The sequence below is a fragment of the Pteronotus mesoamericanus genome, unplaced genomic scaffold (genome assembly GCF_021234165.1).
Source record: "Pteronotus mesoamericanus isolate MK-2021 breed Mesoamerican mustached bat unplaced genomic scaffold, CSHL_Meso_final scaffold_36, whole genome shotgun sequence".
Lineage (NCBI taxonomy): Eukaryota > Metazoa > Chordata > Mammalia > Chiroptera > Mormoopidae > Pteronotus > Pteronotus mesoamericanus.
Genome location: NW_026555313.1, coordinates 16,831,026 through 16,903,114, shown reverse-complemented (window position 1 = coordinate 16,903,114; position 72,089 = coordinate 16,831,026). Strand labels below are relative to the sequence as shown.

Sequence of the window (72,089 nt, the reverse complement as noted above, 5' to 3'; positions counted from 1 at the left end):
GGGCAGTGGAAAGTGGTAGCGGGAAGGTGGAGACAAATGTATTTGAACAATAAAAAAATAAAATAAAAAATAATAATAATAAAAAGAAAATTATAGACTAATGTTCCTAATTAATATTAATGCAAAAATCCTCAACAAAACACTAGCAAACAGATTTCAATAGCACATTAAAAGTATCACCATGACCAAGTAGGATTTATTCCTGGAATACAAGGATGATTCCACAATTCAAATATCAATCAATGAAGTATACCACATTAACAGAATGAAGAAAAGGACCACATGATCATGTCAGTTGATGCAGAAAAAGCATTTAACAAAATCAACACCTTTTCAAATAAAAATACAATGTAGATTAGTAGGAAACTACCTCAACATAATAAAAGCCACACATAAAAATCCCACAGCTAAGATCACTCAGTGATGAAAATCTGAAAGCTTTTTCTCTGACAGGAACAAGACAAAAATGTCTGCTTTCACCATTTTTATCCAACAGAGCACTAGATGCCCTAGCCAGACCAATAAAACCAGAAAAAAGAAATAAAAGGTCTGGAAAATGGAAAGAAGTAAAATTATCTCTGTCACAGATGACATGATCTTTTATGTAGAAACCCTAAAGATTACACACACACACAAGTGCACCTGCATGCAAGCACAGAACTCTTAAAACTAATAAACTAATCCTCAAAATTCTGAGGATAAATGATCAACGTGCAAAAATCAGTTATGCCTTTTTATGTTAACAATGAACAATCTGAAAAGAAATTAAGAAAAATAATTAAATTTATAATAGTATCAGAGAGTATAAAATACTTAGGAATAAATTTAACCAAGGAGGTGAAAAGCTTGTACACTGAAAACTATCAAACATTTCTGAAAGAAATTAAAGATGCCCAGTGTTCATGAATTGGAAGAATTACTATTGTAAAAATGTCAATACTATCCGACTATCCAAAGTGATCTACACATTCAGTGCAATCCCTATTGAAATCCCAATGGTGTATTCTGCAGAAGTTAAATATTCATCCTAAAATTCATTTAGAATATCAGGGAATCCTAAATAGCTAAAGCAATCTCAAAAATATGCATTTGGACATCTCACACTTGCTGATTTCAAACTTCTAACAAAGCTGCAATAATTAAAACAGTGTGATAGTAGCATAAAACCAGATAGATATAGCCTAATGGAATAAACAGAGAATGTAGAAATAAATCCTCACATATATGGAAAAATTATTTTTGTAATACTTATTTATTCTACTGATCAAAACCTAATAATTGTGCTGTTGTAATAGATGCAAGGAACAACAGAACTATTGAGTACGTTATCTACTTATATTTTTAATTTTAAATTTTATTTTATTGATTATACTATTAGAGTTGTCCCAAATTTTCCCCCTTTGCTCCCTTCTACCCAGCATCCCCATTCCCTCAGGAAAACCCCACACCTTTGTTCATGTCCACGGGTCATGCGTATAAGTTCTTTGACTACTCCACTTCCTATACTGTACTTTACAGACCCATGACTATTCTGTGAATACCTATTTGTACTCCTTAATAGCCTCACCTGTTCACTCATTCCTCCAAAACCCCCTCCCATGTGGAAACTATCAAAACCCTCTCTGTATTCATGATTCTGTCTCTGTTCTTCTTGCTTTGTAGATACAATTGTTGATAGATATGTATTTATTGCCATTTTGTTGTTCATAGTTTCGATCCTCTTTTTCTTAAATAAGCCCCTTTAATATTTCATATAATAATTATGAACCTTTAGGGTTTTTTTTTTGTCTGGGAAGCTCTTTATCTGCCCTTTTATTCTAAATGATAGCTTGGCTGGGTAGAGCAATCTTGGCTGTAGTTCCTTGTTTTTCATGACTTTGAATATTTCTTGCCAATCCCTTCTAGCCTGCAAAGTTTCTTTTGAGAAATCAGCTTACAGTCTTATGGGAACTCCCCTATAGGTAACTAACTGCTTTTCTCTTGCTGTTTTTAAGATTCTCTTTTTATCTTTAATATTTGTGTTTTTAATTGTGATGTGTTTTGGTGTGGACCTCATAGCATCCATCTTGTTTGGGACTCTGTGTTTCCTGCACTTGCATATCTATTTCATTCACCAAATTAGGGAAGTTTTCTTTCATTATTTTTCAAATAGATTTCCAATGTCTTGCTCTTTCTCTTCTCCTTCTGGCACCCCTATGTTGCAAATGTTGGAATACTTGAAGTTTTCCCAGAGGCTCCTTATACTATCCTCACTTTTTTTCATTCTTTTTTCTTCTTGTTGCTCTGATTGCTTGATTTTTGCTTCCTATTTGTACCTCTTAATACCCTCACCTTTTCACCCATTTCCTCAAACCCCATCCCATCTGGACACTATTCTTATATTCTAAAAAATTGATTTGATTCTCAACTTCATCTACTCCGCTATTGATTTCCTGTATATTGTTCTTTATTTCTATTAGTATACCCTTCATTTCTGACTGAATCTTTTTTCTGCTGTTGAAGTCCTCACTAAGTTCCTTGAGCATCCTTATAAACAGTGCTTTTAACTTTGCATCTGATAGATTGCTTATCTCCATTTTGTTTAGTTCTTTTTCTGGAGTTTTGATCTGTACTTTCGTTTGGGCCATGTTTCTTTGTCCCCTCATTTTGGCAGCCTCCCTGTGTTTGTTCCTATGTGTTAGATCTGCTATGACACCCTATCTTAGTAGCATGGCCTACTGTAGTAGGTGTCCTGTAGGGTCAAGTGGCACAGCCTCCCCTATCATCCAACCTGGGTATTCGAGGTGAGCCCTACATGTGGGCTGAGTACACACTCCTCTTGTAGTTGAGCCTTGATTTCTGTTTGCAGGTCAATGGGAGGGATTTACCCAGGTCAGCTGCAAAGACTGGCTGTGACCACTAACCACCAATGTCTGCCTTCTGCGGAAGATTGTCTGTGCAGGGGCAGAGCGGTGGTACTCCGACATGATCTGTAGCTATCCACTGGGTATACAGGCTCTAGGGTTTCCCAGGTGGTGGAGGCCAAGGTCAGCCACCATATTTGTTTGTGCAACATGAGTTACAAAGCAATCTGTAGATGGTTGCTACTTGTTCTGGGCTTGGAGGTTCCCAGGTGAAGCCAAGCTGTGAACCTAGGCTAGCTGCTGCTAGTACTGGGCCTGGAGCCATTTAGCAAGAGATACAGGGTTTGGGTGCTGGCTGAGGCCAGCTGTTGCTTGTTTGAGAGGATTTTGGAAGATAAGAGGGATAAGCCAAGACAAGCCACTCATAAAGAAAAACCACTATTAATAGCTTGGGTGGGCCTGTAACTTGGGTAGGGCAGAGCTTCAGAGAATCCCCAGAGCAGGGCAAATAGTGTAATCCAGGTTGGTGAAATCACAGATATGGCACCTGCCTGCTGGCTCTGTGGCTCTGTGTGGGGAGGGTTCAGAAAAGGAACAATGGCCTCTGCTTACTGTTCTGTCTGGGAGAAAGCTGTCCCCCAGCTCTTGACACTTCAGTTCCTCCCCATATGCCACTGGTACCTTTCAAGCTGCTACCCTACTGCTGGAGCTCAGAGGGAGTGAGTCTGAGTAAGTCTCTATGCAGGTCTTCTAAGAGAAACTGCTTGAGAATCCAGCAGTTTCTTCTGCCATCTCAATCCCTGCTGGTTTTTACAGCCAGAACTTATGGCAACTTATCTTCCTGGCACTATAATCCTGGGCTGGGGGCCCGGTGTGGGACCAAGACCCCTCACTCCCAAGATATCCCTCCCAAATCTTTACCCACCACACATGCATGTAGGACCAGCCCATTCCACATCTCCGCCTCTCCACCCCTCCTACCTGTCTGGATGGATGTGGTTTCTTTAATTCTGTAGTTGTCAGACTTCCATTCAACTCGATTTATGACAATTCTGAGTGATGTTGTTCTATAGTTTAGTTGTAATTTTGATGTGGTTGTGTGAGGAGATGAGCTGTGTTTACCTATGCCTCCATCTTGATGGGAAGTCTGGTAAAATTAATTTTGACAAGGGATTTAAGACCATTCAATGGGGAAAGGACATTCTTTTCAATAAATAGTGTTGGGAAACTGGATATTCACATGCAAAAGAATAAAGTTGGATCCTCTCTTTACACTATATACAAAAATACCTCAAAATGAATCAAAGATTTAAATGTAAGAGTTAAAACTATAAAACTCTCAGAAAAAAAAAACAGAGAAAAGCTTCATGACATTGGATTTGACAATGATTTCTTGAATAATATATCAAAAGCATAGGCAACAAAAGAAAAAATAAATTGGACTATATCAAAATTTAAAACTCTGTACATCAAAGAGTACAATCAACAGAATGAAAGGCAACTACAGAATGGGAGAAAATTTGCAAATTACTTAACTAATAAGAGGTTAGTATCCAGAATATATAAAGAACTCCTATAATTCAGCCATACATGCACACATTAAAAAAAAGTTCTCAGTTAAAAAATGGCAAGGGGCTTGAATAGACATTTCTCAGAAGACAATATACAAATGGCAATAAGCACATGAAAAGATGCTCAATACAAATATTTAGGGAAATGAAAAAAAAATGCAATGAGAGACCACCTTGCACCAGTTAAGATGGATACTATTAAAAAATGGAAAATAATAAGTGTTGGTGAGAATGTGTAGAAATTGGAGCCTTTGTGCACTATTGATGGGAATGTAAAATGATGCAGCTGCTATGAAAAACTCTATAGCAGTTCCTCAAAAGTTAAAAATAATGCTTCCCTATGATCCAGCAATTCCACATTTAGGTATACCCAAAGGATTGAAAGCAGGGTGTCAAACACATATTTGTATACCCATATTCAACCCATCACTATTTACAGCAGCTAAAAGGTGGAAGTATTCATCAACAGATGAATAGATAAACAAAATTCAGCATATACATACAATGAAATATTATTCAGCTTTAAACAAGAGGAAAATCTTGACACATGCTTCGACATGGATAAACCATGAGAATATTTTGCTAGGTGAAATAGCACAGTCACAGAGTGATTCATTCATAGAGACAGAATGTAGAATGGTGGTTGCCAGAGGCTGGGGAAGGGGCGATCAGGGAGTTGTTTAATGGGTATAGAGTTTCAGTTTCATAAGATGTAGACTTCTGGAGATTGGTTGCACGACAGTGTGAATATATTTAACACTGAGGGACTGTACACTTAAAAATGGTTAAGATGGTAAGTTTCACTTGTATTGACAAAAACCCCAAAACATGAATTGAGAGTAAATAAGTAATTGAAAGCAAACACTGATAAATATAAGTATAAACACAGAGTCTCTAATAAATATAGTCTCCATAAAATAATGTTACAACCTTATAGAGTTAAGATGGTTAAAACTGGTTAAGAGGGTAAGTTTCACTTGTATTGATAAAACCCCAAAACATGAACTGAGAGTAAATAAGTAATTGAAAGCAAACACTGATAAATATAAGTATAAACATAGAGTCTCTAATAAATATAAATATTGTCTCCATAAAAAAATGTTACAACCTTATAGAATTTTTAGGACCCATTGCCATAACCATTCAGCCAGCTCGTCAGATGCCTACAATATTTTCTAAAAGTTCAGAATGAAAGTTTTGATAAAATGGCACTAAAAAGTGATTTTTAAGACAAATATATTCAGATCAGAGGAAAGATCCTAGACAATAACTAAAGAAAGATGTGTAGTCGAGGGAAAGTTCACAGATTTTGGTTTGGGGATTTTGGGGTTTTATTTCTTTTCTTTTCTTTTTTTTTTTTTTTTTTTTTTACTGTTTGTTTTGGTTTTCTTTAAAGGCTGAGGTTAAATAACCAGTAGAGAGGAAGAGCTTAAAAAGAAGATAGAAATTGAGCGCAGAAGGAAAACTGAGAATCCCATTCAGGAAGAGTTTACGCAGATAGGTTATCGATAGAAACATTTAAGTGTACAGAATCCTCCTTCTCCCAGGCCAAACTCATTGTCAGCAAGGACATAGTTGTTCTGGGGAGAAAGCCAAAGCTGCGGCCATGTCTGTGAACAATATCTCTGCCTGAGCTTTCCAGGATCCAAAAAGCCCATTTCTCTCAGAGACTACCTTGCACTGATTCAATAATACTCTTTTGCCTGGGGAATTCTGTTATTAGGTATGAGCTGAGAACCACCATGGCCAGCTCATCCCTCCACAGTCCCCTGACTCTCAGCTCTGAAGTGATCATGATTCCACCACATGATTTGGGATGTTTATAATTTCTGTCAGCTGGCACCAATCAATTTGGTCACTTCATATTATTTGTCCCACTTAAGCATCACTGTAGACCTGTGGTCTTTCATAAACTTAACTTGTTAAATTATCATAGTCATTACTTATTTTTTTGTGGATCATGTTATTACAGTTTAGTTTATGTCAAGTTATCATGCCCCAAATGCAGAATCAGCTATTCTCCAAGGAAACTTGGCTCCTTTTCGTGGAAATGATAGTAGAGGCCCAAATGTGATTACCAGAGAAGTACATTGTTTCAAATGAGCCTATGAGGCAGTTTGGTGACATCAGAAAAGAAACGATCTTAAGAAATTATCTTTTTTTCAAAAAAAGGTATTGATATTTTCAATTTGCCTCTACTTTTACTAATTTATTTTTTACCTTGCTCTAAATTTATCATAGCTAGAAAGCAGACTGACAGCTGTCGGGGGGAGGGTACTGAGTGAGGGGATGGAAGGGTTGAATAAGAAAGGAAAAAAAATGAAAAACACTCATGGACACATACAACAATGTGGTGACTGCTGGGGGAGGGGGTGGTGGAGAAGAGTAAAGAGGGCATAAATAGTGAGGGAAGGTGACTTGACTTGGGGTGGAGAACACACAATACAGTGTACAGATGATCTGTTGTAGAATTGCGTACCTGAAACCTGTATAATTTTGTTAACCAGTGTCACCCCAATAAACTAAATAAAAAGGAAAAATAAATAAATTTAAAGTACTATGCTACATACTGTTATACCAAATCATTTGTCCAAATTATACTCTTGCCTTCAAATCTTAAATTTCCCCTTTTCTTTTTCTTTTTGACCTCTGGCTCTAGTACTGGAATTAGCCCCAAAATTTCTAGGTCTATGTGGTGTCCCTAATCAATACTACCCAAGCACCAACTCTCTAAAAAAAAAAAAAAAAGCAATCCCAGCCTTCCTTCAAAGAATCACCTAAAGGTATACAGGCTTAAGATACCTGGTAGCTCAAAGTGAATCCCAAACTGATTATCAGTGAGGACAGTTCCTTCTGTGGGAGAAAGATGAGGCCATGCCCAGGCATCCTTCAACAATATCTCTTCATAAGAGATAACAGAAACAAAGGGGAGAACAGACAGATTCCAGCTTCATAGGTTTTATATTAAAATCACCTCTAATTCTTCATTTTCATGATCATTAGGGCTTCCATTTAATTCATATCATAGGTAGCTTTAGTTTTAAATGATGATTTTTTTAGATCAATTGATATGCATTGTTTTTGCCTTGTGCCAGTCCAACTTTTCAAAATCCGGTTCATATCAGAAAATGGAATGAGAATAAAATCAAGAATTATAAGTGAATTTTCATACTTTTACCAAAAGTTCAAGTAGAACAATCTCTGTAAGGCCTCTAAAAGTGATGCAATATTGGCTGGGCTCCTCAAGAATAAAAACATTTGCAAACTCAAACAGAAAGAGATATATAAGGCAAATACACTTCAATCTCAGAGCTATGTTCAGATTACATTCTCATTATACCTACTGTCAACTTCAGAAACTATCAGAATAAATTTTAGCCACTGTGTCTTTTCAGGAAGAAGCCCGAATCCTTAGGTTTCTACATGGTCCAAAGATTTCCATGACTATAGTTTGAGTGTTGCAATAACTACTCAATCACAAGAAAAAGAAATGTAATCACTTTCTTGACTTTGTGGGTAGGACCCAGTTAGGTCTACAAGGTACATTGTTTTGCCAAATCCAAATCCAATTAATGGGATATTAAAACAATCTTTGACCTGGGTGGGGCTGAGTTCACAATTTTTTAAGGAAATCTTCACCTATTTAATCCCTGAAACCCTTATTATTTCTGATAAACTACTTCCTTTGAGGTGAATAATAGTAGTTTCTCATTTTGCACTCAAGTAGCTCTGGATAAAGAGATTATCCTAGTTACCTGTTTTGTGTTTTTAAGCAAGGGAACACTAGCCTATGTCACTTCCACCAGGAGCCACCAGTCTCTCAGAGGGTCGGAGGCCGGCTGACCTAGCTGACTTTCAGTCCACCTTTGGGCAGGATCAGCCTCCCCTTGAGGGGCTCAACTTCCTAAGCAGTCCCTCATCCAACCCAACAGTGTCCTTTTCCTCGCTTCTGCTCTTACAGAGGTTGAAAAACATGCTTCTCCACCAGGTCCCATACGATTCCTTCAGGATCTCTTTGCCTCTTCAGCTCAGCTAACCCAGCAGGGCCTGTGTGAGTCTGCTATAGGCTGGACAGGAACTGCCTGGGAGAGCTCAGTCATCCCTCCTAAATGCAGAAATTGCAGAAGCCATGGCCTCAGGCCAAGCTTCAAAAGTAGGAAAGAGTGTGACCTTCCCAAACTGCTAATCCTGCAGATAAACTTTTTGATGAAAATTATCCAGTCCTATGGTTCTTATTCTCTTGTTATTCTTAGCTCCCTTCCAGAAAGGGCATCTTTTTCTAAACAAAATTATGGTCAAAGTTAGTCACTTAACACTTTAGTTGAACTATTTAGATACCATTTTAATTTGGTATTTTTCATGTACTACTTAAAAGTCACCTTTCTGAAGTATAAAATATAAAATCATTTCTGAGATTCTATCCTTAGAAAGCCATTTTTAAAACTCATTTGGTTTGCACTGAACAGTGAAAGCCAAGGTCATAGCTCTCAAAAGACTTCTGTAAAAACACATGTTAAAGTAATAACATAACGCCAGCTCTTCAATTTTCTTGTTGAAGTCAGCCTCCCTATCTTAAGCTGTTCCTATGGCTCATGCAATAGCCTTGACTAAAACATTCTTAGGACCTCATTTTCTCCATCACTTTCCTGACACTCCTTCCAAAATCTAACCATGGTGGTAGGGGATCAGTGCCAATCATCCTTCTGGCCCCAACTACAACTTTTTTTGAGGATCCGAGATCAGCAAGAAGAATCACATTATATCAATATATTTAGCCAAGGATATATAATCTTATTAGAAAAGAAACCACACAGAGACTCCCTTTGAGCAGACGCAGCAAATCTCAGCATGGTTTTCTTTGCTTCCCAGAACCCTTAATGAGCAGTGACATTAAGCACAAAGTTAGGGCCTTACCAGATCTCAGCAGCTCATTTCTTGAATGCTCTTAGCCACTATGCTATCTTATTCAGACAGTTGTACTTGTTGTTAAGTCACCATATCTTAGTTTCACATTCGCTCTTTTATACCCTAATTTGTAATGGGTTTGGGACGCTGCGAACCACAACCCTGCTTTGCTAGCAGATGCCCCTTCAGGCTCTACCAATAGGGGGAGCCAGAGGGACTCTGAAAGGTTAAAGGAGGGAAAATGGTCATTTTCGTTTCCTACCAGTGCCATCCCCATGGCAGTACCTCACCCAGGCATCCGCAGCTGGTTGCAGTAGAAGTCAGTTCCGTTTTCCAGCTTCTCTCTACTCTCATAGAAGCAGCCTCATTGTACCCTTCAGGGATACCAGCACCATCAAGGCAGAGCCCCTCCTCCAAAGGTCTGAGTCCCAACAATGTAATGGGTTGGTCAAAAAGTTCATACAGTTTTTTCTATAAAATAAAAGACACATTTTTCATTTTCACCAATAACTTCATTGATTTGGATATTTTGAGTATGTCAGCTATCTCCTACTATTGGCTTCTATTGGGTAGAATCTAGCAGTGCTGCTAAACATCTTCCAATGCATACGATAGGCCCCACAGCAAAGAATTATTTGGCCAAAATGTCAATAGTACCAAGAAACTTCACAAACCACTTTTGACACGTTCAATCAATCGCAAGCACCTTCTCCATACACTGCACAGATCTTTTTTTTTTCTTTTTTTTGCATTTCAGTTGTGTTTTTACCCTTCTTGAAATAATAGAGCATAATAGCTGAAATGTTGCATATTTCCTTGCATCTTCAATATTTAAATGCACGATGATATGACAGCTGTCACAATATAATCTAACAAAATTGTTTAGAATGAAGTTAAAGACAACTAAGCACTACTAGAGCCATCATATGGAAAGCACTAAATGAACTCTTTGGTCAACCCAATAGGATCCTCCTCAGAGCTTCTGGGTTCTGATAATAACCCAGCCTCCTCCCCTTGTTTCCCAGCCGTAGGATGGTTGGCGCTCCCCACAGTTTCTGCCTCTGTGTTACCCTGCATTACCTTGCTACCTTTCCAGTCCTCCAACACCTATTTAATCAAGTCCCTGTTTCCAATTTATCTTGTAGAAATAACTAGTGTAATTTATAGTTTAGGTAAATCCAGAGCTAGACTCTGACTGACAAAAAAAGTATATCCTTTTGTTGATTCTAAGGCATACTGCTTTCAAACACTGTGCTATTCACCACTTCATAGACTTCAACTAGAATCAGTGAAAGAGAAGAGAAATTATTTCCAACCATCCCAAGCCAGGGATCCTAGACCTTGATCAGCTGATAGGAAAATAATCAATCACATATCTGAGGGAATACCACCAGGCAGAAAATGTCCAACTGCCAAAGAACTTAGGAATCTCACTCAACCATGGAAAAAACACCCAGCTTACAGGGGTACCTGTGTCATCTTGCCCCCTACACATATACTTCTATTTTTCCCAACATCCCTCACTTGCCAGTCTCAGAATGAGGTATATTTGTGAAGGCTGAAGTTACGACCACCCAGCGGGTACATGCCTTCTGAGTGAAATGAAATGAAATGCAGCATTTCTTAAAAAGCCAATTATTTCCAACCTGTTCCATTAGAGTCAAACATGGTAAATGAGCATGCAACATATTGACTTTTGTGCCCTGTGGCATCTGGGCCATAAATGTCCTGCTTATCATAACACTCATCTCCATAGCTCTTGCAAATCAGGACCCTCCCCAGTAGAGCACACATTGCTCATTCATAACTCAGTATGGCAAGGAGACAGGCTGCCTGATGTAATAGAGCCAGTCTCCCTGCCCCTGCGCTTCTGTACACACAGGCAGACCTGCTACCCCACCCACCTGACCAGGCATCACAAAGCCTGCCCACCTGCATCAGGACAGATGGCAGATAGTACCATGTAGCCAATGCCATTTCCTGTGAGAAGAGAATCAGGCTGCCAAGGGATTACCCCAGGCAGGAAGACAGTAAGGGCAGCCCTGATGGAGCCCAGCAGAAATACTTGGACTTTGAAGTCAGACCAACCATTTGAATTTTGGCTCTTTCACTTACTCACTACAAGACTAGGGACAAGTTATTTAATCTCTCTGAGTCTCAGTTTCCTTCCCTGGAAAATGAAGCTGATAATACCTATTATATGGTTTTTGTGATGATTAAATAATATATTCTATGTAGAGTGACTTATATAGTACCCAGTACTGTAAGAACTTAAGAAATTGTAGGCATTATTGTTTTTCCAAAATAAATATTAACAATCTAGTACATTTCAGATTGCTGAGGGAGTGTGCTTTCAAGACACCTCTTTACCATTTTCTGCTGTAGGTATAATGACAAACAAAGAGCAAAAAAAGTAAATTTCCTGAGGTCTTTAAAATGATCACTTGCAGCACCCCCTCTGGGAGATGCACACCCTCGCACTCCCCTCTGCCTTGCTCCACCGTCCTCCCATCCATCGCTCGCTGCATAACTCCTAAAAAGCAGGTGAAAATGAGTTGCCTGAGCTTTCCTCGTAGCACACTCTCCACTCCAGACAAGTTTTCTCCATTTCCTGCTCTCTACTGGATGAATCCTAATGGTTCTGCTCCTGATAATTTGCCAAGAAAAGAGGCCCTGCTTTTTCCAGATCCAGCAGGGAAACCCCAGGCAGCTAGCCGCAGTGCATGCAAGGCTCTCAACTCAGCCCCTGAACTTTTACACAGGTGTGGCATTTGCAATTTGGCAGGAACGCTGCATAATTACTTAGAAAAAGTGTCTTCTGATTGTTCCTTTCTCTGTAAGTGCAATCTCTCCTAATAACATCATCCAACTGAATGCTCCTAATTCTGTTGAAATGCATTTTAATTATCACTGCTTCTTATGTTGGTGAGCTGTCGCTGGAGTTTTTGATTTGTGATAGAAAACAGGGAAGCCATAAAATATTTTGGTGACAGCTCCCTGATTAGGCAGCATTGCAGCAAAACAAGTTGTCACAATAAAACTGATTAATCAAGTTGTCAGAGTAAAACAAATTAATGCCACAAAACCTTTGCTAGAAAGTACCTCCATATCTTGTGGTATATGACTGATGTATTCCCTCAATTAGCAGAAACTTCCAACTCATGAGCACTTCCAAGCCTGCACTTGAAATCTGAGTTGGGCCAGTGGCCCTGTAGTAGAGGAGTAACTGAAATCACAGAGACAAAGATGTCTCCAAATATGCCAAAGACAGTCCCTGACTTGATTTTCAGAGATGCTTTGTTCCTGCCTAACTACTTGGGAGACTATTAGTACCTGAAATATAATCTAGAGCTATGAAGGTTTAATGTAAAAATAAATACAAAGACCATTGCCTACAATGCTACCAGTGGGTCTGGAGTGAATTTATTAAGATGTTTAATCACAGTTGTCTGGCTAGAGGGACACTTTGCAGTTCTTCTTGTATATTCCTCTGTCTCAAGGGAAGATTTTGTCCACACTGGAGATGTCAGTCACAGCTCATTGTAACATAAATTGTGATGTTTGGTTATAGAGAGCCCCAGGCCCTCACAACCAGAGGTGATTGGACCATAGGAGGGTGTGGCCCCACTCCTGGTATAAAAGGATGAGGTGGGCCAATGACATTCCAGCTCTCAGGATTTTAACCAGGAAATACTGATGTATATGGATAGTAGAATGGGCCAGTTGGTCGTGGGAGCTGAAAGTAAGGAAAGTACCCTAAGGTAATGCAGAGCCACTAAGTGTGTCAGCAAGCCAAAGTTATAAGGAAGTCAAAGCTTTGAGGTAAAGAAAAGATGCAGAGTAGGACATGAAGAAGTCAGCGGGGCACCAAAAAGAGAAAGAGACAGTAGCCCGAAAAAGAGAGAGTTGAGGATCAACACCAATCACTAGAGCAGCCTCCATTCCAGAAAGATCTTCAAGTTCAATTCTAGTTTGAAGTCTTAGAATAAAATCCCCTTTACTTGAGAATGCTGGACTAAGTCTCTTTCTTGCTAACAGGGTAATAGGTACAAGGGGAATAGAGAAGGGAAGAGGATCCATATGAAAGTGAGTAGTGTGCAAACTATCCATTAGAGCAGATACCACCCGGTATGCCATACCAGAGCATATCGCCTGCATGCCATGCCTGAACACACAGCAAATGGTGCTAGGCAAAGGGAAGCCCAGGACCACCCTAGGCTTGGTGAATTACCTCAACACTGGAAGAAAGGGCTAAAATACAGAGCATTGCCCTTCAGTCGTTCCCACCAGAGGCCAAAGGCTGTAACTAGAGCGGGTAGATATTTGATGCAGCAAAACCAGAGTCCAGCAGCAGGCTCCAGGCTTTGAAGGCCATGAGCACACCACTCCTTCCACTGACAAAGTACCACCATATCCTGGCAGCTCCAGCAGAGCCTCTATCCCTAACCTGCTTCTGCCTGCCTGGAAAGTCTGCACCACTAAGGCCCACCCACCAAACTGAACCCAAACCTATTCAGCTTCTGGCCAAAATGTACCCTGGTGCCACATCCTCATTCCCACCCTGTCCTGCTTCTCCCAACCCTACCCTTCCTTCCACTGTGGCCCTCCTGCCAAATCCAGTCCTCTGACCCCCATGGTAAAAATATATACCACTACATTCTCCACTCTTTCTTAAAACATTCCCTCTACCTCCTAGCCTAAAGGGCACTTGAATTTCTCTTTCCCGGGAAGATGACCTTCTGCAGCTAAGAAGCAGGGGCCCACATTATTCTCTGCAGTTTTCTAAACATGATCTATTGTTTCTTACCTCCTTCCTTTGCTCATGCTGTTCCCTCTACCTGAAAGGAGCCCCCTGCCACTCTATGCCACCCTCACTCCCCACCCCTATCTTCCTGCCACTTCTGGTACTAACTCATCTGTCAAGAGTAGCCTTCTCTCTTCTCTGGGTAGCTTGTTCTGAGCGTCTCCTCTCTGACAGCTGCCCTGTACAAGTCTCTTTCATAGACACACTAAACATTTCATTAGAGTCATTTGTTTATATACCCTTCTCCCCTACTGTACTTCCAGAGGGCAAAGACCATTTCTTATTCATTCCCATATCCTCTGGCAGTGCCTGACACATAGTATATGCCTGATATATATTTTCTAAATAAATAAAAGCAAGAAAATGAATGAAAGTGGCTAAACCAGGATTCTAACCTAAGTCTTCTGATGCAAAACTCATGGTCTTTCTTCTAAAACGATTATTCACATCCAATGACAAAAGCCTAGCCAACAAATAGAATAAAGAAGATATGGAAGGAGAGTAACAAAAGAGGAAATCACCTGTTGCTGTTCTACCCAAACCCTCTCTTGTCTCTGCCGAGTGGTGCCAAAGGCATCGAGCCTCAGGCAGCAATAAAGAAGGCACTGAAGCCAGTGCCCACTGCACTTGATCTACGGAGGTCACTGTCACATTTCGTGTGCATTAGGGATGAGTCAGAGAATTTACATACTATTCAAAATGGGGGGGAACCAAGAAATCATTTGGTCCCTCCCCTTCCTTTTAAACATGAAGAATTAGAAGCACAGAGAAATGAAGGAAGATGTCCCAGGTGACCCAGAAACTTAGGAGCAAAGTCTGGATCCCTATCTCCTCCTCCGGGTCCTCTGCTTCTTCTGTGCACTTAGTTGCTCATGATGGTCGAGGCAGGAGGTCATTGCCTTGTACTTCATTAAATCCACAGGACTAGTTCCAGGTTCATATACCCAGATATCACAGGAAGGAAACTCTGCCTCTTTCCCCTGACCTTGGACTCAGACAGACAAAGGCTTAAACCCAGCTGGTACCACCTACTAGTCTAGTGAAGTGGCACGACAGAGGTAACCTCTCTGAGCCTCAAACTCTTTACTTCTACACTAAGGATTTCATATCCTTGCCTCAGGTTTGGTATGAAAATAGGTAGCATGGTCTATGTTGAAGCTCTTAGCAAGAATTTGGCATGCATTAGGTGCTTAATAAACAAACATCGGAAATTGGTTTCAAGTCATGAGAAGAGTCATTTGCAAAGGAAGTTTAAAGTCCTCCTTAAAAACATTCTACTGACAGACACCTCCTTACCTACACAGTCTTTTATTCTAGAGGATCTTACATATTTTGCCTAAGTCCAAAACTGCTGCTTTACTTCCATAGGCTCTTTCATAAACTCACTCTCAGGCAAAATAATTTTCTCAGTTGAGGCAATACTAGTCTATTCCATGTGGAATGGAAGGTTTTTGGTTACTTTTATAGCTTTTTAGTATTTTCATTTTCTGTCTTAGCTCAATGTTCTGCTCTTTTTAAACTGGTCTTGTTCCTTTGTTGCCACCTAGTCCATTTCTTTCTTACATTTTTTATTAATTTGGTTTATCTTTTTACCAAATATTTACATGCACATGGTTTAAAGAATCATCGCCCTATAAGATTTCCTATTAAACACCAGTGTGTCCCCTGCACCACAATCTCTTCTACATTTCTTACTCCCTGGAGACAAACACATTCAACTCTCTTACCTGATTTTCTTTTGAATGTATTTCTATGTCACTAAATAACATGCTTATTAAAACTTTCTAAAACTTTTAGACTCCGTTGACTTATCTGAAGGATAAAGATTTGACTCCCCGTCCTCCTCCAGACCCCCTGCCCATCCATACTCATTGTGCCACCGCCCTGTGCCTGTTCTCATTACAGAGCCAGAGGAAAATTTGGTTAAGCTGATCTTTCATTTCTACATTACTGTTATTATATAAATGCTCTTCAGAGCCAAGTCTTTTATATACCATTATTGTTTTTACATTCCTACACCTAATAATGATCTTGTAGGTTTTGGTTGGACTAATCACTACTCCACCCCAAAGACTTCCCCAGCTCTGTGGGTCTCTTCTCAATCAATTCAAACACATTAGATACTGGCAACTTCATGTTTTTGAGGAAGTCTCTGTTGGAGCTTTCGGGCCCGCTGCACTCTAGACTGGTTGTTTCCCAGGCCTGCTGCACAGTTGTCATCTTGGGCCCTCCTTTCATCAATATGTTGGGTATTTCCTCCACTTTTGTCTCCTATGGAAGCCTATTTCTTAGTTTTTCTTGGATTACTTCATCTTAAGAAGTGCACCCTTCAGTGGCTTCATAGGAAAGGGTACACATTTAGGAAATAAATTTTTTGAAGTCTAGAACATCAAAAAGTGTCTTTATCCTACCTTCAAACTTAATTGATTGGCTAAGGATAGAATTCTTCGTTGGAAATTATTTTCCTCTCAGATTTTGAAAGTAGCACTCTATTGCCTTTTGGCTTTCAATGTAGCTATCCTTGGTGTTCTGAAATTTTACAGTAATGTGCCTTGGTGTAGCTCTATTTTCATCCACAGTGCTGATTCTGGGAGTTTATTTTGAGGAATATGTATTAAATAATTTGGGGGGTAATTTTTTCCCCATCTGACATTCCTTCTGGATTCCCATTATTCAGCTCTTGTATCTCCTGAGGTCTTTTGCTTTGCTTTCCTGTTTTTCATCTCTGACTTTTTGCTCTACTCTAGGGAGATTCATTCAACTTTATCATCATTTACTCATTTATTCTCTCAGTAAGTTTTTGTTGGATCTCTACTATGTACAAAGCAAAGCTCAAGGTACTGGGAATGCTTCTGTAAAAAAAAAAAATCCCTGTTATTATTGATCATACACAGTCTTTTTACTCTACTATTGAGTTTTTTGTTTCTGCTACAAAATTTTAAGTTTTCAAGAATTGAAAACTCAAGGTTTCACACAGCCTGTAATGAGAGGTCAGAGAATTTTCAAATTCACCAAGTCCTGGCTCTTGCTTGTTTATCAGCACTTCCCTCAATTTATCTCTGTCCTCTTGCATTTTACTATAAGCAACAAGAAGGAACCAGGCAATACCTTCAACAGTTTGCTTAGAAATATCCTGAGCTAGATCACTCAGTTTAATAGGTACTTTTTCTACTTTCCACATCACTGGAAGGCAATAATATTGTTAAGTTCTGCCACTCCATCACAAAGATCTCCCTTCTTCCAGTTCCCATAATACATTTCTCACTTTCCTGTGAGACTTCATCAGCAGCAGCATCGAATTCAGGCTTATAGTGTCTGTTCAGTTGACTTAGAGGGTTTTTTCTAATGTACACATCAAAAATCTTCCCAGGTTTCATTCACTGGCCAGCTAGAAAGACATCCCATATTTTTAAGTATTTGCTATAGCATTGTCCCAATGATAGCACCAAAACCTAAGTCAGGTATTTATTTTTGTATAAAAAAATTATTGCAAATGTAGAACCTTAAAACTTATTATTTCATCATTCCTATAGGTCTAGAATCCAGATGTGGCTTAGCTGCGTGCCTCTGCCTCAAGGCCTCTCATAAGACTGCAAAGAGCCAACAGGAACATTTGTCTCAGCTGAAAAGTTAAGATCCATTTCTAAGCCCTTGCACTTGCTGTTGGCAGGATTCATCTCCTCATGGACTATTGTACTGAAGGCCTCAGTTTTTCAGTTGCTGTTGGTTGGAGGCTTCTCATGGTTCTCTGCCATGTGGGCAACTCCATAAGGCAGCTGGCTTCCCCCAGAGCAAATGAGTAAGAGAAGAAGAGAGGAATGCCTAAGGCAGAATCACAGTCTTTTTTCATAGCCTAATATGAGAAGTGACATGCCATCACCTTTTCCATATTCTGTTGTGTAGTTGTAAGATACTAAATCCAGTCCATACTCAAGGGGAGAGGATTATACAAGAGCATGAATACCAAGAGATAAAAATCATCGGGGGTCATCTTGGAGGTTTTCTACCACAATACCACACTGTATTATATAGTACAATACTGTAGTAAATACAATATAATAATCACAAATAAAAGTAAGATAACATGAGCTAAAACATTAAATCACACAATAACAGAAACACGGAACAGAGAGAAGAGGCCTCTTTTCAGGGTATTTATTGCCAGTTTTACATTCTGACTTTGCAGTATTTATTGACACATTAGACTGCTTTATTGATTAGTAATGCAAACTTTCCCAGATTTCTAAAATCTATTTATGATTGTTAATGCAACCATTTTCATGATACTTAAATTTGTATAAGTTGAGCATTGTGGAATTGGGGATATTATTGTAGTTTGAAAGAGAGAAATATATGCTAAGAAATGTAACCATAGCATCTATGAAACTCATGGTCTGAAAAAGAATCTCTGTTTCCTAGGGTGGCACTGACAGCATCTGCTGTGACGTGTTCACCTTTCAGGCTGTCTCCCTCTACGGCATACTGCCTTCATAAGACTCATAACCGATCAGCATCTAAGCCATTCATCCACTCACTGGTCAACCACAAAGCACCGACTGAACATCTAATGTGTGCTAAGCCCTGCACTAGGCACCTGAGAGAATTAGTCATAGTCCCTACTCTTCACAGCACATAGTCTGATGGGGGAGGTGAGCAAGTGAACATATGCAAGGCCTTTAAGCTGCATGGATGGGATTAGGGACAGCATTCCAGGTGGTGGGTGTAGCAAGAGTACAGCAGAACCAAAACTCATTTCTTATTTAAAAGGTCTGCTCAAATACAGATGCTCCTCGACTTACACCCATCATAAGCTGGAGATGACATGCCAAAAATGCATTTAACACACCTAACCTAATGAACATAATGGTTTAGCCTAGCCTACCAGAAACTTTGCTCAGAACACTTAACCTTAACCTATAGTTGAGCAATTGCCTTGCATTTCATCTCAAGAGTAATTGCCTTCTTCTTCTCATCAGAAGCAGGAAATACAGATGGGTGCTTTGTAGACATCATGGGATGTTAAAACACAAAACAAAATGTCAGAAAAATGCTGGTGCTGCAGTACACTGTAGAGCATCAGTTACATAGCTGACTGGGAGCTGCGGCTCACTGCTGCTGCCCAGCATCACGAAAGAGTAGCGCAGCTATTGCTAGCCCAGGAAAAGATCAAAATTTAAAGTATGGTTTCAACTGAATGTGTATCACTTTTGCATTATCATAAAGTTGAAAAACTTTTCAGTTGAACCATTGTAAGTTGGGGACCTTCTGTATAAGGAAATAAGAGAGGAATCTCATGGCTGTTACCTTTGTCTTAATTAAGTCCCTTGGAGATTTTAGACTATCTGGGAGTATCGGAAGGCCATAAGTAGAAAGGTTGAAGGTCGGAGAGAACTTTGTCGCTCAAGCTGTCAAAAATTAAATTGGTTTGCCATGGAAACCACTCTTTTACTTATTCTCTTTTTCTGTTTTGGCCACTTTAACCTTCTCTCGCTTTCTCCAGGAAGCCTTGCTCCTTCTCTTTCACTCCTGCCTGGGTCCTTGAATGTGCCATTTCCTTTACCTAGAATACGCCTTCCACCTAACCTTCCTCCATCTTGCTAGTTCCCACTCCTCTTTCAGCTCAGCTTGGATGTTACTTTCTCTGGGAACCCTTCCATGATCACTCCCACCCACAAACCAGAGCAGTCTCCGTCAGCCTCAGAGCTGCCCCTGCTCTAACACTCTTCATATTTGTTCAATGTCTGTCTCTCTAGATTGCTAGATGTTAAGCTCCTTGAGGACGAGGGTGTCATTTGTCTTCCCCATTAACACATTCCCAGAATCTAGCAGAGTATACGCCATATGGGAGAGTGCAAAGAACAGATAAATGAATGAATGAACAGAGCATTCTCTGTCTCTGGAAGTGACTACATGGGATTTTGATGGAAGTATTATAGAGAAGATTCTGGGTGTGGCAAGAGGGGTTGGGACTTCAGGGTGGACTACATGAACTTTTAGCTCTGATCCAACTCTACAATTTTAGGAGATAGCAATGAATAAAGAAATAGTAACTCCATCCTTCCCCTACAATGAAAACATTCTCTTTCTTTAAGTACATAATAACCCAATACTTTAGTACTTTAGTTGTGAATCAACACCCAAACAAGACCAAATACAAAGAAAGTTACTTTTTTAAGATAGATTGAAATGTTAAATGTGACTATTGGTATCTTTCTTCACTGATGTCCGGCAAAGGTAAGTAAAGTTCTTGGTTGAGAGAGAGAACCACTAAGAACCCGTGTCCAGGGCTGAATTCTGACTCTTATAAGAGACTGAACTACCCATGTGGGCCTCACTGCTGGAACAATTGTTCTTGACATTTTTTGGCTCATTGTCAATCTTGCAAATACAATGAAAGTTATAAAATCCCCCCCAAAAAATAAGTGCACATGGACACATATATTTAGAAATTTGCTTACTATAGTAGTTCTCCATTATCTGCAAGGTATATATTCCAAGACCCCCAGTGGATTCTTGAAACTGGCTAGTACCAAACACTATATATACTATGTTTTTTCCTATACAGACATACCTATAATAAAGTTTAATTCATAAGTAACAATAAAATAGAACAATTATAACAATATGCTGTAATAAAAGTTATGTGAATATGACATTAAGTAGAATAAGGGTGACCTGAACACAAGCACTGAGATATCACAACAGTCAATCTGATATCTGAGGCAGCTACTAAGCGACTTATGAGTGGGGAGCATATACAGCGTGGATACTCTAGACAAAGGGATGACTCACATCCCTGGCAGGATGCAACAGGATAATGCCACTCAGACCGTTGCCTCATTTAAAACTTATGAAATGTTTATTTCTGGAATTTTTCATTTAATATTCTCGGACCATAACTCACCTCAGGTAACTAAAAACACAGAAAGCAAAGTAGCAGATAAAGGGTGACAACTGTGTTTCAGAGGATCCCTCATCTCCCTGGAGCTCACACACAGGCCTCAAATTAAAAGCCCTAGCCTAGCATTAGTAGTTAGCAAGCTTCACAGACAGCTAAGTGAGTGATGTGTTCCTGAGGAATTAGGTCATAAAAAGCACTGTTTCCCTGCCCTGTTCAGTATCTGTCAGCTGCACCCAGGCACTGACACATACTAAACAACATGGAAAGACCAGATTGTAAACTCCTTGAGGTCTGGGTCTGTGCCTGCTCTATTTATTGTAGAACCTCAAATGAAAACTGAGCAGAGGGAAAGACCTGTGAAGATTTAAGAGGTAGAGGGAAGAAGAGAGGGGGGAGGTTGGATGAGACAATCAAAGAAAAAGAGCCAGGATTACAAAAAGAACCAGAAAAAAAAGTAACAACATACAGAGAAACAAAACAAAGAAAGAGCCATGAGTAGCTAAGACCAGAGGAGAAGTTTCCTCACCTCATGCACAACCTCCCCAGTGTTAGCTGCAGAGCATCCACGCGAAGACCTGGCTGGCCAGCTGTAAAACTATTTAACTTGTTAGGACTTTAATCAATAAGAATCAGTGTAACATTTGTGCTTCCTGTTTCTCTTATTTACACAGAAGACAAACTAGAGAAAAACTCTATTTCTGCAGCCTGAAACATTTCCTTCAGGAAGCCAAGCTCCTTCAAAATCAATAATGAAAGAGTGAGAAAAAATACAATGCTATATTTAGATCCAAATCAAAGACGGCCTCTGCGCTTTCTCTTTCCCTACAGCTGGTTCCAATCTCAGCAAAACTCCCCAATTAAATTGGCACCAATTTGCAGTCTCCTGTTGAGGCTTCTGGCCAGTCTTAGGCAGGAGCCAAGAGTGGCTGGTTAGAGGAAAGCAGCTCTGGGGGCAAAAATCAAACCCAACCTCACCCTAGGAGCAGATGTCCCTTCCTCAGACAACCCTACCCTGCCAACACTGGGGTGGTCTTCCCTGCCTTCAAGGCTCACCTCAGGGGTCCTGAAGCCTCTCACCAGGGGTACACTACCTTTTGGCTTCTCTGGGCCACACTGGAAGAAGAAGGGTTGTCTTGGGCTACACATTAAATACACAAACACTAAAGAAAACCAATAAGCAGAGAAAAGGTTTTAAGTACATTTATGATTCTGTTGGGCCACATTCATAGCCATCCTGGGCCACATGCAGCCCACAGGCTGTGGGTTGGACACCCCTGGGTCTACACCTTCATAGACCAGGGAGGTAGAAATGCAACAGGTGGTTAAGAGCACAGGGCTGGCATCAAGCAGACCTGGCTTTGAATCCTAGCTCTGCCTCTAACTACCTATGTGATATACTAGTTATTCAGCCTCTCTACCCTCCATATTTGTTATCAGTGAAATGGGAAGAATAATATCTGCCACTCTTGCCAGTGGAGATGTGGTTCTTTCACAGGATTTCAAGGAAAGCATTCCAGGGACCCATGTACAGGGATTGTGGCATGGTAAGGTTCATTTTGGGCAGAAGTAGAAAGCTGCCCCTCAGATTCCCAATGTCTCATCTCCATCCATCCCACCATGGAAAAAGTCCAGCCTTGTTCTCATCAAGCCCAGTACAAAGACCAGTGTCCAGAAGTCCTGTGCCATATTAAAGATTAGTGCTTTGGAGAACATGCAATCTACCACAGGCTCCAGGTGGCTGCTACACCTACACGGCTGCTACACCTACATGGCTGCTACAAAATGCATGAACACATGGGCTAGAGAGAGACAGAGAGAAAGGAGGGAAGAGGAAGAGAAGAGGGAAAGGGAGGGAGAGTGGAGAGGTGGGGAGAGAGAGCAAGCTTCTGTGTTAGGTTGATTATATTATCTCAGGCTTGGGGATGGACCAGGTGTGTCTGCAAACTAACCAATTGATTTCCCAAGCTTTCGTAGGCTAGCCCTGGATCTTCCCTTTAACTAATCCATTTCTTAGATCTTTCAAGATTCTGTATCCCTTATCCAATCTGATTCTTTTCCCAGGCTAGACTGACAGGCCTCTGTGGCCGCCATCTTTGCTCCTATTGCACATGTGCTTACCTCCCCCTTTACTATTCTACCCATACTACCCCCCAAGTAATCTGTGGTGGTTACCTGGGAAGTGTGTGAAGCTGTAACTTCCCAGGAAAGCAAGTAGGCTCAGTGTCCAATTCAGCTCCCCAGCCCATTAGTCTCAACAATGTCCAATTTCCTTTTGCTTCCCTCATTTTTTAATATCTAGCTACCTATGCTAACACCACATAGCATTGTTGTATTACATGTGACTGTTCAGGGAATGCATTTAGCATAGTACCTGTCACATGGTAGAAATTCAGTACAGATGCTGTGATATGATTAAATCCCCACTCCCGCCCCAACTCCCATGAAAAGCAAAGATACAGGTACATCTAAGCACTTCCAAACTGGATTGAAATGACCCAACAACGAGTCTGTTTCATCACTGAAAAAAGTCTATTCTTCATCTTCAGCACCTATCACACAATGGGTGCTCCATAAAACATTCTGCAGATGAACAAAGTTAGGAGCTATAAAGGAAAAACTCTTTGTTTCCTTCTTTACTTTCACACTCCACTCTCAACAATTGTGGTCACCAAATGTGTGGGTTTTTTCCACACACCAGGCAATTCTCAGACACCAGCTGGATGTCCTACAATTTAACTCAATTCTGACAGTGTCTGCATGGGTTTAGCCTCAGATCACAGAGATTAAGGGCTCAGTCCCACAAGACTGCCCTTCTGCCCCTCTTTACATACCAATTGATATCACCTGTGCTGATGACTGGGCTGAGGCTTCCACAGCTGGAGTGGCTTATAGAACTCAGAAAAACAGCTTACCTACTAGATTACCAGTTTATTATAAAAGGATAAAACTCAAGAGTAGCCAGGTGGAAAAGAGGGCATAGGGCAAGGTGTGAGGGAAGGGGCTCTGAGTTTCCATGCCCTTTCTTAATGTCCCCTTCCTCCAGACACCTCCCTGTGTTCACCACCCTGGAAACTCTCCAAACTCTGTCCTTTTGGATTTTTATGGAGGCCTCATTACATAAGCATGATTGATTGAGTCATTGGCCATTGGCAACTGATTCCACCTCCAGGCCCTTTCTCTTCTTTCCTCTCAGGACGTGAAAGGAGGGATGGAGCTGAATGGTCCAACACTCTAATCATGTGGTTGGTTCCTCTAATAAACAGCTCTCACCTGAGCTTATCTAGGGGCTGTCTAAAATTCACCTCATTAACATATACTCAGGTGATAGAAAGGGGCTTGTTATGAATAGCAAAAGACTCTCCTTTTACCTTTATGGCTCTTACCACTTAGAAAATTCCTAGGGTTTTAAGAACTCTGGCCCAGGAATAGGATGAAAACCAAATATATATTTATTTACAGTGCCTACTACCTAAACAGTCAGCTCACATTTTTCCTGTCAATATGGACTCAGAAGAAAACCACAGAACCTACACAGGCTTCTGGAAATTTCTCAGTAACATGATATTCTTTGTGGTTTGTTCTCTCCCTGACTTGCCCATTCAAACACTTGCTCTTTAAACTAAATCAGTCACTGAGGAGAAGGGGCTACATCCCCACTTAGGGTTAGTGAACTTAGTAAAACCTTCCCAGTCACTGGAGGTGGCATTTACATTCGCAAGGGCAAGGAGTCTCAAGCCCGCGGTCTAGAGTCCTCATCTGCATGGACGATAACACACCCCATGTTGTCAAGGCAGAAACGGCCCAAAGAACCACTCAGCCGGCTCCAGGAAATGGCTAAATGGCAGGTCAAATTGCCCATAATTTTGACGAGGAGAAAGGCTGGATAATTCCAGCGCCTCTCTAGGGAGACATGAAATTCAGAATTTAAGCATCAAGAAAAGGAATCATAAAAAATCTATGCAGAATTTACATCCTGTCATAAAATGGAGAAGGACTTAGGATGCAAAGGGATTCCGTATCAGCAGAGCACATTTGTCAGGAAATAGCCTCCCCGGCTGCCGAGGCTGTTTGCCTCCAGACAATTCCTGTCAGGGGCAAAACAGTCCAGACATTTGCAGTTGTAGAATACCAATTTGTTTTTAAAGTATAACACTGCCAGGAAGAGTTGATTCCTTGCTGGAAATATGCTATGAGGCGCTCTGGGGCAGCCACTGTGCCATGTGGTAAGACCACCAATCTGTCGAGACGCAGAGAATTTATGCACCTTCATGGGCAACCCAAGCAGAGCAGCTAGGGGGTAGGCAAATTCAGAGCTGGCCCCTTCCCACTCCAGGAGTCCTGAATCTGCAATTGTATACCCTGCGTTGTCCCCACACATGCACAACTTGCTAGAGGAATCCTCCTTTAGGAACCTAACTCTTACCCGTGTTCTTTCAGTGGTTTTGAAACTGGAAAAGCCAGAATTCGGGCTTCCTGTCACCTACCAGACCCAATAAGCACAGACATGGATTGATTCTTTATGGGCGCTTTATTCAGATGGCCAGCGATCTGAGAAAGATGGCATGTTTGTACCCTAACAGACTGTCTTAAACTCCATTTTCAACCCACCCTTTTCATAAGGAAAAGAAAAGTGTAGGTGAGGGGTTACGAATTCACAAAAAAGTTAATCAGATAAAAACTGCAGCATTTTTCCATCTGCGTCCTGGGTGGCAGTCTTTATCTATGTCCTGGATGGTGGGCGTCTCACCCTGGGCTACGGTACCATAGTGGCTCAGAAACCACCCTGATTGCTTGCAGTCCTCCTGAGGCATAAAGGTGGAACTGCTTGTGGTCTTCTGGAGTCAAGGTGGGCCACACCTTCAGTTCCTGAAACAATAGCTTTTACATACATTGATTACTAAGCTTATTAGCTACCACCTAAAATTTTTCCAATATTTGAGTCCCCCATCATTTCCCCACTGTTACTTTAAATTATCTTATTTCTATGAGATCAGTTTCATTAGGAAGTGCTCATTTTGCTGTTGCGCACACATCTTAGCATTAGATCATCTGGTAGGGGGCTTTGGAATACACTTATTTGTAGATCTGCATAAGGGAACACATTGTATGCAACATCAGCTATGATACTGAAAAAATTTTAAAAAAAAATAAAAACAACAAATGCCTCTCTAAGACCAGTAATGCTAGGCAACCGGGAGGTTAGTTTAGACAAATTAATACCAAAGAATCCCTCTCTTTGTTTTATATTGGACACTACTTCATTTACTTGCTTTATTTTGTGCTCTATGAGCTGTGAATTATCAGCCAGGTTGAAACAGCAGAGTCCTTTAAATTCTTCACATCCATGACTATGTCTTAAAAGGAGGCAGTCTATAGCTGCACAATTCTCTAATGCCACTTCTCTAACTTGTCCTAGTTCTTGACTAATGGCACTGATGGCCTGTGAGGTGGCATTCAAAGTTTTTGCCATAGCACGGGCTAATCTACTTATTTCTACATTCAAGTAGGTTACCATGGCTGTCATTACAAATACAGTCAAAGACACCTATTCAGCAGGGCTAAAAAGGTATAAATCATTGTCACAGTCAGGGCAACAGAGAGGTCCTGTCGAGACCAGGTGGGGTGGGGCTCCTGAGGCATAAAAGCTGTCAGTCTTCCCAGAGAGTATGGTCCCCCCAAAACGGTTTGCTGGAATACAGGAATAAACAGTCCCTACACATTCGCTCTTCTTTCACGTGACAATTCCAGTGTCCTCATCAATGCAATCAGTTCAACTTTCTGAGCAGCGGTTCCCGGCGGCAAGGCTTTGGCCTCCACTACTCCTTCAAGAGTCACCATTGCATATCCAGCCTTTCTGTTTCCTTTGTCCATATAACTGCTCCCATCTGCATATACAGTCCAGTCTGCCTCTTCTAAAAGATGATCCTATAAGTCAATTCTGCTAGAATAAACTTCATCAATTATCTCAGCACGGTCATGTATTGGTGCAGCCAAGTCAGGCTCTAGGGGAAGGGAAGCAGGATTTAACTTACAGTTTTGAGGGAGATGTTGGGATTGCGAGAAGGATGGCTTGGTCCCTGCCCATTCTTCCAGCAGTGAGCTACAGATTTCCTTTTTGCTCCAGCCAGCCCAGCACTTCGTGGGGTGCATGAGTGGTGATTGGCTGTCCCAAGAAAAACTTTTCAGCTTCCTTTAAGAGCTCGCTGGGGGCTGCCACAGCTCTCAAGCAGGCTGGCTGCCCGTGGACAGTATGATCTAGTTCTTTTGACAAGTATGCGATAGATTGCAAACTGTCACTAAGCATTTAGGTGAGGAATCCTCGGGCAATGCCCTGCCTTTCATGAAGGTATAATAATAGAAAGAGCTTTAGTGTTTGGAGGCCCCAAGGCTGATACAGAAGCCAGGTGCGCCTTCAGGGACCCAAGAGCTTGAGCACACTCCTTCATCCATTCTAAAGGGTTATATTCTGGTCTCTTCAGAGCTTCATAGCAGTGAGACCAAAATTTGGAATCCAAATATGTCAATGGCCTGCCATTCCCAAGAATCCTCTTAACTGTTTCCTGGTACTGGGAGCTTTCATTTGGATTATGGTTTCTTTTCTGTTTCCAATAAGACTCCCTTAGCCAGATTCAAGCAGGAAACAAAGAAACCCTACTACCTGTTGACAAACCTGGGCCTTCTGTGCTGATACTTCATAGCCACAAGATGCCAGATGGTTCAAGGTAGCTATGATGTTAGTGAAACATTGCTGAAATGATGTCCTGGTAATTAAGATGTCATCTACATTTTTAGCAGAGGTTCCTCCTTCTAGTTTTATGTCCTTTAAGTCCTGACTTGGTCTCCCCAAAAATTGTGGAGGAGTTCTTTAACACTTGTGGTAAGACTGTCCAGCAGCACTGACTCTTGACCCAAGATTCTGGGTCCTGCCATTTAAAAACAAACAATGGTTGAGAGTCTTGATCAACCGGAATGCAAAGAAGGCATATTTTAAGTCCAATACTGAATACCAGAAGCTGTCCCCAGGTATACTATTCACCAAAGTATAAGGGTTCGGGACAGTGGGGTGAATGTCCTATACAATGTAATTTATGGTCCTTAACTCATGCACAAACCGATACTCATCTGAGTGAGGTTTCTTAGCAGGCAATATGGGGGTGTTGTACAGAGAGCCGAATAAGTCCATATTCCTGAAACTTCTGAATTATTGGGTATATTCCTTCCAGGGCATCCTTCTGAAAGGAATACTGCCTCTTATTGGGAGTCCCTGACCCAGGTTTGAGATCAACTTTAACAGGGGATGCTCACTTGGCTCTCGCTGGCCTTCCCAGAGCCCACACAATGGGGTTTACCTGGTTCTCGATTTCTTCTGGCCAAGAAGGTATGTGCTTCTTCCTGCTCCCTGCATGATCTCATGAGGAATTGCCATGGAGACTCTGGAGGGATCTGTAGGTGAAGCTGTTGTTCTTCTGGAGAAAAAGTGATCTGGGCATAGAGTTTTGACAGCAAGTCCCTTCCCAGAAGAGGTATCAGACACTCAGGAATATAAAAAATTATGAGTTAAAACCATATCTCCCACAGCACGTTCCAATAGTTTTAAGAAAAATTGGCTTTCAGGGCTTCTAGAAATCCCGGTTACAGTCACGGCCTGCTGCGAAGACTCAGTTAAGGGGCCTACTGACCACAGAATATATTGCTCCAGTATCAATCAAGAAATCCACAGTTTACCCCGCCCCACCCCGCTACTGCTAGTCTTACTCAAGGTTCCTGGGGAGTGACTTTAATAGGCCATTTTGATGAGAGAAACTCTGGGCACCATCAGTCATCATCGGAATGATTTCCTTTTCCCAGCATAACTCTCAAGTTCTCAGGCGCTGGCCCACTCTACCCTCACTTGGGACACTCATTTTTCCAGCGCCCATTTCCTTTGTAGTGTGCACATTGATCAGTGACAAGCATTTTAGAGGGGGGCTGGGTGCCTCTTGCCCACCAATGGAATTGCCCTGAGGCTTGTTCCAAGAAAATGGTGGCCACTTGGGTCTTCTTCTGTTCTGTTATTACAAAATTTGAAGGCAATGTCTACTAGTTGGGAAAGAGTCATGCCTATTCCTCCCCATCTCCTGGAGTTCTTTCTGATGTCAGGTGCACTTTGAGAGATAAAGGTCATATTCACCATTCTAATATTTTCAGGGGCTTGGAGATCCAAATAAGTATATCTTCTATAAGCCTGGTTTCTTTCTCCTAGATTCTTTCAAGAAACTCCGAGGGATCCTGTGTGGGCTTTTGTTCTACTGCCTGCACCATATTCAGACTTTTCTGCTTAGGGACTCCTTCATTCCTCAAGAATGCACCTCTTATAATGCTCTAAGAAAAGAAGGCCATTTCCATTAGGGTCCCAGTTGGGATTGGTTAAAGGTATTGCCTTAGTAGGGTGGAGGGCCCCATCTGGATTTCCTTGGTACAGCCTCCAAGGCTCTTCATTTGCCTTATCCAATACCAGCCTCTGCTCACCTCCCATAAGCAAAATATTTAGTAAGTCTTGTATATCTGCCCAGTTGGGATGGTGGGTCATAAAAATTAATGAAACTTAGTCATTTTAGTAGGATCATCCCTGTAAGAAGGATTTGAGATTTTCCAGTTTAACAGATTCAGTGTTAAACAGAGTATGTGCCCAATAATATTCAGCAGGCTGGCTCTCTGGCCCTACTCCCACTGGAAGTCTTTGCAATGGGTATTGTCCTGCACAGGTAGGGACTTGTCCTCCACCAAATTTGGTCCCCAGATGGGTTCCAGATGGCAAGACAAGTTCAGGCTCACTCTTCCTAGTTCCCTCAGCCAAGTAAGGAGGAAGATCCCCTAGGGATGGAGGGGCCCTGGGAACCCTGACCATGCTCACAGTGGCCCTAATATCTAGATCCTCCTGGGCCCTCTCCTCTGAGCTTCTGCCATCTTTCACAGGCAAATTCCTTTCTCTGGGTGCCATTAACTTACTTCCCTTCAATTGTGCAACTTTATTATGTAAATGCATAAAAGCTTCTATGTAAGGCATTTCGTCCAACTTTCTCAATCTTTTAAAAACAACTCTAATTGAAGTATAGTAGTATATATACCTGTTCAGTGGCCAGCACTCTCCCAAGTCTAGATTATATGTAAGCCAAACCATGTTACAATAAAAAAGCATTTTCTTTTTTTTGTCATAGGTTTATAAGCATAGGTCAACCAATCAGCCAAATTTCACTCCAAAGGGCTGCTTCCTGGAACGGAGGCTTTTCCCCTCATTCTATCAGACAGAGCTGTGTATCAAAAAAACAGAAAGCACCTTAATTAAACCAGAAGATGCCTTTTTACCAGACAGAGCTCTATAAACCAGAAGGCATCTTCACCCCTAATAGTCTAAATCGTGACCCGGGACTGCAACCTGAACCAGAAAGTGTGATGATCCAATCAAGTGTGAAGATGACGGGAAGTGCTGAGATTTGGAGGAGGAGAGTCCCTAAGTAAAGTCACTTGGCAGCTGCTAGGGAGCCTCCAAATCCTCATTACTGGGCCCCCCAGTCCAGGCAGCCAATGGGACTCCCTGCCAAATACCCAGACTTACCGGAGAGTCCCAAAGTCCATCCCAGCGCAGAGTCGTCAGAATATGAAACCAGAAAAGCCAGTGTTCATGCTGCCTGTTACCTCCCAGACCCAATAAGCACAGACAGGGATTGAATCTTTATAGGTGCTTTATTCAGATGGCTGGCGATCTGAGAAGATATCAGGTTTGTACTCTAACAAACTGTCTTAAATTCCATTTTCAACCGACCCTTTTTATAAGGAGAAGAAAAGTGTAGGCAAGAGGTTTGGAATTCACCAAAAAAAAAAGAAAAAAAATTTAATCAGATAAATACTACAGCATTCTCTCATCTGTGTCCTGGGTGGTGGGCATTTCGCCCTCGAGTGCAATGGCTCAGATACCATCTTGAATTGCTTGCAGTCCTCCTGAGGCACAAATATGGAACTGCTTATGGTTTCCTGGAGTCAAGGTGGGTCATAGCTTCAGTTCCTGAAACAACAGCTTGCACATACATTGATTACTAAGCTTTTTAGCTACTACCTAAAATTTTTCCAACATGTGAGTCCTCCATCAGCTAGGGAGGCATTTCTTTTCCCTTGTGTGTTTGCCCCCTGTGAGGAGATGAATAGGAGGAGGGTATCCAAGGAGTCGGCCTCCTCCTGCTTCCCCCTCCCCAACCAAGGCTCTCCTGTGTAATCCACTCCTCTTCTTCATCCACACTGGAAGAACACTGTCTTGTCAGGTGATACAGATGGGCATTGCCCCTCACCTGGAGGACTAATCATGGACTCTATTACAATGGGGAGTTAAGACCTCCTTGAATAAGGAGCTCCAGAAAGTATCCTGGTACCAAGACGACAGGTGAGACTTCACCTGGCTAATTGCCCTTTGAATGGTGGAGGTGAGGGCAAGTTCTCACCCTTAGAGGGTTACCTAGCTGGGCCCTCAGTTCTCCAGCCCTTTCTTCATGAAGGCCGCAGCACCCAGGTTTCCTCCCCTCCTCTCTGGGGACATTCCACCCTTCCCACATGTAAGGGGTACCCAAGTCTTGAATCCTTTCTTGTGGGAGCCTCTGATACCAGCTGGATGTCAGTAAAGTTATTCCACATCTGGGCTTCTGCTCGCTGTGAGGGGTCAAGGGTGACAGAAACAGCTATTGTCTTCTGGGTGTAATGAGAAATATAAGTGTTTTAAATGCACTTAGAGCTCCTGGAAGCTGGTTCCAACCAGCTTTCTCCTAATTGAGGTACAAACATTCCTCACTATCACAGAACTTCATTTTCTTCTGAAACCCATATATTCATTTTAGTTATAGGACTTGGACTCTGTTCTTTAGGAAGCATTAATCCTGATCTTTTTACAATAAAGAATCCTTTCTCTCCTTCCCAGGCCAATTCACTAAAAAGGGCTGCCAAATGCCTCTGACTGAACAATCTAGGATAATGAAACCATGTTTCTACTTGTCTCTTGTCATCATGATTAGGGAATAGGGTAGGGGCCATTTCAGCCCATTCAGTAGCACACACAAAGACACTTCCAACACCCTTACATCAACCCATGAGCACAGGCACCCAACCACCCTTCCAGAGTCCTGCCACTCCACTGCCATCCACAGAAGCAAGAGCATCTCCAGAGAGGTGACCCAGCGAAGCAGCCTTCCCAAGAAGGGGATGGAGAGCGGACCTCAGGAGCGCTTTTGATGCAGACAAAGCAGGTGGATTTCCAGACTAGAAAGCCCCTGCTGAGCACCAGGCAGGGCCCAGTGTAAACTTGGGAACTTCAGGGGTCTCAAGTGGCTGTCATTCCTTCCTAACCAGCTTCTGTACCCTCATCTTGGGTTTAAGTTTCAAGACATTGAGGCCCACAAAGGTATATTCCAGATTATGCCCCTGCTCTGGGCAACCTGGATGGTAAAAAACATTTTTCTCTCTACTGGACTCTTTCCTTTATTAATTATACATATTCTAGTGTCTGGTATCTTAAGAGAAAAATTTTCTAACTACTCCATATACTCTTAAAACCCCATTTTTCCCCCTTCATTTCTCGGTCAAGCTTCTAGAGATAATGTTACACTTACTTCACTTCTCACCTCACCCACTGAAACCTGGTTTGCTATAGCCACAGCTCAAGCATTGGCTGCTAGAGTCTTCAGTGACCTCCTTGGCATGATATCCCATGAGCATCATGATATTGGTACCTCCTGGTTTTTCTTTGCTGCGCTGGCTGCTTTTTATCATAAGGTAACCATAGAATTTTCGCCTAATTCAGGACACTTTTAAGAGTGAAAAAGGGCAGAATGAATTATCATGTTAGAACGATCAGGCAGAAACCAGAACAAACTGCAGGCAAACCAGAATCACATTTGTCATGTCTCCTTTACCAGCTTCTTTCTCTCTGCTTATCCTTAAAGGCCAGCGTCTCTCAGGGCTCTGTCCTGAAGTCCTTCTCTTTTCACTCTATTCACTTCTCTTAGGCCATCTCCCCCATTACCAAGTCTTCAAATATCATCTAAATGCTAACGATTTTCAAATCTATATCTCCAAGTGAGGTAGCCAGCCTCTATGATGGCACCAATGATCCTTGAAGTCTGGTATTCATACCCTTGTGTATCTATCCCCTCAACCAATGTATCAAGGTCAGTCTGTGTGGCCAATAGACTCTAGTGAAAATTAAGGTGTGTGACTTCTGAGTATAGATCAATAAAAGATATTGCCATTTCTGTCCTACTTTCATGGATCACTTGTTCTGGGGGAAGCCAACTGCTATGTCATGAAGACACTCAAACAAACCCTATGCATAGATCCAAATGCTAAGAATTTAAGGCCTCTTTCCAACAGCACCAACTTGAGAGCCGTGTGCACCATGTGGACGCAGAAACCCTAGCCCCAGCTGGACATTCAGGTAACCAGCATTTGACTGCAACTTCATGTGAAACCCCCAAGCTAAGGCACTCCTCAAGTCATCATTGACAGGAACTGAAATAAAATATATTTATTGTTTTGTAAGTCACTGAGCTGTGAAGGCAATTTATCATAAGCAATAGACAGAAACAAACAAACAACTTTGTTTTTTCTCTTAAGCTTCCTATCCAGATATCTAAAGGTCTCAGCTCTGTACTTGAATAGCCCCAAAATAAGTAAAATTCAGCACTTTTGAAATTCAACAGGGGGGAATTCCCCCTCCACCACACTCTCCTCAAACCTGTTTCTTTACTTGTTCCCCATCTCATTAAGTAGTAGCAGCAGCATCTCAGAAAGCCAGTCATCATCCTTGACTCTTCCCTCTCCCTCCATATCCTACCCGTCCTTAGTTTCTGACAACTGATTCTTCCTCCTAAATAAATGTCTCTTAACTCTATCCGCCTCTGTCCATCTACTTCAATTCAGGGCATCCTCTCTCTTTTGAATTACCATGACAGCCTCCTTAACTGGCCTCCTTGCTTCTGTTTTCACCTCCTTCCTATCAAGATTTTTGAAAAGAAAATAAATCAACTATGTCACTGTCCTCCATAATAAAACTCTTCAATGACATCGCAATGCTCTTAGAAGGAAACCCAAGCCCCCATCACATCTCATAAGAACCCCATAAAATATCCTCAACATAATTCCCAGCCTCCTGTTTTGCCATTCCCCACATGGGCATGTTCTGCATCTTTTTGCCTATCAGATTGTACGCATTCTCTTCCTTTGCTTGGGACCACTACCCTTTCCCTCCAGATCCAAATCCGTCACCAGACTGACTCTTACTCATCCTTCAGATTTTAGTCTAAAAGGCACTTCCTCTAGGAAGACTTCCCTGCACAACGCTAACCACGTCGGGTCCTGTTACAGGTTGGGTTCCCCCGGGAAGCAGAGCCTGAGACAGAGATTATCATACAGAAGGTTTATAAGGGAGCACTCTTGCAGTCAACACCTGTGGAAGGGAAGGAAGCACGACTGGAAAAAGAGAGAAATTGAGCTGTGATGAAGCTCATGAGAGTTCTGAGACTCAAATGACCCTTCAGAACTGTCCCACGTTGGGACAAGGGGGTTCGACCTTTATAGGCACACATCCATCAGTCATTGGATGCGTCTGCCCCAGAACGGAAGTGTAATCTTGGGCCAGATGGATCTCTTCAAAGAAGAAAACTTCCACCTCCCGCCGATAGCTGCAGCACTCCCAGCAGCTGGGGGACATGTCCTCTGCCATGATGCAAGCTTTCCCAACTCCATCACAGCGCACTCCACAGGAAACTCTGTGATTCACTCCCACACACCCTGCACTCACACTGCATTATAAGTGCATGGGTCTAGTTTCTGCACTCCTTGAGTACACGTTCACACCTTTTTCATCTCTCTAGCCAAGATCTAGCACTACCTGGCATGTAGTAGATGCTCAAAAAAAGTCTGCTGAATGAATTGGAAGGATCAGTAGTAAACTTCAGGGCCTTCCAGGGAAAAACAATTGTGCAGGGCTCCCTGGGAACCCCCTGCCCTGAGCTGCATCAGCTCCCACCTGAGTCACATCTGTGTGGCATTCCTAAGAGTGGGTCTGTTCACAGAACAGGGGTTGAAACAGCCCTGAGCCCTGGAGGAACAAGGACAAGCACACTCCACACCTGCTGGGTCAGCTACCTGCTTCTGGAAAGGCAAAGCTCAAATTAACAAGTCTGATGCAGCAGCCACATGTCCCAGAGGAATTTTTTTCTCCTTACTTTATTTTCACTTATTAAATTTTAAACAGCAGCTTTGAAGACTCTAGCCTAACACAGAAATCAAACACAACAAAATAATGTGTTTTGTTTCTTATTAATATGGTAGAGCAGACAGCCCTGCTGCAGCAAAGCTGTGAATTCTGGGAGAAAAATCAACTGTCTTCTTCTCTGAGCAGACCCGGACGTCCACTCACGAGGAGCCCCAGCTGAGCCTGGCAGCTTCTGGGGACTCCAGGCTGACTGCACCTTGACCCACCATTAAGCTGCTGTTGGGACAGGCCCAGAAGCCCTTGGGTAGCATCTGGCTCCCTGGGGAGGCCCAGGGGTTCAGGAGGCTGTGCCCCAAAATAGCTCTCTGCCAGCCCAGGCTCTCTGATACCAGCTACATGCCTGGTAGCCTTGATAGCTGGGGAGGGTTCTTTAAGAATCTCCTGTGAAAGCAGACAAGGAGCTCCTAGAGGAGAGCCAGGTGTGACCTCAGGGCTGTCCTGGGGTCACCTCTATACCTGCCTCTACTTTCCCCACCAGAGCCAGGCCCTGCCACTGGACATGAGATGTTTGAAAGCAGCCTTTTAGAACAGGGGCATCTTGGGACAGTATGAAAACACGTTATGCAAAACAATGGCAAGTAAAGTGGACTTTAAATTGGGTGATCATATAACATCATTCAAATTAGGACACATTTGGGAGCAAGAGTGCTTTTAATCATTAAGCCAACAATACATAGAAATGTTAAATCATTATATTTATATAATGATTTCAGTATAACCTGAAACTAATATGTTATACATCAATTATAGCTCAATTAAGAAAATTCACTAAGCCAAGATAACATGAGTACATTGTGACTGTCTTGACTCTCTCATTCGACTCCTGAGCTTTCAACACGCCCAACCCTCTCTCAAGCCTCCTTATGCCCAGAGCCTCACCCCAAGGGCAACGGATGAGGACGGAAGAGGCCTCTGGATGAAATGCAGGTCAAGGAAGGGATATGGCCCAGATAAAAAAGGAAGGTCAAACACAGAGGGGATGCCTGTCTCCTGGGAATCTTAAAGAGCACTTTCATTTGAAATCTACTGTGACAATATGACCAGGGCATAAGTTTCTGTTCCATGTTTTCCCTCCTGTGACTCCCATAGTGCCCAGCACAAAACAGCTTTGTGGAGACAAAGGTTCTAAAAGGGGAGGTGGGTAGGAGAACCTGATCAGCCCCCTCGCACTCCAAGTTTGTCCTAATCGAGCTCTGTCCTCTGTATTCAGTGTCTGGGACACCAGGTCTTCCCTCCAAGTTTCTGTTTGCTGATCACGCTGGGCCAAAGGAGGTTTAGAGCTTCACAGGAGTAAAGAGGCCAGAAGCCACCAACCCATCACCCACTGGAGGCCTGAGCAGCCAGAGGTCAGACTGGCAGAGAGTAGGAGCTGAACACTAGACACAGACGTACTGTATGTGTATATATATGTGCCCATCTGTGTGCTTGCATGTGTGCAGGTGTATGCTAGTATGTGCTGGTGTGTGATGTGTGAGTGCTTGCTTCTATCTATGCTGAAATGGCAGCATGCACTTTCACACAGCCTGGTGGAAGCAAAAGTTTCTTTGTTTTTCTGTGCTTTCAGAGACAAGGAGAAACAAAACCACTGACTGGACAATTTCTTTCTCCCCCTCTCTTTTCTCCCCAGTGGAATCTCACAGGGGATCTTCTTGAAACTCCCACTACCACCTGCTGAAAAGATGATTGTACTAAGGGACCTGAGGCCGCAAAAATCCAGGTTGCTCCACAAGCAACATCTGGGCACAACTGGTAGATCAAGAAATTGCCCCAATGGCATTGGACAGAGTAGGTATTTGAAAGGCGGGTGGATAAATGGGAGTGAAAGGATGACAAGGGAATGAAAGGATGACAAAGGGAGCAAAAGGATGACAAGGCTCACCAGCCTGCCCTCTAGTTGCTCCTAGGAGATGACCAGGGGAGACTGCAATGGTCATAAAGGGAAGGGGACAAAGAGAGCCAAAAGTGAAGAGTCAAGGGGATCAGAGCAGGGACAGATGGATGGTAGATAACAGAATTCAAGAAGTCTACACCAGGCCCCCACTTCCTGCAGGCGTCTCTTTGGGTGTGGTCATCTCCACATTTTTCACACAAAACTGCTGAGATCGACAACCTGAAGTACCCATCTGGATTTTTGGATCCTAGGACTGGTAGCTTTACTGGCCACTTATCCAACAGAAAACATTAGGTGGTGCAGGCAGAGGCACCTGTCAGCCATCCTTTCAAAGAAATTGAACTGTTCATTAATATGACTTACTATAGACAAGAGACGCTGCAGAGCTGGCCAGACCCCCAGGTGGTCACAGAACTGCAACCCAGCAAGGAAATGTCAGCCCCCCAAAGCCCCTCCAGCTCATTTTCCCCAATGTCAAGCCCAAAAGACAGGCTGTCTGTGTCAGAAAGTGGGACACTCCCTGCAGAAGAGCAAAGAGCAACAAAGGGAAGGGCTCTGGGGGCAACAGCCACCTCAAGCTATGGATCCAGGTACAGATGGGCCCAGTTTTAAGAAAAATGCCATCAAATTTTACCTCCTCCTAAAAACCCAAAGGGTTCTTTGCCACAAAGCCACAGCAGTGGCAAAGACTGGGGGAAGCCAAGTGGCATGCATGCACTCAGTCTGAATGCAGGTGAGCAATCAAGAGGGTTTACAGAGGAGAAAAGTATGGCTGATGGCCTGCGTGCTAAGGGGAGCAGGAAGCCTTTACCAGGTGTAACACCAGGGCAGTGGGATCCCCGGCATCCACAGTTCATAGACCAGCCAGGTCCTGAACGCTGTTCCCACAGAGAAGCTCTAAACATTATTCTGAGCAAGGCAGCCCTTTGGAATCAGTGCATGGCCTCAGGTTAGAAGACGAGATGGGTTCATGTCCACCGGGATATATATGCTGAAGAAATTGTTCAAAATACAATTTTACAACCTTGTCTCCTCCAGTAGCTCCACTTACCTTTAAAATTCTCCTACTTCCCTTTTGGAATCTCTGTGCTTCCTACTCATTGAGATCATAGAATTCTAGAGGGAAGAGAGGAAGAGTATACCTGGATCCAAGCCACCCCATCCCACCTCTGATAGCTTCTCCCATTGATCTCTTGCCTTCTCTCTTGCTTAAACAGCCAAACCTGAGGGATCTGGACCTCCTGCTATTTCCTGAGTCAGACCACACTTTGACACCAAGTCTTGCCAGCTCTAATGAAATGGCAGGTGACATTCTCGGGAGCTTCAAAGGCAGGAGCCCCAAAGCCCCACATGTAAGAAATTCATTAATTTCACAAGGTGCCTAATGGAACTTGACCCTGCTTTCCCAAGCATGCCTGAACACAGAGACCGGCAACTATACAAGTCATTGAAATATATCTTTGCAATATAGGATAATTCACCATACGCCCTGCTTTTCCTTCTGTGATTTTTCCCAGGTTGGTACAGTACTTACTAAGTACCCACCTAGTGAGGAACATTGTGCTTGGTACAAAGGGAGTGAAAAGATGACAAGGCTCACCAGCCTGCCCTCTAGTTGCTTTTAGGAGATGACCAGGGAAGACTACAATGGTAATAAAGGGAAGGGAACAAAGAGAGCCAAAAGTGAAGAGCCACGGGGGATCAGAGCAGGGACAGATGAATGGTAGGATCATCAGGAAAGCCTCAAGAAGTGGAACATTTGGATGTATCCCAAAGGACAGAGAAAGTCTACCAGTCCTCAGTCAGGGGAGGAAAGAGATCCTGACAGAATGAAGAGAACTTATCACTTGGCATTAGCAAAATCTGAGATCAAACCCTGGTCATACCTCTCACCAGCTGGGCAAGTTTGGCCAAGTTATTAACCTCTTTGTGCCTTTTCTTCATCTCTACAGTGAGAATAACTCTAGCCTCACAAGGTGGCTACAAAGATCAAATCAGCTAACATTTGTAAAGAGCCCTCTTGGGCACACAAAAGCGCTCCATGAATATTAATTTATGAATTCGGAACATTGTATTAAGTCATCTCAGCACTGACACCACTTGGTCCTGCCTCTGATCTGCTCCCAGGCTGAGAAGATAGGGTGGAGGAGAGGGGAGCAGAGTTCACAGGCAAACTTTTAAGCCAGGCATAGTTCCCTAATGGAAAACAGTAAACAGAATTCACTTGTTGTTACCCCAAAATCCTTCTCCCTGGAGCAGATATTACAGCGTTTAAAAGCAAACTGAAGTCAACATCCAGAACAAAAGAGGCATATGCACATTCTCTCTCTCTCTCTCTCTCTCTCTCTCTCTCTCTCACTCTGTCTCTCTCTCTCTCTCCTGTCCTCCCTCCCCTTCTCTTTGTTGGAAAGGTTGCCACGGAGATGAAACAGAAAGAGCAAAGACACAGAGGAGCCACTGAAATGGCTATAATTAATTTAAAGCATTAAAAACAATTAAAATTGTATTAAAGCAGGTTCATTTGAACAAGGCATAAAACGGGTGAGCAGATCACATCAAGCATGAACAAAATAAAGCATTGCTTTGGGGTGTTGGAACCGGCATCTTCAAAGGAGGAAAATAAATTATGGCACAGTATTCACGAACAATAAAATGTGTAACCTAATTTATCTAATGTTTCTGAAAACAAGACAGTTTTCCAATAATTCTGTTTCCTCTAGTACCTTCATGCCAGGTTAAAAAACAAAATGAGAACAGAAAATTACTTCTTATCAACTAAATGGATCCATGTTTCCTTGTCAGTCATGGTGACCACAGATCACTCACCAACAAAGAAGGGGAGCGAGGAGACTGGCCCTGTGGAACACCCACTGCACACCAGCCACTCTCCAGGCAACTTGTGCCCTTTGCCTCTTCTACTACTCACACAGACTCCCCAGGGAAGGCGTGAGTTGCCTGGCCTGCCAAAATGGGACTCAGAAATATTTGTACTTACCCAAGGTCTCACAGCTCTTTGGTGGCCTAATAAGCACTTGAACTCAGATCTGTCCAGATTCCAAAGCCCATGCTCTTGCCACCATGTCACCCTGCTTCTGATGAAAGAAGCCAAAATGGGACATGGCACAATGGGCAACTGGTACCATTTGGGGGCACCTGCTATATGCAGTCTGTGGTACATATTTTACAAACATCATCTTGATTTGATCTTCTCAAGGGCCCTCCATTTCACAGAGTAGGAATCTATAGCGCTCACAAAGCTCAACTTGCTCAAGGTGACACAAACAATAATGAATAAAACCAAGATTCACCCCAGACCTGTCTAACTTTTAACACCCCAGCCCTCTGCATTTGCTCCCTCTACCTCAGCTCTTATAACACTTACTCCTACCATGTGTCACATCCTGCCTTAGGTCAAATAGCATTTCAAGGGGGAGGAGCTGGACATTTCATTCTTCGATTGAGACCATAGGGGAAAGCAGAGAAAACTTTCGAGAGGAGGCAAATTTCAAGGATCTGGGCTTAGTCAAGAAGTGAGGTTTGAACAAGCAGGACCCCTACTTGTTTCTGAGACCAGAAGAGTCTAAGACTTGGACCTAGGGTTGGAGGGCCCCAGGACAAGGACTAGAACAAGGGGTGTTTTCATGAGGTGGCCTGAGCCCCAGAGGCTGCTTGGAGAAGCAGATCCACTTGTCCAGGGAAGACGGCAGGCCTATGGCCAGGAGAGAGGTACGAGTGTCAAAATGCAATGATGAGGTGAGGACAGAAGTGGGAGACACAGCCAGAAGGTCTCTAGCAAGGGAGTCAGAGGTAGAACAGAAACAGGAACAAGAAAGAAATAGAGAGCCAAAGCTGCAATGGGAGCATGCATCCAGGAGCCTGTCTCCTCTTCAGTGTCTGATGTGTGTGTTCCAGGGGCAGGTAGGTGGCTCCAAGGAGCTCATCAGAAGGGGACAGGTGACCATGAGCCAGTACTCTGCAGTGCAGTCACACCTGTTGCTACATTACTGAAATATGGAATGCTGGTTACACACAGCCAGTTCCCCGAACTTTGCTCACAAGGGCTCCCGTCACCTTGGTCACCCCACTCCTGCTCTGAGACTCATGGAGTTCCCCACCCTCCAGCAGCTACAGGGATAATACCTGCAGGGATAACCCCAGCACTGCTGTGACTTTCCAGGCTGGGCCACTTAGTGAGCAAATATTTTTGCATATCACCCCTTACACTATGAGGTGGACTTACAAAACAGACACATCGAATCCTGACCACAAGCATAAAATAGATGGTATCGATTTTCCTAATGCAGGCTTTGAAAGGGTAAGCAACAGCCCAAGAGAAGTTGCCATGGGAGTGAAGGGCTAAGAAGTTGGCATAAGCTAAGAGGGGACCCAGGAAAATGAATGGCTGGCATCTGCTCTCTCACTACTCAAGGAACTGACTTTGGATTTATTTCCTATGGGGAGAAATTCCATGGGTCACAGGGAAAATTCTCAGCTAAACATGCCTAACAAGAGGCCATCTAACTAAGTGCTTAATCAGCTCACCTTCTGGTTATATTAAATACAAATGGTTATGTTCAAAAGAGAGATTTATTGATAAAATGAAAGATCAGATGAGCAATAGAAGCTTCAGTAGTATCTACAGCTACTATGATTCAGAAGGGAAGTGAGGGGGTAATGAATGGCCTCCACCCATCCTGAGAGAGAAGATAAAAGGCCTGGCTGGGCAACTTGTGTCTCCAGAAATATTTATTCCTCCACATAATTTATTAGTGCACACCAACATGGTGTAAAAGCAAAGTGTATTTCCAGTTATGATTTCCCAGAGAACGATTTTCTTTGCCTTGATAATCTACAGCTAGTTGCCTAGACCATCCACGACAGAGCAGTCTAAGCAGGGAGAAGTTGAAGCAGAAAAAGAGAAAGCTAGAGCTCACCCAGTAGAAGGCAGGGGCAAGCAGGAGGAAGAGGATGTAGGTTCATTTGTTAATTTATTCATTCAATCAGCAAATATTTAATGAGCATCTACTATGTGCTAGGCACTGTTCTAGGCACTGGGGAGATGAAAGTGAATAAGGTACATACATAATCCCTACCTCATGGAGTTTCCTCTCTGGTAGGGGAGACTGATGACTTAAACAAATATACTCACATAATGTTAGCCCATAAATAGGCAGAGCTAGTGCAAAGATCCCCAGGCAAGAACATACTTGGTATGTTTGAGAAATAGCAAGAAAGCCAACATGGCCAAAACAGAGTCTCTAAGGGAAAGGCTGGGTGGTAGGGTATATAAGGGCTAGAACTGCAGCGCCTTACACACCACAGAAAAGAGCTTGGATTTGATTCTGGGTATAATGTGGAATTTGGAATTTGAAGATGTTAGAGCCTTTTAACTAGGACAGTGACATAACCTGATTTACATTTTAAAATATACCTAGTTGCTGGGTGGAAACTGGATCATAATAGGCTAGAAATGCAGAGATATTGGTTAAAGTCCACCACAGTATAAGTTATATTTATTGAGGGCTTATGTCGTCCTTCATTATCATGCATCAAATCATATAATCCTTACAACAACAAGAGCCATCTTTATTACCTCCATTTCACAGTTGAGGAATCAAGGCAAAGAAAGGGTAAGCCGGTGAAAGAGCCGGGTTCTGACCCCAGGTCCCCAGCCTCTAACCTGGTATGCTTACCACCTCTCTGTGGTAGTCTAGGTGAGAGGTCATGGTGGCTCACACATTGGTGGCCAACAGAGGGAGAGGAGAAATGACTGGATCTCAGTTCCATTTTGAAATGTGTGCTGACAAGATTAGCATCTTAATAGATAGGAGATACAGAAAAAAACTACAGGTGGAGACCATTGCTTCAAGAAAGTGCTGAGGTCAAAGTTCTAATAAGAGCCAACAACCTCTAACACAGTAGTTCATAATCCTGGAGACTCAACAGAAGTTTTCACAGCACAGATTTTAGAAACTCATCCCACAGGCACTGAAGGACATTCCAGAGGTGGGCCCCAGATCCTGCACTTTTAAACCACTTTCCAGGTGAAACTGAGGCAGCTGGCCCCTGGGCTGGCATTGGAAGTTCCTGCACTTGGCCTTAAACCTTAACTCCTAGAATGAGATTATTAAGAGCACCTGAGAGGTGACAGTGCCACACTCCACCTGGGAAGGAAGTACTTTGGCCCAGTTAATAAGGGGGCAGCACTGATGACAGAATCCAGATCTTTTGACTCCTAGGCCAGAGCTGTGTCCACTATCCAGGCGGACTCCTCCTGACAGCACCACATTGCTTCTTTCATCACTCCTCATGCAAGGATAGACAAGGGATCCTGAATGACCTCTATACTATGCTCGGGGTCAGAGGATGTGGGTTCAGGCCCAGACTCTGCCATCTACCTGCTGATAGACCCCAGGAAAGTCAGTTGACCTCTCTGCAAAATGATTTTCTCATTTGTAAAATCGGGACTCTAAGTCTTCATGCTTTTGCTATTTAATTGAATGATACATGTGAAACGCTTAGCAAGACCTTAATGTTAGTTACTCTTTGGGGTTTTATTACCATTCATCCAGATTTCCTGGCTTCTAATGCAATTAATTATCCTACAGTGCTTTCAGTAGGATTTTGACATCTTCTGTCTCCAAGACCAAATGTAGGCACTCCAGGAGGAAGGAGGAGTTCTAAATGTTACAAACCAATGCTTTACAGGGCCTGGGTATAGCAGCAGGAGGAGAGTCCTAGGAGCCGCTAAGAAGTGGGAAGGTTGCTGAACGGCACCTACACCAGCCCTGCCACAAGTACAGCAAGGACTAGTAAGCAGGAAGGGCAATAAAGAGTCTCCTGCAGCCACAGGTATGGCCGAACCACAATAACCAGTGATATCTGCATAACAACTTGCACCTCACAAAATGCTTTCAGTAGATTGTTTCAGTAGAATTTGAGCCTCAAAACAACACAATCACCCTGGCCAGGTGGCTTAGTTGGTTGAAACATCATCCTGTGCACCAAAAGGTTGCAAGTTCAGTCCCCATTCGGGGCACATTACCTATGCTGCGAGTTTGATCTCTGGTTGGGAAGCATATGGGAGGCAACTGATTGATGTTGCACCTTCTCTCTCTCTTCCCCCCCATCTCTAAAATCAATAAGCATATCCTGGAGTGAGGGTTATTTTTAATTTAAAAAACTATTAATTAGCTGTTATTAGTGTCCCCCTATTTTAGAAATTAAAAAATTGAGGCTCAGCTAACACACTAAGGCATTAGATCTGTCTTTCGATGCACAATGTAACTGACATCCAAATCAGTGCTACCTGTCAGAAATACAATGTATTCCACGTATGTGATTTTCAATTTTCTAACAGCCACACTTTAAGTAAGAAGAAACACATTATTCATTTTAATCATATATTTATGATAGATCCCAATATATCCAAAATATCATTTTAACATGCAATCAACATAAAAATTTTAAACAGGATATTTTTCATTGTTTTTTCATATTGCCTTTGAAATATGGACTTCAAGTGTAAAAATGTCTGTTTTACAGTTTACAGCACATCTTAACTGACCAGCCACATTTCAAGTGTTCAGTAGCCACACGTGGCTAGTGACTGTCATGGAACAGCTCTAGACCAGAGGTCTAGACCAGAGGTCTAGAAGGGAACAAAAATCCTTCTATAAAGAATCAGACAAATACCTTAAGCTTTACAGGCCATATCATATTCTTTTGTATATTCTACTTTTCTTTTTTCTCTTTTTTTTAATAACCCTTTAAAAATGTAAAATCCACTCTAAGATGACAGGTTGTCTGAAATTAGGCCAGAGCCCAGATTTGGCCTGCAAGCCAGCCTGTCAACTCCTAATCTAGGTCTTAAGGTCACTGAGGGTAGGATGCGTGTCCAACGTATGCACTGCTATAATCTCTAGTGCCTGGAATAGAGCAGGCGCTCAATAGTTTGGAATTGAATTTAACTGAGGTAGGTCAGGCAGGATTTATTATTCCCATTTGATAGATGATAAAAATGAAAAAAAAAATGAAATCATAGAGTCAAAGTGACTTATATGAAGTCACATAGTTAAAATACAAACCAAAAGTTGTGTGACTTCCAGCCGACTGACTGTTCTTTCTCCGGGTGACACTTCTAATGTGTGATGACACTTGTTTCATAGCTGCAATGGTGGTCACTGGTTCCCAGTTCTTCCACCTCTCTTTGCCTCTGGATTTTATCTCAGGCTGCCAGAAGCCCTCCTTCACCTGGCGGGGAGGAAGAGTCCAGGGGTCCATTTTAGGAGATGCTGGCAGAGCTCCCAGCAAACAATGCTGTTCATGATCAAGAGCCTGTGTTCATTCCAGGATCCCTCTGGAAATGAGTGCTCTTGTAAAGTCAGAGAAAAATGCATTTTTATTCTTCTTTTCAGGCTAAAAGCACCTGCTTCCTTAACAAAGAAGGTAGTGAACCAGTTATAATTATACACCATACACTGGGGAGCATGAAAGTGACATTTAGCAACACTTAAGCCTTGGATATGTGGTGGCTGCAGTAAACATTGTATTGAATATAATTGCTGCAGCATTGATCCCAACAATTAATGCCAAAAAGCAGAGACAGAATGGAAGTTCTCCAAGAAACTGCCATGACCTGAGAGTAAAATGGAACCCAAATCTTTCTTGCAAACCACTCTTCTCCCTCCCAATGTTAACTTTCTTTTTGTAAAGTTTTCTGTCCAAACAACTTTTCTGCACTTTTCCCAGGGCCCAGGGACCACGGAGCAGACAGGCAAGCAGAGACAAGACAACAGGAGGTCCTCTGATGGGGTGCTGTGCTTCCCAGTCCTCTCTGGTCTAGTCCATGAAGTTGGTGAATTTGGGGAACTGCCAGATCAGCGTGGCTGGACCACAGAAAGCCCTCAAGAGATGGCCTGAAGAGGTAAAGGATCAGTCTTGCCTGTAGGCAATGCTGAGTCACTAAAGCATCAAGTCTCAAACTTTTTTTTATCTCACACCATACAAACTAATTACTAAAAGTCTATGGCACACCAAAAAAATTTTTTTTTCAGATCTGAGGAACAAATAGGTGTAATTTTGATTCATTCACCCTGGACAGCTATTGTTGGGTTGGCTCTTGTCTTTTTTTTCTTTTATTTATTTATTTATTTATTTTTTGGAACAACCTAAGGGAAAAGAGGTCAGTGCCCTTGACTAAATACTCAGGTATTGCATGTTTTAAAAATTCCTGTGGTATTCCGGTGTGCCTCTTGCAGCATGCTAGTTGAAAATCACTGCACTTTGCAGGGCCATTCACATTTTGGAAAGAAGCAAAGAGACTGGGAGAAAATGACAATGATTGAGCTGTGGCAGTGGAGATGGGGGAAAGTAGACAGATCCAAGAGATATTAAGAGGTGAAATTGATAGGACCTGATGAGTGATAGGATGTAGGAGAGTTAAAGATGATATCTAGGCTGCTGTCTGTGGTGACTGGAAGGGTGGTAGTACTGAACCAAGAAAGGAGGGAAGGCAGGTAAAAAAAGGAAAAGACAATGTGTCAGAATGTAAGGTACATTAATTATAAGGGAGATTCAGATAAAAGGGGCAAATGGAAATGTGGTTCAGAAGAAAGCCTGGATGAAAATGTAGAAAAGTGAGTCACCTACATCTAGAAAGTGATTGACCGCAGAGGCAGGTGAGCTGCCCGGGGAGAAAAGAGAGTGGTAGAAAAGATCAGGGACACAGTAGTCGAAGGGTAGAGAAAGGATGAGGCTTCAAAGATGGTGACTGAGAAGGAACAATCAGAGAAGGCAATGGAGAAACAAGTGGGCTTAGAAACAAAGGAAGAGCAGTTTTGGAATAAAAGAGGTACACAGCCATGAGCGATGCTGAAGCAAGAAGTGAGATTCATTCATTCATTCAACAAAGATCTATTGAACGCCTACAATGTGCCTGGCCCTATTCTAGGTACTAAAGAAGAGCAGTGAACATAGACAAAACTCTCTATCCTTGTGGAAATTACATACTAGTTGGAGACAGATAGAATTTAAGCAAATAAGTATGGAAATTTATTTGGTATATGTAGTGGGTTGAGTAATGGTCACAAAAAAGATATATTTAAAAGTCCTAACTCTGATACTGTGAATATGATCTTATTTGAAGATAGGGTATTCACGGACGTAATTAAGTAAAGGATCTCAAGATGGAATAATCTTGAATTTAAGTTGAGACATAAATCTATGACTGGAATTTGAGACAGACATACAGCAAGAAGACCATGTGAAGATGGAGGCAGAGATTGGAATGATGCATCTACAAACCAGAATCTAGAAGAGAGTCTTAGTATGATTATGCTGTATGTCCTCAGATTTCTCCTTATAAGGATACCATCCATTGGATTCAGTTCCATCCTAATCCAATATGACCTCATCTTAACTTGTTTCCATCTACAATGACCCTATTCCCTAGTAAGGTCACAGTCACAGAAACAGGGGGTTGGAATTTGAACATATATTTTGGGGGAATACAATTCAACCCACAACAAATACTTTATAATCATCTTAATAAAAGCAGAAAATAGCATTTGAAAAATTCAACATCCACTCAGGATAACTCTCAGTCAACTAGAAATAAAAGCAATTTTGCCAGCCTGACAAAGGACAACTACAGAAAACCTCCAGCTAATATCCCACTTAATAGTGAAAGACTGAACGTGTTTTCCCCAAAATAAGAACAAAACAATGATGCCCACTCACACTATTTCTATTCATCCTCACATTGGAAATCCTAACCAATGTAATAAATGAGCAAATAAATGAATGCCAATTGAAAAAGCAGAATAAACTGTCTCTATTTTTAGACAAATTATTGTCAATGTAGAAAATCCCAAAGAATCTACAAAAAAAATACAGCAAACAATATAAGTGAGTTTAGTAAAGTCACAGAATGCAAAGTCAATATACAAAAGGCAACTGTATTTGTATTTACTAGCAATGAACAATTAGAAATTTAAACTTATAAATACAACATTGAAAATAGCACTCAAACACCATGAAACACTTAAGTATAAGACTAACAAAATGTGTGCAGGATCAGTATACTGAAAACTCAAAAACACTGATGAAATTAATTTACAAAGATGTAAATAACTAGATATATTGTTTATAGATTTCAAGACTTTGTGCTGTTAGGATACCAATTTTCCCTAGGATGAGTGACATATTCAACACAATTTCTATCAAAATCTCTGCAGGAATTTTTATGGAAATCAATATTCTGATTCTAAAATTTTTATAGAAAGACAAAGGAACTAGAATAGACAGAATAATCCTGAAGAAGAACAAAATTGGAGAAATCACGCTACCTGATTTCAAGATTTACTATAAAGGTACAGTGATCAAGACAGTATGGTGCTGGAAAACAGGATGGGCATAGTGCTGGCGACTGCACATGCAGGCTCACAGGAGCCAAGGGGTAGATTTTCAGCAGTTTTACAAGTTGGTTGATGCCAACTTAGTTGCTTGAAATTGTGTACTGTGACAGTACTTTAAAAACAAAATTCAGCAAACACTAAACATCAGGACTTTACCCCCAACTTCTACCCCTTCCCCCATAGCCAATTCTTAAACACTTACCAGCAGGCCTCTCCATCTAGATTCTAGATCAAGGGAGCAGAACAGAGAATTCAGGAATTGAACCACATATACCTGGGCTATTTATTTTCAATTTCATAGGGTCATGTAATGTTTTTGTATTATAGATGTCTTTCCCACAATAGCGCTGGAACAATTGGACATCATATTAAAAAAATACCTTTATTCTTTTCCTTATATCATGTAAAAAAATTAACTCAAAATGGGTCATAGAACTAGATGTAAAATCTAAAACTATTACATAAAAATATAGAAGAAAGTCTTTGTCAACTTGGACTAGGCAAATATTTCTTAGAGGTGCCCTAGCAGCAGCTGGCTAAGCTCAAGTGCAGCGCATCAAGCCACTGATGCCTGCCCACCATGAACACCCGACTTCTTTTGGTTCTAAGTCCAGTATGGCAACTCTCAAGGATTGTGAACCTCCTTAAGGAAGAACAAAGCCCCCAAAATAATATTACAGTCATTGGAGTTGGTGCTGCTGGCATGGTCTGTGCCATCAGTATCTTAATGAAGGACTTGTCAGATGAACTTGCTCCTGTTGTCATGGAAAACAAATTAAAGGGAGAGATGATGGATCTCCAACATGGCAACTTTTCCCTAGAACACCAAAATTGCCTATGGCAAAGACAATAATGTGACTGCAAAATCCAAGCTTATAAGGTCACATTCCCAGTAAGGCCACAATGTGATTATCACAATGGGGGCATGTCAGTAAGCGGGAGAAAGCTGTCTTAATTTGGTCCAGCAAAATGTGAATATCTTTAAATTCATCACTCCTAATGTTGTAAAATACAGTCCCAACTTCAAATTGCTTAGTATTTCCAATCCAGTGGATGTCTTGACCCACGAGGTTCGGAAGATAAGAGCTTTCCCAAAAACCGTGTAATTGGGAGTGGAGGCAATCTGGATTCAGCCCAGTTCCGTTACCTGATGGAGGAAAGGCTGGGAGTTCACCCATTAAGCTGTCGTGGGTACTTGGGGAACATGGACACTCTAGTGCAGGGGTCCCCAACCCCCAGGCCAGGAACCGCTATGGTCCATGGCCTGTTAAGAACACAACTGCAATCAAATCTCGCCTGAGCTCCTGCTCCTGTCTCCCCGCCACACTCCCATCCACAGAAGGGGAGTGAGGCTCACCTGACTCTCCCCCATTCCCCCCACCTCCCTCCACCACTGTCTTCCATGAGACCGGTAAGTGGTGCCAAAAATGTTGGGGACCGCTGCTCTAGTATGTCTGTATGGAGTGGAGTGAATGTTGCCGGTGTCTCCCTAAAGAGTCTGCACTCTGATTTAGGCACTGATGCAGGTAAGGAACAGTGGAAAGAAGTTCGCAAACAAGTGGTTGAATAGTGCTTATGAGGTGATCAAACTGAAAGGCTACACATCCTGAGTCATTGGACTATCTGTGGCAGATTTCGCGGAAAGTATAATGCAGAATGTTAGGCAGGTGCATCCAGTTTCCACCATGATCAAGGGTCTCTTGAATGGCAATAAGAAGAAGACATCTTCCTTAGTGTTCCTTGAATCTTGGGGCAGAATGGAATCTCAGATGCTGTGAAGGTGACTCTGACACCTGAGGAAGAGGCCTGTTTAAAGAAGAGGGCAAGCACACTTTGGGGGGTCCAGAAAGAGCTGCAGTTTTAAAGCCTTCTAATTTCTCACCACCTCACTGTCCAGGCCACAACAGGATTTTAGCTGGAGTTTGTGCACATTGTTCCTTTTATCTGACCTGTGACTAAATATATTAATTTCCTAAAGATAGAAATAGTAATGGTTCATAAAACCCTGCATCTCTGTCCTGATGCTGGATGGTACTTACCTTGTATAGTCCTGAAGTGGTTAGTGTGAAATAGTTCCGCCTCCTCAAAGGCACAACTGCCTATGCTGCACATGCTACAGTTGCCCATCAAACTAGATGTGCGATCACTTATACAACTTGTGTTACATATATTGTGGTTCCTTTACCCAACATGCCTCATCCAACTTTTTTTCCCCAATCACGTCCTGGGATCCAATGTACAAATCCAATATTGCCTGTCTTGTGCATAACAGTTCTCAAGGATCTTATTTTGTGTACTCTATGAATCAGAGTAGTGTACATTGTCATGTAATGTAAAAAGAAAAGTCTGCATATAAATAATGCATCCAAGTATCCAATTGTCATACCAACTAAAACACCAAATAAATTTGGAGCAGTGAAAAAAAAAAGTATTTCTTAGATATGACACCAGATTAATAAATTAGATTTCAGCAAAATTAAGAACTTCTGCTTTTCATAGGATACTGTCACAATAATGAATAGACAAGCCACAGACTGGGGGAAAACATTTACAAATCACAAATCTGATAAAGGACTTGATACAGAAATTATAAAGGATTCTCAAACAACAATAATAAGAAAACAAAGAAGCCAATATTTAAGTGGGCAAAAGAATTAAATGGATAGTTTATGTGGCAATAAGTACATGAAAAGATATTCAACATCATTAGCCACCAGGGAAATACAAATCGAAATCACAATGAGAGGCCACTTACACATGTAGTAGAATGGCTACAATAATTGTTTTAAATTGATAATACTAAGTGCTGGTGAGGATTCAGAGCAACTTGAACTGTCATTCATTGCTGATGGGGATGCAAAATAAATAGTACAGGCACTTTGGAAAGCAGTTTAGCAGTTTGTTAAAAAGTAAAACCTACTTTTATCACAGCCTACCATTCCCACTCCCAGGTATTTACCCAAGTGAAATGGGAACTTACACTTACTAAAAACCCAGAATGAGAATTTTTAAAGCAACTTCATCTATAGTTCCTAAAACTGGAAAGTACCAAAGTCCCTCAAATGGGGAATGGATAAACAACTGTAGAAACTCCATAGGGTGGAATCCTACTCAGTCTTAAAAAAGGGAATGAACTACTAACACACAGCAATGTGAATGAATCTCAAATGGATCGTGCTAAGTGAAAGAAACCAAGCTCAAAGGCTATATACTACATGATTCTATTTATACGACATCCTGAAAAGGCAACTGTGCAGAAACAGAAACCAAATCCAAGGCAAACAAAGGCTGAAGTAAGAGAAGGGGTGGATGCAGGGAAGTGATTAGGAGTAACAGAACTGTTCTCTATCTTGATTGCACTGATAGTCAGAACATGCAGAATTCTATGCTAACATAAGTTAATTTTCCTGTATCTACATTATTCCTTAGTGAAAAATAATAGGAACATATCACTTAGGCTGTTGGGTTAAGAATAGACTGTTGGAGCAGGGCCACAAGCAGGGGAGACCATTAGGAACCCAAGTGAGAGATATAGTGCCTGGGACTTCCTCAGTTCCTGGCACTCCAGGACAGTTGGTCACCTAAGCCTGGTCCCTGCCCTGTCCCTGATGAAGAGCTGTGCTCAGTTCAAGGCCCAGCCAGCCCCTCTGGTCACCCTGCAATTCTGCCTCCACTTGGGCTTGGTGACCTTGCTGCCATCCCAACAAGCCTCTGAGCTGCTTTCTAATACTGCTCACACACAAGGCAACGCAGGAACCCTTAAGGACAGAGCAACACTCTGCTGCTCTTTATGGCCCCTCCCTTTAGCCTTTGGTATGAAGGCTGCTAGATGCCTCTTGATATCAGGAAGAAATGCAAGAAAAGTTTTGTCACTCTACCACCAAAAAGTCAGCCTCACTGAGCTCAGAACACACCTTTCCCTCCACTCTCACTTTGAACATGCCTCTCATGAAGCAGACTCTGAGGCTTTGCTTTGGTTGGTCTTGTCCATCTTGGTATCTCCACAGCTGTGGACATGGAAAAGCACTGCTTCTTAGCATCCTTCTCTCTTCTGGATCTCCTCCTACCTTCTGTTATATGTTTCTCACTCTCCTTATTACCTAAGGAGCAGGTGCTTTCCTCACGCATGCTAGGGGAGCAGTCTAAAGTAACATTTGAGTGTCTGGACTTTGGCATTAAACAGAACTTAGATTTGAATTCCAGCTTTGTCAATTTCTAGCAGCATGACCTTTGGTATGTTACTCCTTTGACCTTCAGGTTTTCCCCCTATAAAATGGATATGATGAATTCCACCTCATTAGATTGCTGTGAGAATTAAGTTAAATTGAGATTATGTATGAAGAGGAAAACCTCAGCACAGTACTTGGAAGAGAACAAGCAACAAATAAGTGTAGCTGCTGGTGTATAAAATGTCCTCAACAGTAATGCTCAACAATAGGAAAGCGGCTAATAAGTTAGGCTACACCATGATTTATTTATAGCATACTGTACAGTGAAGCCATTAAAAATAATGTTCTGAAGAATATTTAATGACACAGAAAAATGTTCACAATATAATTTTAAGAGAAAAAAAATCAGGCTATAAAACCCAGGTCCCAAGTCTGTTCTTTAAAGTATGAGTGGTTGTATATGTGTGTGTGTGTTCTGATGTGTATTTAGGAAAAAAAGAAAAAGAAAAAATATAGAAAGTATTGGCTGCTTTTTTCTTTTTTACTTCTTTTTGTTATTCTGTATTTTCAAGTTTTCTTTAATGAACATGTATTACTCTCATAACAATAGATGTTATTTTAAAAATCCAGCCACCAATTTTTTTCATTCAACAGAGATTTTTCTAGCACATATTACGTGCCAAGCAATATTCTGGACTCTGGAGACACTGTGATGGTAAAGTCAACAGGTGGTTTTTTTCTCAAGAGACCATCTAGCTTTGCATTTAAACATCCTTAATTGTTTTACACACTAGTTTTGTCTCCACAAATCAAGTGTTAACCCCTCAAAGGAAGAAACCATGTGGTCCTCTCCTCTGTAACCATACAAAATCACACTTCATACACACAGAAAGAACTCAGTAATGCATTTTATTTCCATTGCTCAATTGCTTAGAGCATCGTCCCAATACACCAAGGTTGCACCAAGGTTGTAAGTTCAATCTCTGGTCAGGACACATACAAGAATCACCCAATGAGTGGATAAATAAATGGAAGAATGAATCTCTCTCTCTCTCTCTCTCTCTCTCTTTCTCTCTCAAAAATCAATCAACAAATAAAAAAATTTAAGTGACCAGTTTTCTAAAATCAATTATTACCGGAAGAAAAGAGGAGGTACCTTTGTATTTGGGACTGGTATCTTCCTGCCTCCTCCCTTGTCCTGAGGGTGATGGGGTTGGACATTCATGGCTGACTCCTTCAAGGGTTTTCCTGGAGGCACAGGAGCCTTTTGACTGGCCTAGCCTTGTGTGAGGGGTGCTTCTCTCTTTCCAGCCTTCACCCTAATACACATGAAACCAACATTTTCCCACATTTAAGAAACTTGAGAGCATGGCAGCTGATCATGTCCCCTCAGAGTGAATTCTTTGTTGTTTTTACACCATGGATCCTTTGGGCAGCCTGGTGAAGTCTATGGACATTTTTTAGAATAATATTTTTCAATTCATGCAATAAATACACAGATTACAAAAAAACTAAATATACTAAAATACAATTTCCAAAGTATTACTTTAAAAATGTTTGCTATGTGTCTATCTCCATACTGAAAGCTTACTTTCTATAATTCTGAAAATTTAGAACACCAAAACGCCAATACAAAAGAATCTATGCACCCCAATGTTCATAGCAGCACAATTTACAATAGCCAAGTGTTGGAAGCAACCTAAATGCCCATCAGTAGATGATTGGATCAAAACATCATGGTACATATACACAATGGAATACTACGCAGCAGAAAGAAAAAAAGAACTACTAAACTTCGCAACAGTATGGATGGAACTGGAGAGCATTATGTTAAGTGAATTAAGCCAGGGGGCGAAAGACAAATACCATGTGATCTCACCTATAAGTGGAACCTAACCAACAATACAAAGATGCAAGGAAAATAAGACCAGCAACACTGAAAGGAAAAGAAATCAACAGAGACTAGAGAGAAGGAGGGAGCGGGGGCGGGGAAAAGGAAGGGAAGGGGAAAGTCAAGGAACATCTAGCAAGGACTCATGGACAAAACCAAAGGGGAAGAGCTGAGGGAGGGAGGAAGGGAGGGGGCAAGGGAAAGTGGTGGGGCAAATGTATTTGAAAAAATAAATTAAAAAATAAATAAATAAAAATAAATAAAAGCACAATATCAAAAAATATACTGCACATTTCTTATTAAATTTAAAAATAAAATAAAACATATTTGTTATATAGTAATAGATTTGCTTTACTTCACTGCATTAGAAAAATGAAACATTTGAAATACAGTCAGGTTAAAGTTAAATTTTAATGTTTAAAGACATACTCATATAAAAACAGTTTTTGCTTATCTTCAATAAGATCATAAAATGGTAGAATGATCTCTGACAAGATAATACACAGGTCCTGTTGGAAATCCAATTGATTTTGATATATTTTTATGGTAACAGTGTTGAAAATCCAATCCTCAAAGATACAGTGTTGAAATGGAATTAAAGCTTCCCCAGCTCCTTCACAAAGTAAAAGTGTCTCCCAGGGAGCACCAAAACTCTCCAAGGATTTTTAGTGAAATTTCAGTTACAGTAGCTTTTTTGGTCCTAAAATCAATGAATTCATCTTTAGCTAGATCAACACCTTTGATTCAGTTTATACAAGTATAAAAAAGAAAAATAATGAGACTCTAGGGTTCAATTTTGTTGCCATCAAGATAAAAATGACTTTTGCAAGAGTTCTAAAGCATTTCCAGGTGTTTGTAAATTAGGCTTTTCAAAAAATTCACAGGATTTTGTAACTACACGGAGGTAAAGCACTTTCTTCAGAATTTGAAAGTTTGTAAAGCACCCTGATCAGTGTGGTTCAGTGGGTTGAGTGTCGTCCTGCAAAGTGAAAGGTCACTGGTTGGATTCCCAGTCATGGCACATGCCTAGGTTGCAAGCCAGGTTCCTGGTTGGAGGCGTGCGAGAGGCAGCAGATGGATGTTTCTCTTGCACATTGATGTTTCTCTCCCTCTCTTTTTCCCTCCCTTCTCCCTTCTAAAAATAAATAAATAAAATACAAAAAAAAGGAAAGAAGCAAGGGAGGGAGGGAGGGTAGGAGAAAAGGAGGAAGGAAGGAAGGAAGGAAGGAAGGAAGGAAGGAAGGAAGGAAGGAAGGAAGGAAGGAAGGAAGGAAGGAAGGAAGGAAGGAAGAGAGAAAGAGAGAAAATTGGTTTGGGAAGAGTCCAGCCTCTTACCAGCAGCTTGGCCAACAAAGCTGGCAATGTTTTCAAAAGCACCCGTGATGATGATATCAGGACCTTGAATTCGAAGAGTCATCTCATTCAGATAGTTAAAAATACCTGCCAGGTAAGCCAGCAACACAGGCAAAATTCTTTCCTTCAAAGTGTTCCAAAATGGATTTTCTTTTTCTTTTATAAAAAGTGAATGTTTCTTCCTGAAAGTCAGTAAGTTTCTCTGTGGTAGAGAAGCCCCTAATTTTCTGCTACCATTTCCTTTTTGAAGGGGAAGGGGGGAATAGGACCTTTATTGAGCTTATCCACTGGAGTGGAAATAATATCCGTACAAAACCAAATGTTTGTTACTATAACTTCTGCATCACAATTAAAATCCAAACAGTTTTTTAAAAACAGTCAACTCAATCAAGCTCACTACTTCAGAATCAATAGCTTCTTTGAAACCACAGTAAAACTTAAATATGGTTAAGACTCAAATGAAGAAATTTGATTGGTTAGAATTCTAATTAAACTTCCAACTTGGTCAGATAGGATTACAAAAAGGCGAAATTGTGTTTTTCACAAAGATCACTATAATCACCAGCTCTGGACATCTGTTAGAGTATTTAGAGCTCTGAGACAGTGAGAAATCCCCACATCTTTTAGACTGTCTTCTGCTGTCCTCTCTTCCCAATCAGAGATTTGCAGATGTGTGAAATGAGACTACCAGCAGCCATTGTAGCCTTGATGAGAAAATCCAATTCTTCATCTCCACCAAGAGCAAGTTGTAAATGACAGCGGGGATGGAGGGGGTTAAAAACTTTAGCTTTAAGTCTTTTGATGCATTTCCTGCCAATTCAAGTACCTCTGAAGTGAGGTACTCCAGAATGGCTGTGCTTGTACACAGCGGCAGTCGTGCTGAAACGTCCATGACTGGTCTTCCTAGATTTCAGGTGCCGATGAATACAGCCCCAGGGAAACTGCAAGCCGGCTCCCTGTGAGGGGAAACCGCCTTTGTCTTGGTCTTGCAGGAGTCTTTCCCAGCCTTGCCATCAGCCATTTCCAATTCTGCTGAAGCTCAAACAAGCAAGGCAGGAAAAGGGCTAGTCAGACACCCAGCAAGACCCCACCGCCTACTCCATCGCACCACGATTCAAACTGCTCTGCTACAATTTCTTGACAAAACCTATAAAAACACTATGACTCAAAGACCAGCTTTTGATAAAGTTGATGACTTTTATGGCTGCCGACAGAACTTCTCTCTCAGGATTTTTGGAAAAGCCAGAATATGCCTGTATTAAATGCAGCAAGTGATTACATCATGAAGTGCTTCCTTTTGCACTACAATAACATCAGACGCCCAATCAAGCATTGCAGGAGCTCCTGTGCAAGAATATGAAGCTTTAAAACAAATTTTACACCATTTCTAAAATGTCGGTGGTCTTTGCAGTTTGCAAAGGTATCCACAAAACAAGAACTCCTCTTTGTTGACATTAGCAGGGTCATCATGAACAGAACAAGGACATGTCTATGTTGAAAGACATCTGTAGTTTCAAGTTACTTACTGAGGGGAATGGCAAGGCTGCCAATTTCTCCATAACCAAACTTCAAAATATGCCCTCTGTTGTTGAAAGCACTCTGTTTGTCTAAAGAGCCACTTCCAGCCACTCAGTATTTCCCATCTATATGTCTTCAGGTAAAGTTTCTCCAGTAGTATGAAGCTTTTTTAGTTTGGCACCTGGTAGAAAATTTTAAAGATACTTTCAGAAAAGGTTTTCATGAAATGGCAAATCCACATTTTTGAAGTATCCTTGCTTTTTAAAATTGAGCTTTCTTTTCTAAATACACAAAAAACTCTGCATTTTCTTTAGATGCATTTTCTAAATAGAGAGACTGAAGTACACTTTCAGTCTTCCTGACTTCAAAATGCCATTCTCAAGAATTTTTCTGCAAAAGAAAAGTCATTACAGCTTTTCTGTCCCATTGCTTCACTAATGTAAATGAAACCAGGTATACAGTTTCCATCAGACCTTCCTTTTCTTTGCCAGCTCTAGATAAATTGGGTCTGCAAAAAATAAATAATAAATAAAGCTAAAATTAAATATTTTTTTCCACTGACATTTTGTGAAATGCAATATTTTGTTTGTGGTTCCTAAGTAATTTGTTTGACAAATCTACATAGGAGGGAATAATTTGTATGTTAATTAAATAAAGTATAAATTATTCATTAAATTTTATGGCAAGTAAAACAAGGAAGGTTTTATGATTAGCCAAAGTTTTTGCTCTATTAACATCTTTTAGCTTTTGTATAGATGGGGATTGCAGCAGCTTCTCAGGAGCCATGTCCTCCCTGGAATTTAGCTATTGTTTCATGTGACTCTTCACGACTTTCTAGAAACAATAGTTCTCATTTCTCATATTGTCACTGTTTTCCACAAGGGTATTTTTTTTTAATGTGCGGCATTTCACAGGATAAGAACAATGTATGAATAACATACTATGTATGTAAGACTTTACTTCATAACACAGACATGTAAAAAGGGAAAAACAAGTCAAAACGGGACTCTTGCACAGAGCTCACCACACTGTGCATGACCTGTATCACCATGCAATCCATTTGCTCTCACAAGGAGTTAAGTTTCACACTTGGACAGTTAGCTCAGCAATCAGACATGTTGGAATTCATCTGTCACCAAAGGCTGCATTGAAGATAGAGAATGAAAAACACATTAGAGCGATCCAGATTTGCAAAACTTAGCTCATATGAAAATGATTCAACTCCTGCATATGATTACAATTAGGTGATTAGAGTCAGGGATGTTGAAATGTCCAGGTCACCCCTGTGAGAACGCTCACATTCACTGCTCAGTGGCCACCTGCCTACAGAATTGCCCGATGGCAGCCAGCTACTTCTCAGGAGAGTGTGGGGAGACCGAGCCCACAATTCTAGCAGCCGGTCTAACAGCTCCTGTGGTTTCAAAATAGAGGTAGGCGTAAATGGCATTTCCAAATAACTATGTCCGTAATGTGATATGAAAATATTTGTGATTTCTACTGATGACAAAATCAAGGGTCAGGTTAATACTACCAGTTCTCACATTCATAATTGAAGGAAATGCTACATTTCAGATAGAGGATAGTCTGGTAGCCATAATATCTGCCGTCCTGTTTTCCTTGCAAACAGTTCTTTGGGACACAAGGTTGCTTTAGGTCCAGTGCAAAGGTTATTTTGCCCAGTTTTAACATTCCAGAGTGTGAGGTATAGATGTACAAGGCACGTGCAAGGCACGTGGGATGGCCACCATGGCTACATTTTAAAGTGGCTGCCTGTATCATTTTTTACAAACCTCGCAAAGCTGCCATCAAGATTAAATGAGATAACACATGTAAAGCTCTTAGCAGAGTGCTCGGCACATAGTGTAAACATTCAGCAACAGTGGCTTTATTCTTGTTTGAATCACTATCGTAGAACTAAGACAGAGATGTAGAGATCAACTAGTAAATAATCTGATTTTGCAGATAAGGAAATGTGCTCCAAAGAGGCTCCAGTGGCAGAACCAGCAGGAAGAGGCAGCAGGATGGCCCCTCCTGGGTACCATTTCCATCACAGCCTACATCCACCCCAATTCTCTGTGCTCCAATAGCTCAGTGCCCTCTCAGGGATGAAAAAGTATGAAGAGGGAGCAGACATGGGGTCCTCTCTTCCAGGCCCAGGGTGCACTGACCTATTGAGTGAATGTAGAGAGGACCAGGGGGTGCTCCTCTGCCCCAGGAGAACAGCCATTCCCTGGGAGACAAAGAGAATCACAGGAGAATGTCCTAAGTAATCCTGTCCTGTCCATCTTCCACCAGGCCTTCCCGGAAAGGACTCTCCTGACTGGTTATTGAGCTTTCTTTCAACACTGCAGTAGCTTCCCCCACCTCTGGAACCAACGTAGATGAATTTCCTCCTAATGGCATCCTCATCATACCAATACCCAAAGGTTATTTTGTGAGGATGCACTTCAGAAACAACCTCACATGTGTATGCACACACACACACATCTGAACAAAAATGTATTCCTTGAGGCATGCCTAATGTTGCAGCTGAGCAGATTCTTTACAACAACTGAGGAGGAGGGGGAGGGGGAAGAGAGAAGCTGTAAGAGGTACATGTTCTGGGGGAGGGTGGGGAGAGGAGGGGAAGATAGACAACACAATCAATCACTTCAAAAGAGTATTCTTCCCCTGGAGAAAAGGTTTAAGGAAATAGGCAAGCAGACTTAATGAAAAATTCCAAGTCTATTGATTGAAATCTGTTGTATTTTCTTACTATGTGAGAACACATCATTTTTGCATTAGGCAATTGGTTTATACCTTATGTAAATAGAAAACAGACAAAGTGTTCAAGATGTGAGCAAGTTTAGCAGAGATGCCTCATCCTATTGCACCGGGGAGCCCACATCTCCTTCCGTGCTGTCCTTATGATGAAACTCGTCCCAGCCCCTCCAGACTGAAGGTCTCTTCTGTCCTTCCGCTGATAATAGCAGTCACAATGAGAACCAGCAGCTGCTCCCAGAATGCATCACCCTCTTCTTTGTCTCCTTCCTCTGCCAAAGCTGCTCCCTTGCCCCAACCCCCTCTTCTGGCCTCTTTACCCACCCTGGTCTACCACTGTTCTCCCAGAAGGCGGCCTTCCAGCACCACCTCCTGCTGAAGCCTGATCGGTGTCCCCAGGCAGCTTTACAAGCTTCGTCCAGGGGGTTCCAATGGCACTTTGTACCCACTCCTGCTGTGACAATGATCACACTGCTGTAAACCACTACTTTAAAGACACATTTTCCCCACATTTTTACATCCTAATAGGTTAGTGTGACCACTCTAAAAACACATTTTTTTCACATTTGAATGTTTTTAAAATCAAGATGTTTTGTAGCAATGTGTACATTTAGTGTGGTAGTGTTTCTGATTTTTTTTCTTCTGAAAACCTGTTATTATTGACATATTGAGGGTGCATCTTAAAATCAAATAAATAGCCCTTGCGGGCGTGGCTTGGTTGGTTGGAACATCATCCTATGCACCGACAGTTTCCTCTGTCAGGACACATACCTAGGTTGCAGGTCTGTACCCAGTCAGGATGCATACAGAAGGCAACTGATTAATCTCCGCCCCCACCCCCCGCCCACCTCCTCTCTCTCTAAAATCAATAAATGTATCCTTGGGTGAGGATTTTTTTTTTAATCAAATGAACAATGTTACTTATCCATGTGTCTTACCTCTCCTCTCCACTATGAACTATAAGAAGAAGGACCTATGCTGTGTTCTGATCCTCTTTGTATTGCTCAGCAAATACATGTTGGAGGAGAGGTGGGAGGGAGCAAGGAAGGAAGAAAGAGAAGGAAGGGAAATCTCTTACACTCTGCAGATAAAGGGCATCTTCACATCCTGCTGTCACTTAGTTTGGTTTCCCATCAGAAGGCACTAGGGCTTCTCTGCCAAGGATTTTTCCATGGAGCCGGCCTCCTCACCACTGTCCAGGCAGTCACATCTGCTGTACATCATCGGCACAACACACAGGTCATCAGCTCCCTGCCCCTGGATACACACTGCAAAGGGAAAAAATGATCAGGAGGAAAGTCAAGACTCAGAGTCATCCTTCACATCATGTTCCCCAGCCAGAGGGTTCTTCTGTGAACTCTGAATCCACAGATAAGAGCTCAGCTCAGTGCCTCCGTCACGCCTCAGCTCCTCGTCTGGCCCACTGAGTGTGCCAAGCTCTGGCCTTACCCTCGCTTATCCCACCTTATTTCCCAAGACTCCAGTTAGCTGATTTTCTCGTTTTCCCCAGCTAATGCCTTGCCAGCAACATCTCCCCTGGCCCCACTCCAGCTTTCCCATGACGTCTTCCTTGATGACCCTGTCCTCACAGACCCCACCATCCTCTGAATAACACTTGTGGTCTGAGCAGGAACAGTCAGCACTGTTTATGCTGTGTCTAAGCTTTCATAGCATTTCAAACAGCAAAAGGCTAAGCGCATGCCGCATTCAAACGTGTCATTGAAACACATTAACACTATGATTGACTTTTGGGGGTTCCTCCTCTCTCTATCACTTCCTTGGCCTACCCTTCTTTCCACTCCAGCCCAAACAAATCTCTCTCCCTGAGGCCGTCTGGTGGGTTTAGAATTACACCCCTCACTCTGGTTTTTCCACTTATTTTGTTGGAGGTGTTCTTGGACCAGCTCCAAGTAGCTCCCCAAAGCTCAGGCCTGTCTGACATCTCTCTGAGCGAGCCTCTCCTAGGCTGCTGCACTATTCTTGCAGGTGCTTCTCTGCTCTGGTTCGATAAACATCCTCATGGGTTCCTCTGCAATGCTTCATACATCATGGTACATTAGCAGGGGGCGAAGAGGCAGCCACATGGCACTGCTGGCATACATGGAATTCACAGCCAACTGACTCCACTAGCTTCTGTTGACCTGAGCTGTTGTTAGGTCAGGTTTTTCATCCTTTACATGAACAACTGACCTTGTAAAGCAAAGGGGTGCCATTTACATTTGCTCTTATTAAATTCCATCATGTTTGGCCTTATAGTTCCAGCTGGCGGTGATCATTTTGAGGCTTCACTCTGTCCTTCCAATTCCTTAGCAGGGTGGAAACACACTTAGTGTATACAGGCTTTATAGGTGGCTCAATGAAAAAATTAATAGCATGTCTATATCAGGGCTTTAATTCACTTCTTAACCCTGCAATAGTACTAGGCTTGGCCAGCTATGCTAAAAAGTATATGGTTCAAGTACAGATATAGCCATGGACACCGTATCCCCCTAGGAGTGGCCCTGTCCTGACTTCAGAGGTTGTACCAAAGACCCACAGGGGCTCCCCCTGAGCACTGGTACTGATCACCTTGGGTTCAGTACTAAGACCAACAGGTCTTTTCTATTTCTTCTCTACCTTTGCCACTGTCCTCATTCTCCCACACTCCTGGGCCACTTCCAGATGGTTTCATAACCACCACTTCTACTGCACTCCCTTGGTAGAGAGTTTAATGATCCTGAAGGCCCTAGAAATACATTGAATTAAAACACAAAAGGATAGCATTGTGCATTTTAGTGAAACAGCAATTAGGAGCAGCAGTCACCATGTACTCGAGAGGGCAAGAGAGCGGAGGAGAAAAGAAAGTGTCCTCATAAAGACACTTAATTTCATTACCACCAGACAGAGTTTCCCATTATTGCTCTTGGTGTTTAATGGTTTTATGATTCCATCTATTGATGCTTAGCTAGTTCATTAACTGTGCTGCTAAAAATACAATTATCTCCAACAAAACCTTTATCACTAATAAAAGGGAGGGGGGAACCCTCCACCACTACCACAAAGCAGTGGGGCAGACATACCTCTGTGTAATAATTCCCTGGCCTCAAAGTTTTCATGGAGACTGAGACTATAGCCACACAAGTATCATGACCCAACTTAAAAATTCAATCAAGCAACTGCTCTATTGTTTAGCTGACTCAAACTAACAAATTGGAATGCTTCTGTGCACCCAATTGATGATGGCTTTGAGTCAGCTGAATCAACCTGTCACAAGGCTGGTGGCAAATGAGAGATGAAGTCAACTTAACCACTCTTTCATTCAGTGTTATTTACTAAGTCTCTACTAGGTGCCAAGCACTGATTAAACATACAGAGATATATAACATAGGCAGGGCCCTGTTTTCAGGAAGCCAAAAGTCTAGTAGACAATATGCATATGTTGGGAACAAAGGAAGGGGAATCCCAGTTATTGAGATGGGGCTCCATGCAGACCTCTACTTCTCATTCGGAGCGGGGAGGAGACAGTGGGTACTGAGCAGGGCAGAAGGAGAAAATGGTTTCCCATCTCGCTTAGAATAAAATCCTTTGCAGTGGCCTCCAAAGCACTGCAGGGTCTGTCTTTAAGCCTCACCCTTTTGATCTCTCCTCTGAGCCTACAAGAAGGAGGAGGGAGGCCAGTGCAAATAATCCAGGCCTTGCAGTCAGGCAAGTGCCGGGCCTAATAAAAACTTGTGTAAAGATTCTTAGGTGGCTTACTTGTTCTAAGGGGTTTCTGGTTTTTTCTTCTGGAACCCAAACTGCTCTTGGCAGCTGGCTCCCTGGCTTCATTTCCTATTACTTCTCTCCTTACACACTCTGCTCTGGACTCTGTATTATTCCTTGAGTGTGATAGGCCCCAGAGCCTTTGCATTTGCTGTGTCTCCACCTGTAATGACCCTTTTTCCAGAGAGTGTCAGGGCTCACTCCTTCACTTCTCAGTGAAACACCCTTCTCAGCAAAACCTGTCCTGCCCACCCACCTACTCCCACCATTCCCAAGTCCCTTCCCTGTTGTATTTTTCTTTATGACTCTTACCACCATCTGAGATAGTGTATACTTGACATCTTTACGTTTATTGGCTATTTCTCCACTAAAATGTGGGCTCTTAGAGGGCAGAGACTTTTCTGTTTTGTTCAGTGATGACTCCCCAGCACTACCATAGAGCCTGGCATTTATAAGGCACTTAATAAATATTTGCTGGCTGCCCAACTATACTGATATCTACCTACTGTCTCTCAGCCCCAAGCCCACCCCCTGAGTGCTAAGTTGTAATGCCTAGGTCCCTTTACCAGCTGATGTCCTCAGAATCTTTCTCAACAAAGACGCTGGAGACAAACAGAAGGCAGGAGAAGGGGAGAAGTTATTGTTCTTCCTCTGTCTCTTGCACTCTTTCTTTCTTTTTGTGGTGTCTCTAAATCACTGTGTTATTTCCATAATCCCAAATCTAACAGCTTCTCCTGCATGGTGGCTGTTCCTCCAATGGAGGAACTTTGGGGACAGTGTTCCCCCAGCCCCAGCTCTGGTAGATTCTCCCAGCAGTTAATGAGGTCTGGAAAACGTCACAGTCCAGTCCCCCTTGGCTGCCCCAGCCTTCCAACACCTACTCATCCCACAGCCGGTATTAAACCCCCTCTGTTTGATATGCTTAGTGTGGCTTCTGTTTTCCTGACTAAATCCTGGCAGATACAATGAACTTAGGAAGCAGAATCAAGGCACAAGCACAGTCCTATAGACTAAGCCAGTGCAGAGAAAAGGGGGCAGCTCCAACAGAAGCTATCCCCCACTTTCCCAAGTCTGAGAGGAGCAAAGAAGCCCTAAAGACACTGAAGAAGCACTGCGCTGGAGACAGGTCTGACAGACGCCAGCTGAAGGCTGAGCCCATGTGATGGTGGGGCAGACACTGAGGATATGCCCTGCCTGGGTCAGGCTTGACTTCCGAAGGCCTGAACCACATGGAGAGCCCAGTAGTCCAGCCAGCTCTCACTCTCTCTCTCTGTCGCAGGCCTGGAAACAGCTGCAGTGCAGGCTTTGGGTCCCCCAGCATCAAGGTGGTCATCGAGGTGATCACCACGGCAGTCATCTAACTGTGTTGGTGGTTACTGCTTCTTACGTCAGTACTTGTCCCTCAGGAATCGGTCTCTGTGGAGACAATTCACAGCCTGTTTATGCACTCTTTGATGTGTCTGAGGTTGAGAAGTATGCATTTCACTGGTAACTAACACTCAGATTTTTCCTGAAAAGCTGTTATCTGTAGTCCATCTCATAATCAATGGCATCTTAAAATTGAAAGACTGTTGTATTAACCAAAAAAACAAATACCTTAACATGTGCCAGGTCCTGTGCCACTTAATAGGTTCTACTGCCTTATCATTTCATCCCAGAAGCAGTCCTATGAGGAAAGTGTTATTATTCCCATTTTTGCAACTCAGATGCCGAGGCCAGAAGACTGTAGCTCACTGGTGGAGGAGTTGGCAGTGAAGCCCATGTTCTGTCTGGTTGGATAGTCATGCTATCCATCTTCACACCTTTGACTAGGAGGAGGGGCTGAAAGCAGCTTCTGAAATGATCTTTTAGTGTCAGGGCTCTCCCTGCACCCAGCGGTCAGAATCTGAAGTGAGACCGAGAAGAAGCAGAGCAGAGAAGGCCCTGTAGGGATTCAGACTCTTCCTAGGATCCTCCCAATGACCCCTCTGGCCAGCCCACCCAGTGAGCATATCCCCTGAAAGTTCTCTTCAAGGCAGAAAGGCATGTGAGAGCCAGCCCTGTCCTCAAGAGGGTCCACGACCATTAGGAGATAGATAGGTGCACAGGAAAAGATAACTGACAGTTGACAGTTCTGTCTAATGCCACAGATAGGGGACCCGTGTGTGTGTAAGGTACCAGGGAGAGCTTTCCAAGAACTCAAGGCGCCACTACTCCAACTGCCCTTGGGGACAGTTTCTGAGTATCAGGAACTACACTGACTCTTTGGCTCCCTTGGGATCCTCACAATGAACTCACAGTGTAGGTCTTGTCATCCCCATTTTACAGACACCCTGGGTCCTACAGATGATCAACCTGTATTTGAACCTCAGTGTGGCTGACCTTTCAAACCCACAGCCCTTCAACCTCATGGTCATCCACACATGTGTCTGCATGCTACCACATGCTCACTCACACATGTGCAGACACACACTCACCTTATTACTGTCTATAGAGGAAATTATTTTTTGGAAAAAACAACATAAAACACATTGCCAGTGGGTGTAAAGAAATCAAATCTTCCCTAATCTTTCCTGTGTATTTTATTGTTTGCAAAAGAGAATGGATTTTTGTGGAGCTTTGTTTGGTTTTGTTCTGACGACAAATCTGGTTAGAAAGTCAGCAAACAAGTTGTAAAACGTGAGATTTGTTTATTACCTAACAGGCAGCTTCATGCAGAAATGTGGCTGCACTAAAAGAGTGATTTGGTCCTCAACTCTGGCCTCAGCCCCGGGGAGCTGGCCCTGTTTGGCGCTGGGTTGGGGCACATGGGGAACAGCAGGTTAATAAGTGCTGATCCACAGGGACTCCCCGCGTGGCCACCAGAAGCCTCAGGCACAGCTCCTCAGTCTTGTAACAGACGTGCGTCCAACACCTATCAGGCACCACCCACTAGAGATAATAAAACAGCTCTGCTCTCAAGATGCTCAGGCTGATGGAGAGTGAACCAAACTTAATCACTACAATACAATGTAAGAAGTGATATAACACAGTCTGTGGGAGCATCCAGCAGGAAGCAGCTAATTCTGCAGAAGTGGAAGGAGCAAAAAAAGGTGTTAAGAAAACTATAACAAAATTGGAGATATATAACCAGGGCTTTGAATATTAGGGAAGATTACTTTCTTTCACAGATGAAGTGGGGAGAATACCTGACAGATGGCATAATAAGAACATGAGCAAAATCAGGGAGAACTGAGGGTGCAGGGTACAGTGGGTAGTATGATGAAGCTGGAACAAAATTACGGTGGGCGGGAGGTAGGTTGTGGGTCCAACCTGGGGAATTAGTTCTACATTGATGAGTTGTTATTTTCTCATTTTGTTTTGTTTTTTAACTTATGCTCAAACACAGACTGATTTATTTCAAAACTTGCCTTAACTGATATTTTAATATATGCTTACACCCTGCAACAATTTCAAATGAGAGCAGGTACCTGAAATGAGATCATGTATATGAAAACACTTAAGAGAACTGTGAAGCGTTATACAAACTATTATTAGTGTTATATGTATTGTCTTAAAATTCCTGAGGCAAAAAAATCCTCGGCCAGATTTTGGGAGTGCTGGGGGCAGCAGGACACACAGCACCTCCCCACATACCTACCTGTAGAGCGTGATTGCTCACCAGCCATCAACATGGGCATGTCAGTACTTCTTAGACTGAGGAGGAGGCACTTAGACCTAAAACCTTCCAGGGTGGGCACCCCATTAAACCACAACTCTAGTTTGACAGTGTTGTGTGTCTGAAAGATAACAGTCTTAGTTTTTCACTGCAACGTTCCACCTGGGTGGCTTTGGGGCGCCATAGACCTCTGGACCTCAGTGTCCTCATCAGGAACATTCAGAGACAGTGGTGATGGCCCCACAGTTTTGTCAGCTCTCTGGCATCTTTCCACAGAATTCAGAAGCAGCAGCTCTTTTCACACTGGCCTCGTGTGGTTGCACTGGCCTCGCGAGGACAAAAAGGTCCAGGAATGGTGCAGAGAATACAGGAGAGGGATGTGGGTGTTCCAAGACTCTGAGTCCCAATCTGAACTTTGTCCCATGGACTTGGGTGTGTTACTGAACAGCATTTGACTGGCTCAATTTTCTCCCCTACAAAAAAAAAAAAAAGACTAGAAAAAACCCTAAATCCCAACTTATCCAATAGTCAATACCAAATACTGTATCCATTCATTCAGTGAACACCTATTGAGTATCTACTACATGCTGGCAATGTGCAATGTACTAAGCTACAAAGAGTATTTTCAATAATTTTTTAAATAAAATATTTTTAAAATAATCATAAGATATGACCTTTCAGAATTCTAGCCCAGCTAAAACTATGAATATTTCCTTTTTAAAGTTTGTGATTTACCTTATTTCTGTTAGAGTAAATAAACAATTACAAAACAGTAAGCCAAGTGCTGTTGTAGAGTCTAGATTTTAGAACGAGGTCCTGGAAGAAAACCAGTCTTTATTGAATAAACATTTGTTGAACAAATAGAGGTCATAAGAACAGAGCATTGTGAAAGCACCTAGGAGATGTAGGATCAAGGAAAGCTTCCCAGGGACATGACTACTGATGCCACTTAAAAGGAAACCTGGGCTGAGGGGCTGGCAAGAGAGCTGCTCTCTGGGGAGTAGGAAGCAAGAGAGCGATACCTTTCCACCCTACTTTCGCTATTTGAAGGTAGGCTGAGGCGATGTGGTGTCAACACTGCATTTGCCAAGCAGTGCCCAGGTGATTTTATGATATTTCAGGTCTGGGATAGTGGGGCTGGGAAAGGGGTTGGTTACAGGAGCAGAGCAAGTCCCACTCAAACTGAAGTGTTAGCAAATGTGGACACTTGGCCTCCTCACCTGCCTGCTGAGGGGGCCCATTGCTGGCACCTTATTTTCACTGAGTCACAACTCTCGTGTTCAGCAGAAGCACAGTAGAGTCCAGGCCTAAATTATTTGTTGTATCTCCTTGCTATAACTTCCTGGTGGAATCATCTTTCAGGCCTATGTCTTCATGCCAGAAGAAGGCCACTTCTATCAAGTTATTCTGTTATCCACACAAAATTCTAATCAGGCAGAAAACTAGGGTGGTTTTCACTTTTTAAATGGTGGGAGTGCAAGCTTGCAGAACTGCTTTGGGAAGTCATTGGTAATGCACATGGACACATGGCAGAGGAAAGAGCATTAGCTTTGATGGGAACTGGGGCTGCGGCTGACTCTACATTCAACCACACTCACTAGCTCTGGGGCACTGGGCAAGTTGCAGAACATATTTAAGCCTCAATTTTCTGCCCCAGCGAAGCCCTCAGAGAGGTGATATGACCTCCAACAGAGAGACAGAGCACAGAATGCTCAGGAGCTGAGGGTAAATTGTAAGTTAGCAGTGCAGCAGATGCATTGCCCGCCTCACCAAAACTACACTGTTGGATGCTTCTGGTAAGGCATCTTCAAAGAAACCACTGTACTGGTCAGGGCCTACCAAAGAAGAGGTGGCACTTAAGTTAGATCATTTGAGCATAGTTTAATAAAGAGATTATGTAAGAAACTGTGGGCAATGTAGAAGGAGACCTTGGGGGATAGTGCAGTGCTCTGGAGCTAACAGCAGCCTAATCCTGAAGGGACGAGGGCAAGAATGGTTAACAGAGGCCAGGCTCAGAGGGCAGTGTGTGGAAAGAACTTCCTAATAGGAGCTGTGACCTTTAAGAGAGGGATGTACCCAGACAGTGGCAACCCCACAGGGAAGGAACCAGGAGGATAAATAACCCAACCTGTCGCTCCTACCTCTCTCTAGTCTCCTTCCAGTGCTCCCCATTGGCCAAACTCAAGTAGATGCTAAGAGATAAAGGAGCTCTTTAATACAGTCTATAAAGGTCAGCCTTCTGCAGGGACCAGAACAGACTGGAGGGGATAAAAGATTAGATCTAGAGGGACAAACAGAAGACATCTAGCATATCACATAAAGCAATTCACAAGAGAGTCAACTTAGAATATGTACCAAAAAAACAAAAAACAAAAAACAGCAGGAGCATGATTGTCCCAGTCAAGTAAGATCTTTCCTACCTCTGACCTCTCCTTGAGGTTCCTGCCAATCCCAGAGGGGTCAGAAACTACACATGGTTAACAGAGTTGAAGGCAGGAAAAGGAGGCACAAAGGAGAGCTGACTCTTTTCCCCATGTAGGCTTTCAGCCTGACATGGACCTGGAGAATGTATTAGAGTAGGCTAGCTGCCGTAACAAACAGCCCCAGACATTTAGTGACTAAACACAATAGAAGTTTAGTTCTTGCTCATATGACAGTAGAGGAAAGTTCCAGGTTGGGGTAGTAAAGAAAGCAGGAGGCTTTCCTCCACACAAGTATCCAGGGACCCTGGCTGATCATCCTTAACACTTAGCTCCCAACAACACCCTAAGGTCACTCTCATCTCAGTCAACTAGAAAGAGGAAACTATGTGGAGGAGCAAATATGGGAAGTTTTTTAGGGGGCGGGCCTAAAAATGAAACATATCCTTTCTACTCATATTCTACTGGATAGAATTCAGTCACATGATTACTCTTAACTGCTAGGGAGACTGGGAAATGTAGTCCACTTGGCCATGCCAGTGATCAGAACTCTTATTACAATGGAAAATGGACAAAGTGGATTTTGGCGGACAGTTTCCAGTCTCTGTTACAGAAAATCTTTAAATTAAATTCCGAAGTTTTCTATTACACAGAAAGGACATTTAAATTATTGAAAAGTCTATTTTGTGCTTAGAAGTGGCAAGAGAATTTTATTGACAATGGTAGAAAGAGTCATGAGATCTGCCCTGGAGATGATCAAAGGAACAAAAAAGTACTAATGAGACAGCAGGTTTGAACAGGCCTGAAAAACAGTTTTAACAACAGTTTGGGAGTGGTTTATATATATTCAAGGAATTATGTATATTCAGTGTACCAATTTCTCTGTTATCCTTACGTAATCAGAATAAGTAATATTTTTCTCTCTTTTTACTTCTATGAAAGAATGTTATTATAATACATAAAACTTTTAAGTGGAGAAAAATATAAAATGTACTTTTTTTAAAAAGTCAGTAAAGTTACCCTATATTCTTATTCTGGTTATGTTTAGTTCTTTATTGCCTACTTTCTGTTTTAAAAAACTATATTCACCCCAATATCCAACTGATGACTATCTTATCAGTTCAGGATGCTATAACAAATGACCATAGACTAGGTGACTTAAACAGTAAGCATTTATTCCTCACCATTTGGAGGCCAGAAGTCTGAGAGCAGGGTGCCAGCATGGTCAGGTTGTGGTGAGAGCCCTCCTCCAGGTTGCAGATGCCAGCTTTCCACTGAGCCCTCATGTCTCAGAAGGAGGGCATGCGAGCCCTCTGTGGCCCCTTTTCTAACACACTGAGCTCATTCATGAGGGTCCCACATGCCTTCCTTAACCATATCCCAAAGGACTACCTCCTAAAACCATCACAGTGGGGATTAGGATTTCAGCATATGAATTTTGGGGAATACAAACATTCAGTCCTTAACAATGCCCAAGACCTTGTTACGCACAAGGAAGATGGTCAAGGTAGCCAAGGAAGTGAGCTGAGGGCAGCAGAACAGAGAATGCAGACTAAATCTAGGGCCCATCAAGGTACAGCCCTCACGGGCAGGATCTGGCTGGAAGCAAAAACACTTCTATGGTAAATTATAGGAGACCTCTGGGTCAAGATCCAGGTAAAACTTATAAAGAGTCTGCCAGTGATTATAGAGCTCATAGATATCCTCCTGAGACCACGTCCAGGGACAGCACTTTGGACTGTATGGCTTAGTCCTGCTGAGGTCCTAAGTAAACCTTCCCACCACTTACACACCTTCTTCCAACCTCAACTCCATAGTTATTATTATCTGCATTTGATGTCCAACCTATAAGTGGTGGAGCCAGGATTTGAACCCAAGCCAGCACCCCAAAGTTGTAACCACAACAGGGTGAAAATACACCCATTGCCTACTGACAAGATAATACATGTAGAGTGCTCACCCTCACTGTATT

The 72,089-nt window shown here is 42.3% G+C and overlaps 1 long non-coding RNA gene and 1 pseudogene across 3 annotated transcripts; one reads left to right on the top strand and one right to left on the bottom strand.

Moving 5' to 3' along the window:
• The first annotated feature begins 49,195 nt into the window (after positions 1-49,195).
• Positions 49,196-50,198, top strand: LOC129086133 (L-lactate dehydrogenase A chain-like; annotated as a pseudogene).
• A 6,870-nt stretch (positions 50,199-57,068) lies between these two features.
• Positions 57,069-68,027, bottom strand: LOC129085983 (uncharacterized). Of its 3 annotated transcripts, none has more exons than XR_008530774.1 (4): positions 65,657-66,414; positions 65,322-65,476; positions 59,728-61,587; positions 57,069-58,701 (listed from the first exon to the last, which is right to left on the bottom strand). It is a non-coding gene; the product is annotated as an uncharacterized LOC129085983 (long non-coding RNA). The 3 variants fall into 3 exon arrangements; XR_008530773.1 differs by lacking the exon at positions 57,069-58,701 and adding an exon at positions 67,680-68,027 and having other exon boundaries at positions 59,149-61,587; positions 65,657-65,726; XR_008530772.1 differs by lacking the exon at positions 57,069-58,701 and having other exon boundaries at positions 59,149-61,587.
• Positions 68,028-72,089: the final 4,062 nt, after the last annotated feature.